This window comes from Drosophila willistoni (assembly GCF_018902025.1).
Source record: "Drosophila willistoni isolate 14030-0811.24 chromosome XR unlocalized genomic scaffold, UCI_dwil_1.1 Seg106, whole genome shotgun sequence".
Taxonomy (NCBI): Eukaryota; Metazoa; Arthropoda; class Insecta; order Diptera; family Drosophilidae; genus Drosophila; species Drosophila willistoni.
In genome coordinates this window covers 1,484,373-1,536,988 of record NW_025814055.1, presented here as the reverse complement: position 1 = coordinate 1,536,988, position 52,616 = coordinate 1,484,373, and the positions used below count along the sequence as shown (strand labels likewise).

Here is a 52,616-nt window from a genome sequence, read left to right as displayed (position 1 = left end):
TCCATATTAAATGTGAAATTAGTGAAATAGTATTGATACCCTAGATCTACTTGAATCATTTGTGAAATAGAATACAATGGATGGACCTAGAAAGGACAATAGAAAGGCGCTAACTCTCTATAAATTTTTATTTAAAAATATTTACATAAACAGAAACAATGTTGAAATTCGGCTAATGCTACATAAAAATCTTACTGGTAAATAAAATTTACTTTCATCAGTGAATGTTGCCAATTAAAATCTAATTTTAAGCTGATATACCACTTAATTTCGAATTTCTTCCCAAATATGTATCTACGCATACCTAAAAATTTCGAAAGAGACAGAAATGTGAAGCCCAATGTAAAGATATTGGCCTAAGATTACGAAACTTTAACTATTAAATAAAATTAAGGGTAGTACGCTCTATGCTCCCAAAATTATTACGTAACCGCGTAGAATCCTTTGAAAAACTTTCAAAGGATTTGCTCCAGACTAGAAAACCGAAATTCGTATTAGTATTATACATACATCGCAATCGAACTTTTGTTATCAACATCTAAGAGTCCACCAAAGGCTGTGAGAAGAAAGACTTTTAATGCTAGAAAGTGCTCGCGCTATCTTTGAATTTGAATTTAAGATAACTTTTTAGTAGGTATATCCAATTCGACGCAACGACTTGCATCGCCTAAGACAGTATACGCGTGGAGCATACCAACCATGTAGAAAGATTCCGTGGGTTAACGAAAAACGTGGTAAAATGGAGTTCTCTAAGACTTGTTGAAATTTGAATTGTAATTCTTCCAATATTTGGCACAGTATAACTTATGAGTTGACTTGGAATTTGATCGCGATGGTCAAGAGTCAATCGGTTTTTCCAAATTATGGAGTCGTAAGTGGGCGTGGCAACATATTAAATTATATATATTCTGCGCGCATACTAAGCCAGTATACATACTAAATTTGGTGACTTTAGCTTAGTTAGCTTTCGAGAAAATCAGTTTTGTTTAATATTCGGGGGCGGAAATGGGCGTGGCAAAATTTGTAAATAGTCAATATCTACGCGTCTATTAAGCTAGCTTACATACCAAATTTAGTGTCGGTAGCTGTCATAAAGTTGGAACAATTATTTTCTGCGCGCTAACTAAACGAGTATATAAACCAAATTTGATGTCTCTATCTGCTATACTTTTTAAGAAAAACAGTTTTATGTGAATTCTGGGGCTTAAGGGGGCGTGGTCAAAATTCCAATTAACTCTATATATTTACATACCACACGAGTCTACATACCAAATTTGGTGGCTCTTATAGTCTCCGAGATCTGCGTGTTCATACAGACGGACGGACGGACATGGCTAGATCGACTCGGTTGTTGATCCTGATAAAGAATATATATACTTTGTGGGGTCGGAGATGCTACCTTCTGCCTGTTACATACATTTTGGCGACTTTAATATACCATTTCACCCTATGGTATAAAAAGTAGTTGTGGCATAATATTTTTCTATCTCTAAATCGATCGCATTGTTTTCAAGTTTCACTTTTTATGGTTGATGTGTATCGAAATGCTCTTGTAATTCATAGTTCGAATTTGACGAAGAGTTTTTAATTTTCGAGTCGAATTTTAAGCATCATGCTTTCGACGGTTTCCAAACATTTTTTTTTTGTCAGGCAAAAAACTAAGTTCTTGGAATGGAGGGTTTAAAAATAACGCAACCAAATGCACTGAACTGAACTGTTTTTGTTTTAGTTGTTCTATAACATTGGCATCAAATATTTCTACTTTACATTGTTTTTAAGCTTTTCATACCATAATGCATATAAATGAATATTTGGCTCTTTTTCAGACGATAATTTGTCGGAACAATCTTTCAACGGTTTTAAAAATGTAATTAGATTCTATTAAAGTAAAATAAATATTTGGTATACGTTTTATCTAATTTTTTGATAAAAGTAAACTTTTGATTTCTTGCTGGACTTCGCAAATACTTTCAAGCATAAATATGGAGTTCCTTCGCGTTTTTACTTCTTGCTTTAGAGATTTGCTTTTTTACAAGATTTACAATTTTACAAGATTTTTTGAATTGTCTATTAAAACTTTTATATCATCAACGGGATTCTTTTCCATAACATTATCCATTGCTAAGCTTAAGTTATGGCAGGCACAAGAAAGCCTTTTGCAATTTTTGATGCACATTCGTCAATTTCATTATTATTCGCGTCCGACATTTCCATTTCTTATTTTTTTTTCTCCTTTCTTAGTGATCACGATTGTAATAGATGGTGATGATAATGGTAATTGAAAGAATCGATAACAAACGTAATCGATAGTGTACACGAAGTTAAGAAAAGAAAATATTTAAATATTATACAATTGCGTTTTCATATTTCCAAATGAATTGTCGGGTTGAGGAACCTAACCCATACCCGCCTGCACCCAACCAGAAAATAGATTTTTCAACCCATACCCACGGGTACCCGATAAAAGCCCAGCCCATGCCCACTTCTAGTAACTAGAATGTATTATTGATCAGCTCCAGGGTGGATTCTTGTTCTTAATATTCCCAATCTAGATAATTAACAAATCAAATGATCATCAATGATTCAAAAATTTGACTGTTTATTATACCATGCATCCATAGGGTGAAATGGTATGTTAAATTCGGATAAATGAAGGAAGCTTTTCCGTCATCGTAAAGTATATATATTCTTGATCTAGTCGATCTAGCCATGTCCATGGTATGTAGACTGGCTTACTCGCGCAGACTTTGATTGATTAAAACTATTGCCATGCCCCCTTTTTTTTTTATTAAAATCGGATTAGAAACATCCAAATTATACGTACCAACGTGTTTTACTATGCGGCTTATAAGAGCAGAGTTGGCCTTAGGCTAGAGGCGGCGCTAGAGTGCAGTGAAAACAATTTAATAGACTTACCTATTACATTAAATATTTTTTCGCTTTAACGGAAGAAAGAAATACCACAAAAACTTCCAAGAGCTTCCAATTTGGTGGATTAATTGCTATTAATGAACAAGAACAAGGGGCGAAAGGAAATGTGTCAAAACGTTTTAACAAAATGAGCCGGCATAAATTTAAAATAAACTTGATCTGCAAGCATACATAATAAAAGTTTAAGTTAACAATATACTAACATTTCATTTCACACTGAAACCGCGCCCAAAAAACATTATCCGATCGGCCCCAAATTTTTTTGAGATTTTTTTAGACAAAAAGAAAACGAAAAATGCCAGAGACTTAAAAAAATATTAATATTTTTTTCCCCCATACAACTAAGAACACCCATAATGTACATATTAGCGGTCAAACGGTCAGCTCAAAGCTACATTCCTTCCGTCTTTATTGAATATTGTGACACTATGCATTACAACAACTAAGTCAGTGATCTTAAAATAAAACTAGATTTTATGGCAAAAACTGCAAAGTTATTTGACATAAGCAAGTGAAGTTCATACATTAAAATATATAAAATCCAATTGATTACTGAACAACCAACAGTATTTAAATTGTTCAAATAGACAATATTGCCGTTAGTCTTGTGAAAGGACTCCGCAGCAGTATAAAAGTATATTGGATCCAATCGCTTCAAGCAAATTAAATTCTTGACGCCCACCGAAATCTTTGAATGAAGCTTTGCATTAGCTAGTAACAGTTAAGAAGCGGTTACTTTTTAGAGCTTAACTGATATTGCTTGCGGGTACTAAAAGCTTTAAAAAGTAACGAGTACTTACTCGTTCAAGGGTGACATAGTGAAAGATACGCAGTGTTTGCCTGCAATGCCATTATTTAAAAGCCTGAGATCAGTAACAGAGTAAAGTGCGCTTTGTAGTCGCTTTGTAGACGGATCGCCATGACGTTAAAATTATTGTAGTTTCAAAAAGTAGTTTTTTTTCTAACATTAAAAGGGGGTTAAGTGTTACGATATTTCAATGGATACAAAATCGATCATAGTCGTGTTCTTTGTAGGCACACTTTTTAGTGCCTCGCCTGTCCAAGGCTCTACAGAATATAATCGATATTTGGGGCAGATATTTCAAAAATATGGCGACGGTGGGAACATCAACTTTGAGGTAAATAACGAAAACAAAAATAAAATTATAAAATCTGAAGAAGCTGTCTTCACATCAGTAAATTGTAAACACTCACGCTTTGTTGGTCTTTGCGGTTAAAAATAAAATTAGTAACATTTTGTCAAATTGGTCAATACCCGAATATATTTACCTATCCGTTGTGAAAGTTCAACACTTTTGTGGGTGCTAAACAAACAAAATACTTGCAGCAGGTTTATTATGCCTCTACAGTTAATCTTTATGTTCAGTTGCGATACGCAGAATAATTTCTTTATGGCACGGACTCAAACTAAAGACCAGACAAGTGTAGTTAAATCCGTGTCGTCTCATTGTTGGCATTGTCATAAATTTAATCAACAAAAATCTTGTAAAACTTTTTATCATTGTGATATATAATATGGATTGGTCGTGCATGGGCATAAGCGGTGCGGCCCGCGCGCACTGGAGGAAATCTTCACGCCTAGATTAGAAGATTGCCTGATAAGAGTACTAGCTAATGAGGAAGATGGTTCTACTGCATTTATATTTAAGCGAACCCCTGTTTAAAGAAATGTATACACACGCCCACACACACATACATACGTTGTACCTTTCGCAATATGAACAAAAGTTAAACATCAGTCGTTGACCATATACAATACGCGTGTGTCTATAAACTATTCCAAGTCTAGTCCAAATTGACATTACTCATGCGTAGTCCACGTCGGCCGACTCAATACGTAAAACGCTCCATCCATATTAAATGTGAAATTAGTGAAATAGTATTGATACCCTAGATCTACTTGAATCATTTGTGAAATAGAATACAATGGATGGACCTAGAAAGGACAATAGAAAGGCGCTAACTCTCTATAAATTTTTATTTAAAAATATTTACATAAACAGAAACAATGTTGAAATTCGGCTAATGCTACATAAAAATCTTACTGGTAAATAAAATTTACTTTCATCAGTGAATGTTGCCAATTAAAATCTAATTTTAAGCTGATATACCACTTAATTTCGAATTTCTTCCCAAATATGTATCTACGCATACCTAAAAATTTCGAAAGAGACAGAAATGTGAAGCCCAATGTAAAGATATTGGCCTAAGATTACGAAACTTTAACTATTAAATAAAATTAAGGGTAGTACGCTCTATGCTCCCAAAATTATTACGTAACCGCGTAGAATCCTTTGAAAAACTTTCAAAGGATTTGCTCCAGACTAGAAAACCGAAATTCGTATTAGTATTATACATACATCGCAATCGAACTTTTGTTATCAACATCTAAGAGTCCACCAAAGGCTGTGAGAAGAAAGACTTTTAATGCTAGAAAGTGCTCGCGCTATCTTTGAATTTGAATTTAAGATAACTTTTTAGTAGGTATATCCAATTCGACGCAACGACTTGCATCGCCTAAGACAGTATACGCGTGGAGCATACCAACCATGTAGAAAGATTCCGTGGGTTAACGAAAAACGTGGTAAAATGGAGTTCTCTAAGACTTGTTGAAATTTGAATTGTAATTCTTCCAATATTTGGCACAGTATAACTTATGAGTTGACTTGGAATTTGATCGCGATGGTCAAGAGTCAATCGGTTTTTCCAAATTATGGAGTCGTAAGTGGGCGTGGCAACATATTAAATTATATATATTCTGCGCGCATACTAAGCCAGTATACATACTAAATTTGGTGACTTTAGCTTAGTTAGCTTTCGAGAAAATCAGTTTTGTTTAATATTCGGGGGCGGAAATGGGCGTGGCAAATTTGTAAATAGTCCAATATCTACGCGTCTATTAAGCTAGCTTACATACCAAATTTAGTGTCGGTAGCTGTCATAAAGTTGGAACAATTATTTTCTGCGCGCTAACTAAACGAGTATATAAACCAAATTTGATGTCTCTATCTGCTATACTTTTTAAGAAAAACAGTTTTATGTGAATTCTGGGGCTTAAGGGGGCGTGGTCAAAATTCCAATTAACTCTATATATTTACATACCACACGAGTCTACATACCAAATTTGGTGGCTCTATAGTCTCCGAGATCTGCGTGTTCATACAGACGGACGGACGGACATGGCTAGATCGACTCGGTTGTTGATCCTGATAAAGAATATATATACTTTGTGGGGTCGGAGATGCTACCTTCTGCCTGTTACATACATTTTGGCGACTTTAATATACCATTTCACCCTATGGTATAAAAGTAGTTGTGGCATAATATTTTTCTATCTCTAAATCGATCGCATTGTTTTCAAGTTTCACTTTTTATGGTTGATGTGTATCGAAATGCTCTTGTAATTCATAGTTCGAATTTGACGAAGAGTTTTTAATTTTCGAGTCGAATTTTAAGCATCATGCTTTCGACGGTTTCCAAAACATTTTTTTTTTGTCAGGCAAAAAACTAAGTTCTTGGAATGGAGGGTTTAAAAATAACGCAACCAAATGCACTGAACTGAACTGTTTTGTTTTAGTTGTTCTATAACATTGGCATCAAATATTTCTACTTTACATTGTTTTTAAGCTTTTCATACCATAATGCATATAAATGAATATTTGGCTCTTTTTCAGACGATAATTTGTCGGAACAATCTTTCAACGGTTTTAAAAATGTAATTAGATTCTATTAAAGTAAAATAAATATTTGGTATACGTTTTATCTAATTTTTTGATAAAAGTAAACTTTTGATTTCTTGCTGGACTTCGCAAATACTTTCAAGCATAAATATGGAGTTCCTTCGCGTTTTTACTTCTTGCTTTAGAGATTTGCTTTTTTACAAGATTTACAATTTTACAAGATTTTTTGAATTGTCTATTAAAACTTTTATATCATCAACGGGATTCTTTTCCATAACATTATCCATTGCTAAGCTTAAGTTATGGCAGGCACAAGAAAGCCTTTTGCAATTTTTGATGCACATTCGTCAATTTCATTATTATTCGCGTCCGACATTTCCATTTCTTATTTTTTTTTCTCCTTTCTTAGTGATCACGATTGTAATAGATGGTGATGATAATGGTAATTGAAAGAATCGATAACAAACGTAATCGATAGTGTACACGAAGTTAAGAAAAGAAAATATTTAAATATTATACAATTGCGTTTTCATATTTCCAAATGAATTGTCGGGTTGAGGAACCTAACCCATACCCGCCTGCACCCAACCAGAAAATAGATTTTTCAACCCATACCCACGGGTACCCGATAAAAGCCCAGCCCATGCCCACTTCTAGTAACTAGAATGTATTATTGATCAGCTCCAGGGTGGATTCTTGTTCTTAATATTCCCAATCTAGATAATTAACAAATCAAATGATCATCAATGATTCAAAAATTTGACTGTTTATTATACCATGCATCCATAGGGTGAAATGGTATGTTAAATTCGGATAAATGAAGGAAGCTTTTCCGTCATCGTAAAGTATATATATTCTTGATCTAGTCGATCTAGCCATGTCCATGGTATGTAGACTGGCTTACTCGCGCAGACTTTGATTGATTAAAACTATTGCCATGCCCCCTTTTTTTTTTATTAAAATCGGATTAGAAACATCCAAATTATACGTACCAACGTGTTTTACTATGCGGCTTATAAGAGCAGAGTTGGCCTTAGGCTAGAGGCGGCGCTAGAGTGCAGTGAAAACAATTTAATAGACTTACCTATTACATTAAATATTTTTTCGCTTTAACGGAAGAAAGAAATACCACAAAAACTTCCAAGAGCTTCCAATTTGGTGGATTAATTGCTATTAATGAACAAGAACAAGGGCGAAAGGAAATGTGTCAAAACGTTTTAACAAAATGAGCCGGCATAAATTTAAAATAAACTTGATCTGCAAGCATACATAATAAAAGTTTAAGTTAACAATATACTAACATTTCATTTCACACTGAAACCGCGCCCAAAAAACATTATCCGATCGGCCCCAAATTTTTTTGAGATTTTTTTAGACAAAAAGAAAACGAAAAATGCCAGAGACTTAAAAAAATATTAATATTTTTTTCCCCCATACAACTAAGAACACCCATAATGTACATATTAGCGGTCAAACGGTCAGCTCAAAGCTACATTCCTTCCGTCTTTATTGAATATTGTGACACTATGCATTACAACAACTAAGTCAGTGATCTTAAAATAAAACTAGATTTTATGGCAAAAACTGCAAAGTTATTTGACATAAGCAAGTGAAGTTCATACATTAAAATATATAAAATCCAATTGATTACTGAACAACCAACAGTATTTAAATTGTTCAAATAGACAATATTGCCGTTAGTCTTGTGAAAGGACTCCGCAGCAGTATAAAAGTATATTGGATCCAATCGCTTCAAGCAAATTAAATTCTTGACGCCCACCGAAATCTTTGAATGAAGCTTTGCATTAGCTAGTAACAGTTAAGAAGCGGTTACTTTTTAGAGCTTAACTGATATTGCTTGCGGGTACTAAAAGCTTTAAAAAGTAACGAGTACTTACTCGTTCAAGGGTGACATAGTGAAAGATACGCAGTGTTTGCCTGCAATGCCATTATTTAAAAGCCTGAGATCAGTAACAGAGTAAAGTGCGCTTTGTAGTCGCTTTGTAGACGGATCGCCATGACGTTAAAATTATTGTAGTTTCAAAAAGTAGTTTTTTTTCTAACATTAAAAGGGGGTTAAGTGTTACGATATTTCAATGGATACAAAATCGATCATAGTCGTGTTCTTTGTAGGCACACTTTTTAGTGCCTCGCCTGTCCAAGGCTCTACAGAATATAATCGATATTTGGGGCAGATATTTCAAAAATATGGCGACGGTGGGAACATCAACTTTGAGGTAAATAACGAAAACAAAAATAAAATTATAAAATCTGAAGAAGCTGTCTTCACATCAGTAAATTGTAAACACTCACGCTTTGTTGGTCTTTGCGGTTAAAAATAAAATTAGTAACATTTTGTCAAATTGGTCAATACCCGAATATATTTACCTATCCGTTGTGAAAGTTCAACACTTTTGTGGGTGCTAAACAAACAAAATACTTGCAGCAGGTTTATTATGCCTCTACAGTTAATCTTTATGTTCAGTTGCGATACGCAGAATAATTTCTTTATGGCACGGACTCAAACTAAAGACCAGACAAGTGTAGTTAAATCCGTGTCGTCTCATTGTTGGCATTGTCATAAATTTAATCAACAAAAATCTTGTAAAACTTTTTATCATTGTGATATATAATATGGATTGGTCGTGCATGGGCATAAGCGGTGCGGCCCGCGCGCACTGGAGGAAATCTTCACGCCTAGATTAGAAGATTGCCTGATAAGAGTACTAGCTAATGAGGAAGATGGTTCTACTGCATTTATATTTAAGCGAACCCCTGTTTAAAGAAATGTATACACACGCCCACACACACATACATACGTTGTACCTTTCGCAATATGAACAAAAGTTAAACATCAGTCGTTGACCATATACAATACGCGTGTGTCTATAAACTATTCCAAGTCTAGTCCAAATTGACATTACTCATGCGTAGTCCACGTCGGCCGACTCAATACGTAAAACGCTCCATCCATATTAAATGTGAAATTAGTGAAATAGTATTGATACCCTAGATCTACTTGAATCATTTGTGAAATAGAATACAATGGATGGACCTAGAAAGGACAATAGAAAGGCGCTAACTCTCTATAAATTTTTATTTAAAAATATTTACATAAACAGAAACAATGTTGAAATTCGGCTAATGCTACATAAAAATCTTACTGGTAAATAAAATTTACTTTCATCAGTGAATGTTGCCAATTAAAATCTAATTTTAAGCTGATATACCACTTAATTTCGAATTTCTTCCCAAATATGTATCTACGCATACCTAAAAATTTCGAAAGAGACAGAAATGTGAAGCCCAATGTAAAGATATTGGCCTAAGATTACGAAACTTTAACTATTAAATAAAATTAAGGGTAGTACGCTCTATGCTCCCAAAATTATTACGTAACCGCGTAGAATCCTTTGAAAAACTTTCAAAGGATTTGCTCCAGACTAGAAAACCGAAATTCGTATTAGTATTATACATACATCGCAATCGAACTTTTGTTATCAACATCTAAGAGTCCACCAAAGGCTGTGAGAAGAAAGACTTTTAATGCTAGAAAGTGCTCGCGCTATCTTTGAATTTGAATTTAAGATAACTTTTTAGTAGGTATATCCAATTCGACGCAACGACTTGCATCGCCTAAGACAGTATACGCGTGGAGCATACCAACCATGTAGAAAGATTCCGTGGGTTAACGAAAAACGTGGTAAAATGGAGTTCTCTAAGACTTGTTGAAATTTGAATTGTAATTCTTCCAATATTTGGCACAGTATAACTTATGAGTTGACTTGGAAATCGTTTGAACAATAATATACATAAATAATTTAGGCACATTATAACTTAATACTGTTATGGCAATTAGTTTCTCCTTTCGATATTCTAAGCTAGTCCATGAATAAAGATTTTTACCTCTCCCATATTTTACGTATTGGGTTAGTTATATGCATTATACGTTTGCGATCTTACATACATTTGTACATATATTATTAATTTTGGCACAGTTTCACAAGTAAATCAAGCAATTATCAATGAGGAATTCGCGACAGAAATATGTAAATATACATATATTTGCATCTATGTACATATGTATCCGCTTTAGTCTCTAGGAATATGTACATACATGTATGTATGTACATAACTTTATAAAAATATAGGAATACGTATGTACATATGTATGTACATAAATATGTATGATGGTGCGTATGTGTAATGGAACGATAGTCTGCAAATTGTGCAAACCATACGAAAAGGTGTGAATTAAATTTTAGTGTCAGATATGGTAGAGATTTCCCAAAGTGGAACAGCGAGGATGCCGCATTAAGATCACTTCGATAGCACTACAATATTTGAACAATTAACCAACCTAAATAACACAAGCTTAAACAGTTGTCAGCTGCGATGTTATAGGCGGATTTGACTTCAACTAAGTCAATCGTGCATTAATCGAATTCACTATAAATTTACTTATCCAGGGCCTCGAACACTTGATGTTTAGTTTGGGATTGGGACAAATTCAATTTGAACCTTCGCACACCCTGAAAGAGCATCGACCCCAGGGCTACAACGAAACGAAAGTCAACTCAAGTGCCATTGGGCAGCAGACCAAACTTAATACACCAGGTGAAGATGCCGCACCTGATGTGCAAGTAGTGGTCATCAGAAATCATACAGATGTAACGAGTTCCGTGCCTGACTTCTTGGAAATACACGATCCCAAGCATCGTCACCCCAGAGAAAGCAGAGGTAAGTCGCAATAGCAGTATGCTTAGCAAATACCAAATAGACTACAATAAGAGATAATCTAGAAGGTAAACCGGTAATTTAGATAGCACTCAAAGTAACCAACAAGGCAATAAATGCCAAGTCCAAGGGATTTTCTTAGCACAATCATCTGAAAAATACTTAAATGACAATTATACATAAGTACATAGTATATGCTAGAAAATTCAATTATTTCGTATTTCCATGAGTTTTCCGCTACTTTCAATATTTCAATATTTGTCTGTATGTATGTATGTACATATGTACTTACATATTGTACATATGTATGTGTAGACATAAATCAAGAATGATAGGTGGGCACTTTTTTCAATCGCCAACAATAGCTGCTACAGCTTTGGGTATGGCTATAAATGGCTTAGGCGTTTCTCAAATTCAATGTTGGACTTATACATATGTATGTACATATGTACATAGTTCCGCCAGTAAACGCATTTTCAGTTCCGGAAATAAGCAATAGAAATGAGATGCTATAAAAAAAGATAAATTGAAATTTACTTTAACAAAGAAAACCCAATGTCAACCCAATATCAACACTACAAAAGGCTATAGGAAACTATATTATTCTCCAACGATATGACATCCAAATAAATAAAAATACTCAACTGTTTTAGCCTTACAGCTTAAGTAGCATTAATGCAGTTTGGAAACCATTATCTATTAATTTGACAAAATAATTATTGCAAGGATAACTATTCCAAACTTTTCCGTCCTGATTTAGGCATGCATTTTAGTTAAAAAAGACCCAGTGCAATTGTTTTTAATATATGTATATACATATGTACATACATTGTATGTATTTGATTTAATTATTTCAGCAGCACCAGAAGGCGAGCCGTTACCTGCAGCTGGCTGTCTATCCCCCAAGTCCCTGCTCTCGCTCCTCGTAGATCACAATGATTTACACAAGAATAAACTATATCGAAGAGTATTTACAAAGGACACAACTATGGCTGAGGAACGACCCCACAACCATGAAGAAGAATACAATGAGTTTATTAACTCAGTGCGCATTACGCCAAAAGCGTTTATGAAGTTGTGTCCCGCACTTTTATCCCAAATAGACAATGGCGTGTGCATTCAGCCAGTTCTTCGCACGCATTATGAACAGAATGCCAAATACAAAATATGGAGTAGTAAGTAATAATTATGCATAATGCGATTGTTCTCATGCTACAGTTTGGTATATTCTAGCGTGGTTATATGCAAGTATCTCGATGCTTGTTCTTTCCGTGTGCGGTTTATTGGGCATTCTGCTCGTTCCGTTGATGAAAACAACGTCATATCAAGAGATACTGAAGTTCTTAGTGGCCATTGCGGTGGGGACTTTAGCTGGTGACGCTCTCATGCATTTGCTACCCCATGCTTTGTTTAAAGAGAAAAAACATGAGCAATCTGTCGATTCGATGATCGAAACTGGCCACAAGCATAGTAGTGAAGCTGCTCTTTTGTGCGGATGCTGTTTTTTGTCCGCATTGTTTATGTACATGTTGGAAAATCTGTTGCCTCTATTGAAGGATAATCAGCTGACTCACGGTCATAGTCATGGACATGGTCACTCGCACGCCCACATGGACAAACCGCAGGAAGCTTTACCGCCACGCGAATTGAACACCATGTTGCAGGAGTCCAAGTTGGATAAGAAATCACCTGAGCGTCCACTTACGTCCGTTGCTCTCATGGTCATAATAGGAGATGGACTGCACAATCTTACAGATGGTTTGGCAATTGGAGCTGCCTTTGCTAGTGATCCTGTTACAGGTTTAGCAACCACTTTTGCTGTCCTGTGCCATGAACTGCCTCACGAACTGGGTGACTTTGCTTTACTCCTCCAAACAGGGGTATCGATTCGTCGGGCTGTTTATATGAATATTGTAAGTTCAGTTTTAAGTTTTGTAGGAATGTCGATAGGATTATTTGTTGCTGGAGTCGGCAATGGTATGACCCAATGGATTTATGCGGCTACAGCTGGCTCTTTTCTTTATATAGCTTTTGCAGATCTAGTACCTACCATGAGTGTAGCTCATAATCCAAATATCGCAAAAGATCCAAAAGGAATTCTAATACAAATATTTGGTATTTTGTTGGGAGGTTTAATAATGTTACTGATAGCAGTGCATGAGCATGACTTGGAGGGTTTGTTCAAAAGTTTCTAATGCACCGAAATGAAACAACAACCATTGAATGTTTTTTTTTTAGGAATCTCAGTCTTAGAATTTACATAAATTAATGATAAAAATCCCCACCTGGTGAACTGTTTTAAGACCAATCAATAGTTGCAACTAAATGTTAAGCCAGGGAATACAATAAAAAAAAATTCAAATTCTTACTTTTTCAAACTTGTCAACTTGTCTCACCCGTTGTCTGTTGCTGGGTATAAAACACAAAATATGTAGTTCGCTCCACCAATCAACTGTTCCTCAAGAGAATGGGTTCTCTGAAATGAGCCATATGAGCCGTAAGCTTACAAATTAAATATAAAAAATCAAAGAAGCTAACTTCGGCTTTGCCGAAGTGTAAATACATATATCCCCCTTGACCATAATATTTTTACATTTTCCGTACTCTTTTTCTGCGTCTAAATGCATAAATGTATGCACACACATGCACATACATATATACATCTCTCACTCTGTCTCTTTCCATTTCGCTATAACGATAATTTCTTTGCCCTTCTCTCAACCCCTTCGCAAGACAATTGTATGCGGACATACTTTAACTTGGGTTCTATTTATCTATTTGAATCCTTGAATCTATAATGTTTCACAGTATCTCATGAGTAAATTTCATAGAGATACACTAAAAAATAAAAACTATCTGAAATACCAAGTTTCCTCCCGATGGCTTTAAACTTAGTGGCCCCAAGGGTATACGCACCTAAGGACAGGCGGAAAAGGCTCTATCGAATCAGTTTTTCATTTCTGCATTACGAACATCTGACTAAATATTAGAACACCTACAAGGGGATATTCAAAATATTGATTGAAACAAAGTTAATAACTACCACAGTTTCTTAAGAGGATATAAACATACATATGTATGTATGTACATATGTATATACATACAATTTATGAGAGACTCCAAAGAACACATTTAGTAAAAACAATTTTGGGGTTGGGGGGTTGGGGGACCATTTCACTATCTGGATGCATGATTTAAAGTTTAATCGTATGACAGTTGTTATTTGCGTCTTAATCAGGGTGTAGAAAATACACTTTCTGACTTTTTGTGATTGATTCTAAAAACATTCTTAAGCTTTTAAACGTTTTTCACCTCATAACATTTCGTTATGCATGTACACACATACATACATACATATATAGATATATCCTTTGATTAGCAAATAAATGAATGCATATACATATACAGATACATATATACTACGTTATGAGAAATTTCTTCTATAATTATTTCGAAAACTATTTTAACTATTTAAAGCTTTTTTTGCCGGCTCGAGATCCAAAATAAAAAAAATTGTGTTTGGACTTTCCAATACATTTTGGACACCATCTTAAGATGTGTCTGTTTCCGATAAACTCCGAAATAATGTTGTTCTTATTTTCAACCACGAACAGGCAAACATAATAGTTTAATGCATTTCAGAACCGCCAACCTAGAGAATGAGTATAAAATTCTCTGAATTCAGTGTTACCATATAGTTTATCCTTTGATTAGCACCTAAGATAAGTATAAGTATAATAAGAATGTAGTGAAACGAAAATAAAAGCGTACTTCTATTAAAATGACATTGAATTATTGCCCAAGTTTCTTTAATGCGATCGATACACCTTAACATTAAACATTTTAAGATATTTGCATTTGTTGTGGCTCTTCGAATGGTTCATGAGGCAGGCGAGCGGAATTCTTAAAATATAAATAAGAAAATTTTAATATTTTTAATGTAGTGTGTATGTAGAGAAGCTCTGCAATAGTAATAAAACATAACTTACCAATTTCTGAGCACGCTGTTCTAGCAAGCCGAAAGCAAAATGATTTAGCATGTATCCGCTGGGCAAGGCTATTCCCTGAATGCGATAAAAAGCGCCAGATGACCCTTCATTGGCCAATTTATGAGAGACTCCGATAGTACACTTGCCAAGGAAACGCGTGGATGCTACCATGGGTCCACGTGAGATATCTATGTGTTCGCCTACTCGATAGAGGGTTACACGGCCTTGGTTTTGTTTTCCTATACTGGGAAGTTGTTCGCTTTTATAACGTGAATCTTTAAACATCTCATAAGCCAACTCTTGTTGCACATCCAGCCGCTCGATTAAAATGTCCTGGGCTGACATTTTTACCATTTCAGCGGAAATGGCACGTAATTCAGACTTTGACGGCTGCCACCTTTGGCTACTAAGAACTATGTCATGCACAAAACTACCGGATTTTACTAAAAAGAAAGACAATTCACACATGTTTATGTAAAATATTACTGATATTCTTGTTGTCACGACTTACTATTAGGTCCAGGAAAACTATGTAATTGTAGATTAGCCTCTGATTTGAATGACTTATGCAAAGCGGCTCCCAACAAAAAACTACAAGTCCTCCAAAATGCTCTAAAAACAGAGGAAACCATTGATAGCCTATTTTGCTAGTGTATGTACATATACTATCGTACTTATTAACTACATGTGGTTCAGATACATTAAAAGGTAAAAGCTGCAAGGTGCACGATTCCTGCAATGGCCGATGCATATCCCAAGGAATTGTGCCATCGATTAGGGCCAAAGCCGATCGTTTGCAATGGCCCTCACTCAAGTGCTGGGCACAATTATACGGCGTGGAGATATGTTTATTCATCAACAACGTTACATCTTCGGGTAGTCCCAAATAACGAATCTCAATTTTCTCAATTCGACCAACGGCATCCTGTTGACGTCGCTGTTCCTGATTAAACAATTCATTGCGTGTACCAATGGCAGAGGAACTAAATTTGGCTGTAAGTTATTCAAAATTAATTTACTTTATTTTGGGTAAAAAATAAATATGAATCAACAATAGACCAAAAGCCGCATTGTGCACAATAAAGTGTCTGTATTATGTAAAACAATTGTTTTAATTTTTTCTTCATAAAGAATATAAGTATCAATCACCTTTCGTACGATATTGTTCCAGGTTTCTAAACGCACACCAAGTTGCTTTATGTATTTTGCTTGCCGCGGACATGTCAATTTTAAATTTTTTTTTTTTTTTAATACAATTTTATTATTATGTTAGAGCTGGAAAGACATCGGTAAAGTATCATCAATGTTATCGATGTTTTTGTAAAAAGTAAAGCATCGATGTTGTTGTCATTTTAACACCGTGGGCCAATTTGACCTTTTTCTGGCATAAACTTCCATTTAAATGTTGAAGGACTGAAATTTTGCAAGCTTATTAGTAGGACTAAAATGTTTTTTTTTTTTTATTTTTGGATCGTATAACGTTTTTATGTTAGCAAGAATATTACAAAATTTTGACTTTTTGCAAACTTTGCATACTAAACTTAATTTGGTAAATATTTACTTACGTTACTCGGGCCTTAAACTACATAAATTTGGTATCAAACGAAAGAGAAAAATTCCACGAGTACGACCTCAGGTGCGCCTTGACGATTTATTATGTAGTTTTTATGTAATTAACACAAGAAAAAGCGGGACTATAGCTAAAAGTAGCTATTTCCGGCTAAAAGAAGTTGTCTAATTTTGAGATAGTTTTGTTTGCACTATTCTCAACAATCGAAAATATTGTTGAGTTTACACTATTTCTTGATTTTAGAGAACAAATATAGTTCAGAATACAATATTCGGGTGCCAGAGCAGCGGAATATTCCTTAATTTTATAATTTAGAGTAAAATATTTAGCTGCCAGGGCGGTCAAACAACGCGCCAAATAAAAAATAGCATTTGCCTACACTGAAATCTAGCTTTAGCCGATTTTTTCACTTTTCAACACTGAAATCTCGAGTAGCTTAAGTAAATATTTACCCGAATTTTTTATCCTTTTTCCTCTTTTTCAAAAAAAAAAAAAAATAAAATACAATCCTCTCTTAAAATAAAAAAAATTTTTTTTTTGAAACCAGCACACTCTCAGAACTAGCTCAGTTCCCGCCAAATTTCCTGCTAAGTTTCTAGTAACGAACCAGCACTATCGATAACAGCATTATCGTTATTTATTTATGTGACCCATACCAACATTCTATTTTTTTTACAAAACTTGTGCAATTCATGTCAGAGGAAAATATTACGTTTTTTATTTTCTTAATGTTTGTTAGAAAAAACACCAAAAGTTCATATTATAATGAATATTTATCGATTTTTATTTCACTCGCATCGCTGATATTAAAAACCAAATGGCAACACCGATAAATAGATAACCAGTGTTAGAAATCATTGGAGCTGCTGCCACAATTTTGTTTGTCATTCCGCTTCAACTCTTCGTCTTTACAAAAAGTAATTTACAGAATATAAAATGGATTTGGATTTGGCTCGCGATTTGCCAAAAGCTGGTTTTAATTTCGACAATTGCAAGCGGTAAGTTATGAAAGCGAAATGTGTTATGATCTATCTTGTACTTTTCTTTTAGCAATTTGATTCTCTTGCAAGAAGGCTTTAAGCCGCCTACTATGACAAAGACGGGCACCACCATCGTTGGTATTATATATAAAGATGGTGTTATCCTCGGAGCAGACACTAGAGCCACCGAGGGACCAATAGTGTCGGATAAGAATTGCAGCAAGATTCATTATCTTGCACAAAACATTTAGTAAGCAATAATTTTTATAAAAATGCTTCGAAGTGAATACAAAAACTAACAAACTTTTTTCGCATAGCTGCTGTGGTGCTGGCACAGCTGCAGATACGGAGATGACTACGGATTTGATTTCATCTCAGTTGGAGTTGCACCGCTTGAACACAAATCGCCAGGTCCGTGTGGTGGCCGCCAATATGATGCTGAAGCAGATGCTTTTCCGCTACCAAGGTCATATTAGCGCGGCTCTGGTGTTAGGAGGTGTAGATAAGACAGGACCACATCTATATTCCATTCATCCGCATGGTAGCTCAGACAAGTTACCTTATGCTACCATGGGCTCCGGCAGTTTGGCCGCCATGTCTGTATTTGAAAGTCGTTGGAAACCCAATATGTCAGAGGAAGATGGTAAGCTACTGGTACGAGATGCAATTGCTTCCGGCATTTTCAACGATTTGGGGTCTGGCTCCAACGTTGACCTTTGCGTAATTCGCGAAAATAGCGTGGAGTACTTGCGCAACTTTGAGCTTGCCAATAAGAAAGGTGAACGAAAATTGGACTATCGCTTCAAGCATGGCACAACTTCTGTTTTGCACACCACCATAAAGGACTTTCAGATCACCGAGCGTGTCCATGCAGTAGTGCCCATGGAAACTTAGAGTATAGATTATCTCTTTCATGTCACATTTTCTTTTCCATGGAGGGCTTAAATAAATTGCAAAGAGGATTTGCTTTAATATTATTTTGTGTTTGTATTACTCTTTATTAGAATTTGAAGTAAGTATTATGCTTAGGCCTAATCGTTAATTCTAAAACTATACTTTCCTTTGGTCGAGAAACATGCCTTAATGAGAGAAAGCTCTCCGATGACTATTTAAATATATAATTGTCGTAGAACGAAACTAATTATTCACTTGGATTTATTTATATACATAATAAACCAACTATTTGGATCCTAAAATTTAGTGAACCGGGAAACATTAGTCAAAAAATTATGTTTAAATATAAATTCCATCCGAAACTCGACCTGGTAAAAATTTCGCTATTAGTACTTTCTGTTAATTATCATTTCTCTAGGATTTAAATAATAATAATATATAAAATAATAATATAATTGAAAAAAAAAACAGATGAGACGCAAATTTAAGAAGTTCTTAAACCTTGCTTATATTAAACTAATATATATAGATTATAACTAACAATAAGATGATTAAGACACTTATACGAAATGAAACAGTTTTGTAAATAGTGAGAACACTTCATGTTGCCGTTAATATTTTTTTAACGTGCGGGTATGTAAGCATCCCGTTGCCATAAATACAATACTAACAAAACATTTTACTTTCAAAACAAAAAACCTGAATATGCAAAGCTGACTGTCAAAAGTCCTACTCATATAAATTTGTCACCTTCATGTAATTTATTTCTCAAATTCGCCGTGGTGTTTACAAGGCCTGAGAAATCTTCTAGCACAAACTAAGTTATGCAACAAAACTTAACTTTATTCCGTTTTTTGGTGGCTAACTCACCTAAACTATTATTGGACAATTCATTGACCAATTTTTCGCTAAACTTATTTTTGTACGTTTACAATTTTTGTTAATTTGTATTAACGGCAACAATTATTCATGATCGAAATGTGAGCGGCAGCTGTTTAATATAAACTATTCAAAACATTTTCATACAAGATAATTATTATATGAGTAGAAGTGTACATCTAGACATTTCGGCTGTAGCTTACACGACTTTCGGAAGCAAAATAAAATTTTACACTACAATTTACCCCTCATACTTTTTTGTAATATTTTGAGAGCTTTCGATTTTTATCGTTTCAGATGAAAGCTACTCACACGGTTACTTACGCGACTTTATTATTAGATTTATAATTTTCCAAAATTTGGGATTTCCTTTTTAAAGGATTTTTTTAAGGCATTCAACCGAACTTTTTTAAAATTGCAGTTTTGTTACATATACAATTATAATCATTGAATTAGTAATTAAGCCAAAATAATGAAGAGATATCTATTAGATGCAAATAACCAATTTAAACAAAGAATTTAGAATTTAGGTCAATGTTTTAGCAAAATAAGGGCATGATATATAAAAACTAAACTTCGCTTACAATTATTTCTACATATGAACTTTGCTCTTTTTATACTCTTTTCTTTCACGGACATGCGAATATACATGCAAATAATATTTTATCTTAGCGTTAAAAGCGCTCAGGAATAATTAAAATTAACAGTTGCGGGTTTAAAATGGTGGATGAACTTTGGTTTGCCAAAATTACTGTCAGGTATACTTCCTATTAAATGTTTAATTAGTTCTTCATTTTTATGTGTCGTTCGATAATACTACTTCCAAGATTTACATCTAAACCTAATTAAATAATTTAGCTAATATCACATAATACAGGGTATCAATTCCTAACTATCATCGAAGGCACAACTGGACATCTTACAGAACATAAAAATTGGCACCAAGAATCCACTTGATTGTTTTCCAAATATACAAAACAAAAAATGAACCTAATTCTAAAATTATATTATTTTTAAACCGAGAAACATGGTAGTTATTTTTAACCAAATAAGTGGCCCTTGTACCCATCCGCCACTTGATAAAGGCTGCAGCAGATGCGACACGGTCAAGCTGGACAACACCAAATTGGTGGTGATGCTAGGGGATTGAGCATTGATTAAAGCCGATATTTTTTCCGCCTCTCGACCACAAGCCTCCAACTGCAGGCGTGTGGGACTTCCTCGGGTCTTCGGCACCAAAGCAACAAAAATTCCAACCTCCATGGTCAAAAAACCAGTCAATTGGCACTCGTTGATTTGAATTAAGCTATCTAGCTGTTGTAGTACACCGCGTAATGTAAGCAAAGAACTTTTTTTCCCCTTTAGGGCGTAAGTGGCCCTGTCCAGTTGCTTCTTGGAATAGATAATCCTTAAGGCTCCTCCTGCACAAAGTGGGCAACAAGCTCCAGGTGGAACTATCAGATGACAGTACTTAAAATCTGAAGAGGGGCATTTTACAGTACGACAACGTCTGCCCATATCGGAGACCAATAGGCCTACTTCGCGGCATCGCCCTGTATAGTCTACCAGCACATAATCTGTGCGAGCAGCGGCTGCGCTGCGATAAGTCACGCCATTAATGCCGCAAACGGAAGAGAAACTGCTTGAGGGATCCTTATCAAGTTGGCAAGCTCCCCAATAGGCCACTTGATCATTGGGCTGTGCCTGCACAAATTCACAAGCATTTGAGTGCGTATTGCCCAAAACATCACACAGTTGTTCTGTGTTCTGAGAGTAGCAATTAGACGCTGTGGCATTTACTGCAAAAGAATAGAGAAGCGGAAAAATTAATATAACTGACACACAACTAAAAAAGAAATGATTCAAAATTGTAGTACCTATACGAACTATGCATTCGACACTTGTAAAACAGTCTGTTGCTCCACAAAAAAATGCTATAGGCGATACATATAATGAGTTATACAATTAAATACGGCAAACTAGGTCGGTGTCTTCAAGGATTTGTAAAGAAGACTTCCAAGATAATAGAGAAATATGTTCTAAGAAGCAATCTATTAATATAGCCTCGCAGAGGGTATTATACCACTACTTATACATACAGACCACTTAAACATATAGAAACCATCGGTCAAAAAGGTAGTCACAGTGAGAAAACGTTTTTTGTTCCCTAAGTTGTTTTATGTGTTCCTATGAAATAACTTTTTTTTAGGCATTTCTACGAAATTACATTTATGTACACCTAGACCTCGCTTTGCGTCGTTTCGTTTTGCGTTTTTTCGAAGTTGCGTCGCTGCTTTATTAGTACTAATTTTCACTGTGCGTCGTTAAATTCTCGTTGTTGCGTTGTTTAATCAGTCATTGTGGCAACGCCAATATCAACTTTTACCAACATTGCCTTTGAATTTTTGTCAGTTTTACGTTTTTCAACATTGACATCTAGCTTACCTACTTCTGTTTATAATTGCGTCTTGCTATCAAAATTCGGGGAAGGTTTAGTAGAAATGTTCGTAGAACTGTGTATCCTCCAAACAAATTTCAAAAGCGATGGGCTTGATTGACGAAGCAATGGAGAATTTTTATAAAAAACGATCCTGACAATGACAGAAGTTTTAAGGTATCCCAGGCGGTAGCTGCAAACATCAACTGCTACCAAGAAATTTATTTAAATTTACAAAAAAAAGCTATTCACCAAACTCTGGACAAATTTTTGGTGAACGAAGCCACTAAAAACTCATAAAGATAAATAATTGAATAGGTTATTTTGATTTAATGGAAACAGTTTTTTTTTTAATGAATGAATGCAATAACATTTTTGTTTTTAAATGTTTACTTTGTTCAATTTTTCTTTCTAAAAATTAGTATTTTCATGGCCCGGGAACATATCTTTGATCTTTCCATGGTTGCCTATAGAAAATCTTAATTCACTTTGCGTCGTTTCAGTTTGCGTCGTGTTTTTTTGGAACGTATCCCCAACGCAAAGCGAGGTGTATTTCAATTGGTTATATTAAAAATCTTGAGACAAACAAACAAACTGGAAGAATGCCTACATTCAGTTTAGACATACATACATAGTTAGCTTTTTTTAAAATTTTTTTTTAGTTTTAGTAGCAGTTCTTTTTAATCACTTACCACAGATATACTGAAGGCATGGTTTTTGCATATTAGAGAGGCATACTTGACGCTTCTCTAGACACCTCTCACTGGGGCCACACGCATTAGTGCCAGCCGCATGACAGGCATTCCGAGAATTACATGCTCCATAAATGTACATAGATTCTTGAAGGCCCAGACACTTGGCCACACATGCCGAGGGATAGGTATTTCCATTCGAACCGCAGACCGCAACATAATGGGTAGCACAGTTGCAAGGTAGACTTGTGTAACCCACTTCAGTGAATCCAGGCAGGCGGCACTGTTGTTTTGTGCATGTTATCTCGCCAGCAAAACAGCTGCAAAGGTTACACTCGAGATAGAACGATGAGCCGTGGCGAAAGCTACGACCACCTGGTAGGACGCAATGCGAGTGAGTGTAGCTGGGCAATGGCTGACATTGCTCCAGTTGTCCCTGTAGGCCACACCGACAAACCACATGTTCGGCTGTGACAAATTGTCCCACTTCAATTTTGGCAGAGCTTGTTTTACCCAAGCGAACATATGAACCAAAAGGTACTAGGAAATTCGAAGCCTGTCCCATGCTACAGCCCGGTATACAGGCGTAACCTTGAGCTCCAGAGCGTTCGAGTACGCACACCTCACTCGAATTGCATGGTTTTCTTAGGCAGGGAGACGTCAAACCAGGATGTCCACTCGTCGTCAATGAAATGTCATCGTTCTGCAAGTATGCTTTTAGTGAAATGCAGGGCAAAGGAGTCTCGTCTTCGGATAAAGAAGGTTGTAGCCTTGAGCATATAGCTTGGGGTTTTTGTTGCTGGCGTGTCCAATCTAGACACTCTTCGAGAATTTCACTACAATCCTCACTGCAGATACCATTGAAGTGTCCCTCCCGGGTACAAGGTTGTATCTGAAGAGCACACACCAAAGCCTTCCATTTCTCGGGAGCGCATAGCGTGGTGTTTTTAATGAACAACTCCTGCCCTAGAACTTTTACATACCCACGCTGTTGAAGCAACTGCAAATCTTCCCTGGCTGCTGCATCATAACTGGCGGAACAACTCCGAAATAGTTCTGTGGGTCGATTGTTAAAATTTGTACAAAAGCTTAAACCGTCGCAACCTAATTCGCAGGGGTTATCGACATTTTCAATGCAACGACGTAGCTCTCTCTCTCCCGGTTGCTCAAGACATTCAATTTCGAAGCTAGCTCTTGAGTCCCACCAATTATTGGTAAAGATCTGCATGCACAACCGTCTACACTTGTGACTACTAGCTTGTTCGCAGCATTGACGCTTCGCTGCATCCATGCCTAACTCATTGGGCTCGCCATACACATTAGACCCTTCATTTCGTTGAGTTTGACCTCTGGTAGGGACAACTAGCTTCCTGTTGATCGTCAAAAAGCACTGCCAAAATGGTAGATGAGGCAAGGGAGTGCCACATCCGGCTGCCTCTAAATGGCTGAAAATAACCTCACTACGTTCCAAACTTGTGCTATTTTGCTGGAGTAAATTGCGGCATATATGTCGACAGTGTTCCTTGCTACTAAACTCGCAACATGGAAGATCTGTTCAAGGTTAACAATCATAATGACAGTAATCGGAATTTAAAAGGTCCAAGCTGTACTTACACTGCTCGGCATTCACCAGAGGAGTCATGTCAGTGTGGTTGTGTATGCACTAAAATAGTCGATACGTTTTAATATCTCTTTAACCGTACCCAAAATACTGTTTGTGTTGCTGGTGTTCCTTACCTGAACAACATCGGTATTACGAGCTCCACAAGCGGAATCAATGTCGACTCGCTCTTGGCTGCTACTTGACGGTTCGAATACACCATGACAGGCCTTTTAATAAAATATGATGGATTTGGAGAGATAATTGTAATAATTGTTATTAAGAATGACAAACGCATATTTTATGTAACCTGACATTTGAAGGATTTTTGGTAAACTTTGGTATATATTGGTTTGGTTTAAAGGCTAATATGCAATTTTCACCCAAAATATCAAAGAACCTAACATCGCCTATCCCGAAGTTATGTGTATACCAGTACCCTTGCAGTCCTTTGTCATAATATTTTTATATGTTCAAAACTCTTTTCCTGTAACTCAATTCATCAATGTACAGACAAAGCGTTCAAGGTATCACCATGTCCCTTTTCGTTCCGATATGCCCGCAATTTGTTATACCCTTGCAAAACAGGTATATTCATTTTAGTCAGAAGTGTGCAGTGCATAGAAGGAAGCATCTCCGACTAAATAAAATATATATATTCTTGATCAGCACGACGAGACGAGTTCATATAGCCATGTCCATCCGTACGTCTGCCGTCCGTCTGGATCAACACAAACTCCTCCTAAACCGTAAGAGCTACAGAGTTGAAGTTTTGGGCTTGAGAAAGCTGTCGGCGCAATGGGTGCCGCGTTTGCTCACCCCGGACAACAAGCGCAACAGTAAGACTATGGCCAAATTGGTCGAATTGGGCTACGAACTGCATCCCCATTCACCGTACTCTTTAGATTTGCACCATTTCTTTTTTCACTTGTGGGCTAAGTAATTATCTGAACTTCTTATGTTGATCAAGAATATATATACTTTATGGGGTCGGAAATGCTGGATTCTGCTACATATATTTTGGCGACTTTAGTACACCATTTCACCCTATGGGTGCATGGTATAGGCAGTGTAGCTATAAAAACCTTCAGAACCAAAAAGCACACCTTAATCATCGCCATTGACTTTTCAAAGGCTTTCGATAGAGTTGGAGTGCACACTATTGTCGACCAGCTAATTAACTGGAAAGTAGACCCGAAAATCGGCTTTAACGGCATTCCCCAAGGATCACCAATTTCAGTCATCCCTTTCCTTATTGCTTACAATAAACTAGCAAAAACTCAGCTTGCCAAAAGAAATAGAATTCAGGGCCTATGCCGATGATTTCTTTCTAATTATTCCCCTCAATAAACAAAAAAACCTAACGCTCAATCTGGACAACCTCTTCTTAAATATTCAGGAATGGTGCTTATACTCAGGAGCAGTATTATCACTAGAAATCTTCATAATTGCCGAAAATAAAATTTTGTTTGCAGCATATTATGCAACCACATCCAAAGATAGGACTCACACATAAAGCACATCCTACCAACACTAAACAACAAACTCAATATCAAACCAGAGGGCCCGGGTCTAAGTTTGTATACCCTTGCAAGTTTTTTGTGTAAAAGGTCTAATGTTTGCGAAAAAACGGCTTAGGAAATAACGAAGATATTGATCAAAGTCACTGTTCACCACCGATTGTTCCTATGGGAGCTATATGATATAGTCGCCCGATCTTAATCAAATTTGGCACAGTCGTTTGTTAGTGTAATAAATTCATAAATATTTAATTTCACGACAATGGCTTAAAAAAAAACGAAGGTATTGAGAAAAGTCACTGTTCGTGACTTTGACGTTTGTATGGGAGCTATATGATATAGTGATCCGATCCGGCTGAATCCGAGATATACAAACTGTGCGGTATATACAAACCTACGTGCAAAATTTCAGCTCTTTAGCATTTACGGTCTAGGAGGAGATCACGTCGATCCAGACGGACGGACGGACATGGCTATTTGAACTCGTCTCGTCGTGCTGATCAAGAATATATATACTTTATATGGTCGGAGATGCTTCCTTCTATGCGTTGCACACTTCTGACCAAAATTAATATACCCTTTTTTGCAAGGGTATAAAAATGCCTAGCAAATTCCAAATTCAACTGCAACACACACACATTGATCAACAAAACAAAATCTGAAGCAGACTATGCAATATTTATCTATGGGCACGAACCAAAATCAACACTCAACAAACTCTAATCTTTGTTTAACGCAGCAATAGGCACATCACTTGGAGCCTTACGATCAACATCTATATCAAACTTTCTTTTCGAATCAAATATACCCACAATGGAACAAAGGAGAGACCTTATTACATCTAAAACATACAAAACACTACTAAACAGCTCAAATTCTCCACTCTACACTCATATCAAGCATATTTCCAGAGGTAAAATATAAAATAACATCGACATTAGAAAAAGTCATACTGTTATGCAAAGAAAACAATATCCCCTACCTCCCGCTCCCAAACAAAGCAATAACCCCGATGGACTTTCCTATCTAGACTTATAAACACTACATTACAAAAATATAGCAAACTCAATACACCGACGAATATTTATAGACGGCACTTCCTTGATCTTAAGGCTAAATACAACAATCACATTTATTTATACAGACGGCTCGCTGCAACACAACACCACTACCTGTGCCATCACAAAGGAAACTTTGAAAAGAGGCATACAACTGCACTTTACAGCAATACTATCAGCCGAAGCCATAGCCATTCTAGACGCAATAAAACTATTTCAAAATAGAAAAGGTAACTTTATAATTTGCTCTGATTATCTCTTATCTGTAAAATCTATCGGGAACATCAACAACAACGACTCATATCCAACAATAATCAGGACTCTTCTTACCAAAGCTGCATCCAAAATTAAACTTTTTTGGATTCCTAGCCATTGTGGCATTGAAGGGAATGAACTTGCCGACACGGAAGCCTAATCTACAATTTTTAATCCCTTACATTACACCCCCAACTTACCACAGATATTAACAAATTTATCAGAAACAAAAATATTCAACTAAGTAAGTAATTGTATGTTGTTCTTACCTGCAAACATTGCGAAGTTCTTGCCTGACTGCAGCACAGATCGGCTGCTTCTTGACGTTCAAAACAATCGTATAATACTTGTTCGTCGCTCCGCCTACACGATTTAACAGGTGCACTACTTGAAGAGGCACAGGCATTACGGCAATGGAGCAATACACCAAATTGACAGCACCGACGACCCGACCAATCCGAGCCGTGCAAAACAGCTGCAATAAAAATAACTATGATTTTGTATAACCAAAAAAGAAGGGACATACCATCAAGGGTGCTATTGACACAAGTCCAAAATTCATGGTGCGCTTCACAATATTTGCGTAACTCTAGTCGTGCAACTTCGCTATTGTGAGTAATCTCGTCCAGCGATATCTAAACGATAAATTGGTGCTTGCTTAGTTTAAAATAAATAAGAATATGAAGGGTTTACTAATTAAGAACCTGACAATCGGGAGAGCAGATATTAACTCTATCAATAAACGCAATTAAACACATGTGAAACAACAGCGAGCAGGCAGAGGCCCGACAGCTTGTGGGTTTTGTCTTTTTGTACATATGTATATAACAATTTTGAGTGTTGTGCTGCACACAATGTAAAATTTCCAATTTTCCAATGCTCGATCCGTATCAGGCGCAGTGATCTGAGCCACATCTATTCAACAAACTTAGATTGCCATATATGTACATATGTATGTACTTCATAGGATTGATAGGGGCTCAAAACACACACTTACCAACAATAGTTCATTTGTTTATATGGATGTCGGTAACTTGTTTTCTAAGCTTAATTGATTTCGATTTAAAAATTATACATAGATCCATATGTTAGGGCGGGTTAGTTTTTTCGTCAAAATCGTTTACCAGAACTAGAGATAACAAATTTAGTATGTATATTTGCTTGCACATTTTATATGTGTAAAGATTTTGCACGCCTCTTTCCGCTCTCGTAATTTGAAAAAAGGCGATTATCTCGATTATCTTAAATTTGATACTAATATCTAGCAGATTACCAATTTTGATCAAAATCGGACTAAAAATAGCCAAGTTGTGCATATAAACGTTTTTCCATAAGGCCGGAGTTTGCCGTTGGCTGATGGAGGCGCTAGAGTGCTCGTATGCTTTGAGTGAGCGAGATACTAAGATATGCTATAAAAAGCATGTGAACAGAATTTTTAAAAATACGTAAATGCATTTGGTTTTATAAATTTAAAATATTTGTTTTACTGGTGTATGGTATACCTCAGTCGGCCAGACGACTTCGGTCGGCAGCGCTAGTGTGGCTGCCACCAGCCAACGGTCATCTCCGGCCTTATGGAAAAACGTTTATACGCATAACTTGGCTATTTTTCGTCCGATTTGTAACAAATTTGTTTTTTTTTTTTTGCTGGAATTTAAGTGTGCTAACTTTGATTGCACAAGGTAAAATTACGGGTAATAATCGAGATTTTCCAAATTACGGGGGCGAACAAGGGCGTGGCAAACACACAAATAAACTGTGCGCATTTACCAAGCAAATATACATACCAAATAGGGTGTCTCTAGCTAGAATAGTTTTTGAGATAAACGCTTTTTTTCAATTGCGGGGACGGAAAGGGGCGTGGCAAAAATTTGAAATAAACTTCATCACTTTACACACTACACGAGTCTACATTTGGTAGCTCTAGCTTTTACAGTCTTCGAGATCTAGGTGTTCATACGGACAGACGGACATGGCTAGATCCACTCGGCTGTTGATGCTGATCAAGAATATATATACTATGGGGTCGGAAAAGCTTCCTTCTGCCTGTTACATACATTTTGGCGACTTTAATATACCATTTCACCCTATGGGTGTATGGTATAAAAATCGGGGTCGGAAACCCGTGACAACTTCAAAATTCCAAAAACAGATCATCATGCTGGAAGCGAAAAAAACCCATTTCTTTCATCGGAAAAGTTCAAAAATAAGGAAACTACATCAATAACCAGTAGAACTATGAGGGCAAGATTAAAATCAAAGCCGCTAAAGTAAAATATAAACCAGAGGGCCGGGGCTAACTTTGACCGCGTCAAAGTTTGTATATACAACTTTTTTGGTAACTCTTTTCTTACTAATATCCATTAAAGTCGAAAAAGTTTTATCTAAAATGCTATTGGATGTCGTTGCCGCGAAGTCTTGAAAAATAAGGTTGGAACGACTAAATATTAATTCAAATATTTGTTGAAAACAAAAATTGGTATGTGCCATGAACAACAACTTTATATTTTTTACTTTAAAGAATATCATTTATATTTTATTTTCCAAAGGAATGAAAAGAAATGCCTTAGTTTTTATATCAAATTTACTTTACTTGTGTGTCCTTAAAATGACATTAAATCTTACAGTTTAGGTCAAAACTTTAAAATTGATCCAAAAAATTAAATCATTATGAAAACTTCAACATTTATGTATATTTTATTTTTTTGTTAATATTAGCTCTTACAATTAGTGCTAGCTTTTTCAGTTTTTAAAGTTTTTCTTAGACGCCATTTTTGCACGACTTATGTGTTTTATTGAGGGATGTTAAAGTAAAATTTGGTTCAAATAAGAGAAATTCATTCCAAAATTCCAAATAATACATATTTTTGTAACGTTTAAAACAATTAAAATTTTTGTATATTTTGGGTATAATAAAATTGGTCAGATGTTTGTAACGCACGGAAGCAGACGTTTCCGACCCCATGTATGTATATCACCATGAAAAGCTGAGTCGATATAGCCATGTCCTTTGCGTTTGCGTTTTACTCAGCCAACTTAAGCGCTTTTGAGATGAAACTTGATATTTGAGCTAAATATAACCCGGGTAGGATAAAGTATGAAAATTGTCAGGATCGAGCCACTGTATCATATAGTCATAGAAGAAAAATAGGGGAAGAAGTTGGAGTATCTCTAAGAAATTTACAAATATGATAGTTTTTTATATAAAACATCAGATCCCAAAATTTTAATCAGATCGTATAAATAAAACACAGTTACAGGCAATATAAATCGGCTCTGCTCAAACGCCGCCGGAAGCACTACTAGCAGCCAACAACATACATCATTGCTCGAATCATTAGAGCACACGCATTAACTGTGTGTGTATGCGTGCCAATCGCGGCTTGCATGTAAAAGGGGATGGGGAAGAAGAATCGGAAATGATATTTGAAAGGGTTTGTCTGTGCATTGATGAATTGAGTAACAAATGAAGTAAGTAAGTCGTCTCGCCGTTAAATTCGTTTTACATGTCTCACTCGCTCTCGCTCACTCTCACAAAAACGAACGAGCACTCAAGCGCCGCCAATAGCCTACGGCCAACTCCGCCCTTATGGACCGCCTAGTAAAACTCGTTTATACGTATATCTTAGTATAGTTCGATTTGGTAGGTTGGTAGATATTAATAGAGCTAATTAGTGTGCTAAAATGGTGTTCGATAGTCCAAAAATTGAGAGAGGCATTCAGTTTTTTCTGGATTAGGAAAGTGAAAGTGGTCGTGGCAAAAATTTTAAATATTATTAATCTGCACGCATACCAAACAAATCTTACCAAATTTGGTAGTTCTAGCTTTGTTGGTTTTCGAGAAATTGAGTTTTATTTAATTTTCGGAAGCGGAAGTGGGCGTGGTAAGCTAAGTATACTAAGCCAGTACACACTGCAAGTTTGGTGTCTATAGCTAGTATAGTCTTTGAGAAAATCAGTTTTATGTAATTTGAAGGGGGCGTGGTAAAAATTTGAAATAAACTTGAACACCGTTGGTATTATAGGAGTCTTAGTACCAAATTTTGTGACTCTAGCTCTTATAGTCTCCGAGGTCTACGTGTTCATACGGACGGACGGACATTACTATATCGACTCAGCTGTTGATCCTGATCATATATATACTTTATGGGGTCAGAAATGCTTCCTTCTGCCTGTTACATACATTTTGGCGACTTTATATACCATTTCACCCTATGGGTGTATGGTATAAAAAATGTTTGGAACGATGAAAATAATATGCCCAAGGACTGCAAGGGTATATAAACTTCGGCACAGCAGCAGTCAGCTTCTTTGATATTTTTATACCTATGCAGAGGGTATTATAAAATTGGTCATATGTTTGCAACGCACAGAAGGAGACGTTTCCGACCCCATAAAGTATATATATTCTTGATCAGCATGAGAAGCTGAGTCAATATATCCATGTCCGTCTGTCCGTCGGTGCGTATGCGTTTTACTCAGCCATCTTAAGAGCTATCGGGATGGATTATCATCCACAAATATCTTTGGGGGTTTTATTACACTGGTACCCTGGTATATAAATCATCAGGATCGGACTACTATATCATATAGTTCTAGAAGAAACATTTTTGCAGAAATTGGAGTATTCCCATGAAATTTACCAATATGATAGTATTGGATATAAAACCTCAGACCAATTTGAATCTGATCGGATTAATAGAACACAAGTTACAGACAATATACATAAATCGGCTCAAGCGCTGCCTACTACGTCATCATCAAATCAACAGAGCACATGCATACATACACAGGCGCAACGCTACATAAACTGTATGTGTATGCGTGTAGTGCTTTGCTTAGGGAATGAGGGAAGAAGAAGAAAAATTGTAGTAAAAAGAGAAATAATGTTTTGTTTTGTATTGATGAATTGAGTTGCAGGGAAAGAAATTTCAAAAAGTAAAAATATTGTTGCCAAGGACTGCAAGCGTATATAAACTTCGGCTTTGCCGAAGTTAGCTTCTTTGATATTTTAATATTATGTACCATATGTGCAACAAAAATATTTTTAAACACATCAACCTAAAGTTGAGATTTCCCAGCGCTTTTGATATAAGGGTTCGTGGTAAAAATAACATAGAACTGTTATAAGAATCCGATTTTGGTAGACGACATGACGCTTTACTTGCTCCAGATAAATTAATCCCCCCTAATGTAGCCCCCTTTCGCAGAACCTTTGCTTCCCTGCTGTTAGCTATAGCTGGTGCATTTTGCTAATCAAGTGTCCATGGCCCTGTTATGAGCACCTACACACACGCAGACAAACAAGCTCGAAAAGAAAACAAACGTCGAATATTTACTTTGGATCTCTACCTTAACGTTTTCTCAACCAAACTGAGCCTTATTGTCTCGGGTCTCTATTTGAGCATTTTTCAATCAAGATAGAGAATGAGAAAAAAAACACTTTGTCAATGATAAAATGTGCGCAAATGTTCGGTTATCGCAAATGCAAATCTATGCAATTCAATTAAGCGCTTGTGAACCGCTTCGAGTTACCGGTTTTGTTACTATCCTGTTATCTTTCACGTTGCCACTACAAATTTAGACATAAGAAAAATTAACCCCAATTGAATGTGGGTTCATTTGCATTTCTAAACTAAAAACTCAGCTTTCTGTTTTTCTAACCCTGAGCACTAATCGGTTTTGGAAATTGTTATGATTACAAAGTTAAATGTCAGTGATTTGATTACAAACTCGTCTAGACCCGGACCACAGACAAGGTGATTTTTCTTAGCAGTTTATGAATGACTTTAAGTGATGGCGAAAACTGGTTAAACTGAGGCAGGGTTGAGTTTTGGTTCGGCTTGTTGTTTGGCAATTTACTTGTTTGGGACTTATGCCAATTGATAAAACAATTTATACGCATTTTGCGAGCTAACACAAGCCTGGTCGTTTTCTCAAGTTTGATATCAGTGATATTAATAATAGTACAGTAAGTTTTGCCAACATAGCTTTTGCCTGCCAGTGTGCATTTCCCATTACCGTTATTGCCATTGCTGCCCCTCTCATTTTATCCTCTTCAAATACTTACATTTTCGCATGCTGTGCGACATGAGCCAAAGACTTGATTGCAACATGTAAAAATATCTGAAAGAAAAGAGCAAAATATGGGGAACTTATTAAAGTAAATAAAAGGCAGCTCCATATCAAGGCTTAATGGCCTGACTCACGCATTTTGACACCAGTCAGTAAATTAAAATTTAAATAATTGCCACAGCTTGCCTGTGAACTGTGAAAATTGAGGACTAACAGCTTGAGCATCATTTCCACATTTTTGCCATGTGTATGTACAATGTACATATGTATGTACATATATATGTATGTAAATCAGTGCTGTCAAGAATTCTTTCTCCTTTTTTTTTGCGGAATCTGACTTTTTTTCAAATACTATGTATGTACATACGTAAGGTTATTCATCGTATTTAAATATATAAAACGTTTGCCCAACATATATTAAAGCAAATCCATCAAATGTTTGGAAAACGATTCAACCTCGTTTCGAAATAACTTTGGCTGAGCACTAGGATATCTTGACCAAGCGTCCTAGTTCTAATCTTACAAACAACTATAGTCAATACTACAAAGTTTCTTAATTACATTAGTCAGTACTCTGTTTAGGAATTTGCATAAGTTTTTAAGGCATTATTGGTTGGTTGTTTTGATAGAAGTCAATGTCCTTGGAAATTGTTATCATTATTGCCTTGCTTGACATTTCCAGAAAGTATTTTGAGTTACACTCCTGCACATGAAATGCATACCCAACAATACTAGTATGAATTGTTTCTTCGTGTGTAAGACTCGTCAACGCGAGCTTGTCTGTGTAAGCTGCCTTTGATTCAGTATGGAGAGAGAGTGGGTGCGCCTCTCTTTTGTCGTTCCCTCTCGCTTGCACCTTTACAATCCAATAGAACGGGACACTTATTTGTTGTACATGCTAGCAAGAGTTATCGGTTTATAACAGCTTATCAGGTCGAATAATTGGGTTAATCAATGCTTGTAAAAGTAATTTTACGAATAAGTACTATACATATGTACCATGAAATCTAATAAATTTTGAACCATATTTTAAGCTAACCCCTAAGAAACAAGACTAAAAGCATCAGGTTAAATGTCCTTTTTTTCTTCCTAAAAGTGCGTATTTTAGTCCACCGAATTCTCCTTTATTGGCTTGTAAAAAAAATGGCACTACTAATTTACCTAAAACTACAAAGTACTGTGACAGCTTCCTTAAGAATTGCTTGATGGATTTCAACAATGAAACTTATTAGTATGTTGGTCTCTGGACTAGGACTTATCTATGTTCTTACAGCCAAGTTCTTAAGTTCTTAAGCACTTGCCTTGGTTGTTCAATCTCTCTGTTTGTGGATCATTTCAAGATAGCACGTTGGGAGTTGAACTTCTTCCAACTTATTAAAAGGAAGCTAATATCTTAGAGGTGGTAGCGTGATGTTTATAAATATATGTATTATGTGCTTTCGTTTATTGTACTGCTGAATCTTTACAAGTTATAATATCTGATATTCAACTAGAGTATAATGAATATTGGCTTTAAGAATTGTAATAGATATACATTAGTTTTTATACATACTTTACATGTATGTATGTATGTATGTATTTTTTATACATACATACATATGTATGTACTTACATATGAATCCATATATGTATGTACATGTATGTATATATGTAGCTATATTAATTTTGTTCACATATCATGTAACCATGAATAATATTACGGTGGCTGATATAATGTATCTTATAATCCATTAATTCCTTCTTCCGTAAATAAATCTAAAACTACAAAGTACTCCCTTCAGCATATCGAAACTTTGATTATATCGAATTGGAATTGATATAATGCGCATTGTATCTTATAATCCATTTATTTCTTGTTCCGTAAATAAATCTAAAACTACAAAGTACTCCCTACAGCATATCGAAACTTTGATTATATCGAATTGGAAGTACATACATATTTTGACACCTCTAGTGAAGAGCCACTTCCCCATAAAAACATGTAACGACATGTGTCCCCTCACAGAAAAAAACCAAGAAAGAGTTCCTGTCTCTTTGGAGCGGATTTTTAATGCTTTTTTTTGAAACGCGTGAAAAACTGCAGTTTTGTCACTGAGGGAGACCACGTCGTCAGATAGTGAACTTCACAGAAGATCAAAGACGAAGCTCATTAATTAAGCGAGCAATTGCTAGAGAAAAGCAAGTCGTGGTGACGAATAGTAAATACCCTTCCAGTATAAATACACATCTATGCGCAGCTTCAATAAATTCAGTTTTATCTTTAATATTAGTTTTTCGCATTTCATATTGGCCTAATAGGGATCTTCGATAATTGTCATAATCTAGGACTGGCGATCACAATAATGTGATAAAGAATAAGCATTATTGCATATGTATGTGCATTTTAGCGACAAAAACTTTAACCGATTACAAAATTGTATGATCATATGCATGAGAAGCATTTTAATTTTCCATTTATCATATTTTTGACTAAAGCATTTGGACATTTTTTCGTTTGTAACTAATTACAGAGAAATTTTCTTTGATGTCCCCCTAACTCACTCATAAACATACATACAAACATATGTATATATTCATCCAGCATTTGGAGGATTGTTTTAACAGAAATCACCTTGATGAGTCTATTTTGAGACATCTTGTTGATTAAAAAAAATGTATCTATCTTACTTGATTAAATAACGACTTAACAAAGTATTGCGTCAAATCAAAATATGTCTCTAAAATGAGTCGCGTACGATGACCCAATCAAATTAGTCGATTATGATCAAAAATATGACTCAAAAAGTCGAAACTGATTTAAAGAAGAGGTCAAGAGATATTCACGAAGCTTCATAAAACTGATTAAAATGTGCAAACTGCTACAACTTTTGATCAAATAGGCCTTCTTTATAATTGTATTGGACTTTTCAGTTTAAAGATTTCTTTTTTATATCCAGTGTGTTTTATTCTATGCTATTAGAAAGTCTACGAGGTGTGTTTCGAATGTAATTGGACTAACGCTTTCGTTGGAAAAAATATTATTGTATGTATTACTGTTATTTTATTTTTAAGGCCTTAAGTTATTATGCAATATCGGGAGTTACATTTATTTGGGCCCGTTTTTCAAATCAGCATAAAAATATTAAAAGCAATGTAAGCAGAATTGCTTAACTTTAAAATGATAAGGAATTCATACAGCTGCTTCTAAATCATTTTGATTACTTTTTAGAAGCTCCTCGTAGATGTATACATACGTACATGTGTATACATATAGTGCTCATATGTGCCCAAATATATAATACAACAAAATTATTTATTTGTATATGTATGTGGCCTGTTCTTTTTCAAACGAAACAGGGCTGTATCTGAATTTCGCGTGAACCGATTTAAATGATTTATTTTATCTTGGCCTTGAAAAATTCAATGTAAAAGCTTCTTCTAGACGAGAGATTTAAGTGTCAAATTTGATTGCACAAGGTAGAAAATTACGGGAGATAATAGAGTTTTTTTTCAAATAACGGGGCGGAATGGTGCGTTCCAAAATTTGAACACATCCAAAATATCTCTACCCAGAATAGTCTTTGAGAAAAACACTTTTGTTTGAATACGGGGGCGGAAGGGGGCGTGACCCCATTTATCACATTATATACTTTATGGGGTCGGAAAAGCTTTCTTCTGCCTTTAATATACCAATATTAAATGTATATTAATATTCCTTTAATATACCATTTCACCTTATGGGTGCATGGTATAAAACTTTAACAAAAAAAAAAAACACTGAAAAGTTTTTGTGAAAATTTTAAAAATGATTGGTCAAGTGGTTTTTCCGCTAGAGTGCTTTCCGACTTGGAAAATGCCGTTCGTCAGAAAACCGACTTAAATCTTCACTGAAGCCCTATATATTTGCGTGTTTAATTCCGACTTACTTCAAATTTTCCCACAACATTCTTCAAATGTTACAGATTTAAAAAAAAAATAATAATAATAGTTTTGAAAATTCGTCGGATCTGACCACTATCATATATAGCTGCCATAGAAAACATCGATTCTAGTCTACTGAGAAATAAGAAATTCTCATGGTATAGAAATATAGCAAAATCTAATGAAAGTAGGCTAAGTGAAAAATTATTATACCATACACCCATAGGGTGAAATGGTATATTAAAGTCGCCAAAATGTATGTAACAGGCAGAAGGAAGCATCTGCGACCCCACAAAGTATATATATTCTTGATCAGGATCAACAACCGAGTCGATCTAGCCATGTCCGTTTGTCCGTCCGTCCGTATGACACCTAGATCTCGGAGACTATAAGAGCTAGAGCCACCAAATTTGGTATGCAGTCTCGTGTAGAATGTAGGCTTATCGAGTTTGTTTCAAATTTTTGCCACGCCCCCTTCCGCCCCCGGAATTTACAAAAAACAGATTTTCTTAAAAACTATGTAGGCTACCGACATTAAGTTTGGTATGTAAGCTAGCTTAATAGACGCGCAGATATTGACTATTTAAAAATTTTGCCACGCCCATTTCTGCTTCCGCAAATTAAACAAAACTGATTTTCTCGAAAACTAAAAGAGCTAAAGTCACCAAATTTAGTATGCATACTGGTTTAGTATGCGCGCAGAATATATATATTTTAATATGCTGCCATGCCCACTTCTGCCTCCATAATTTAGAAAAAACCGATTGGGTCTTGCAATTTTTTGACCGTCGCGATTAAATTTGGCAGACTAATAAATCTTATCTATTTCTATCAAACTACCAAATTTGATTGAAATCGGACTAGAAACATACAAAATATACGTATGAACGTATTTTGCTACGCGATCCATAAGGGCAGAATTGGCCGTTGGCTAGTGGCGGCGCTAGAGTGCTTGTGTGTTTGTAGAGTGAGCGAGATGTTAAAACAATTTAATAGACATACATTTGGTTTTCGAAATTTTAAATATTTGTTTCACCTTGTGTATGGTATACCCAAGTCGGCGAGACGACTTACTTACTTCATTATAACATGGATTTAAAGATGGAATAAACTTTTGATTTTTTTAAAATAAAACCTGGTAAAAATCGGTGAAAACAAAAAAAATTCTCAGAGTTACCAAAAACATAAGGAATCACAGCATTGTAGTACATACATATATGTTACTAAGACGTCTTTGAATATGTTACTGAGGTATAATCCGACCAATTAAATGACTCAACCTACCGAAGATACTTAAAAGCTTTATACCAAGAACTCTACGGTGGCATAACGATCCAGTCGGACAGATTAGCAGTCTGTCATGCCAATATCAACTTGGTTTCTTATGCTGATTGGTAGAAAAACTAATATGTTGAAAAGATACATCTTGATTTAACTAAATTAAATTATATTCTGCAACGGGATACAAAATTTAACCATATTTTAATATTAGGCGCCAACTTTTTAAATGAACAATTTTTCCGCTTTACGTATGAGAAAGGTACCAAAAAAAACTTGCAAGAGTACACAAAGTTGGCCCTGGCTCTCGGTTTTTGACATTTGGCTAATTTTAAGCCGTTATTTAAGTCCACTACTGGAATGTTTTTTAGACTACGATACAGCCCTGTTCCATTTAACGCAGTGCAGGCTATAGACTATATAGTTATATATATAATCGTGTATTCGTATTCTTATGTCGTCGTTGAGTGCTATTTTTATTATACCAACGAGTAGTTTCAAAGTTGCGCAGTCTTTTCGCTTCGACTCTGGGACAGAATGTCTCAAATGTGGCCAATGATCTAAGTTGCTGTCAACGGCACCACCACCACAAACATACGTAGAATTCAGAGTGGAGATAAAAGGGGAATACTTGAGTGTGGGTATATGATGTGGAAGAGTGCAAACGTGGGTATCAGGATGAGGGTAGAGGAAGCAAGGGAGAAGGTCTATAAATATAAAGAAAACGTCTCAATAGCAAGGCGATTTGAACAAACAAGTCTCCGGCTCGGATTTGTCGGCGGCCCTGTGAAACTCATGTCAAGTGTCAAAAATGATTTGCTTGGAGTGGAGGCCAAAAAGGGGAAAGTCGTCAATGAGGATGAGGTCGAGAATAGTGGGAACTCATGGAAAATATAGATAAGCTAAAAATTTGATAAAACCGTTCGATTGAATTTAATTTAGGCACCATTTAATTGATTGCATATTCAATGTTATTTTACATTTGTTTGGCTTTGTTCATGATACATAATAAAGAAATGATTCATCCACCGTCAATTTCAGCACTTAATCAAAAGCAATATTTTTTCAAACGGGAGTGAAATGTGTTAATTAAAAGTGCTGCCGACAATGACGACAACTACGATGAGAGGCAACTTTATCCATATCTGTGTATCTGCGTGTATAAATGTATCTCAAAATGAAACTGTGTTAAAAATTTGTTTCAATTCTACATTTGACTTCATCAACGGCGCCAGCATAACTTCTTGGGTAAGCCGGGCCTGCGGTAAATTATGCCGGGGTGGAAGTGCTGCCGCAAGTATGATAAATGTGTTAGACTTCCAATGAAATTTAATGGCTTGCTTGGACATTTATTTATTGCTTGCAAAAAGGAAATTCTTCAAGTAAATGCTTTGAATTTTAACGAACTTCTCGATGGCGGCCTTTTCCCTAATGACAGGCATTTGAAATGCTTTGCATACTAATCAATTTTATTTCTTTATTTCGATTTGATGTGAATTGAAAAATGTTAATAAAAATAATATTTTGTATTACTGCACGCAACCTTATCCCTTCTTTTGGCTGAAATGCGTTGAAAATATGCATTATGCATTTAAAAAAGTTAACTCCATCGCAGCTACATACAGACATCCATAACTGCAATGATAGAATTAAATAATTCATAAAATGACCCACGTAGGATAAGAAGAGTTAGAAATGGAAAACACCGCATTACAAACAAATTGAAAGGTAAAGTCAAGTTCCGAAAGAACGATGCTCAGGTAGATTGAGAGTCAGCAGGATTCTGTCATACAAGCTCTAACAAACAATTTGTATACTAAATGACATTATTTGAGCGAAGTACAGTGGATTTCCTAAAGTTACTGGCAAAAATCTGAAACTTTGGAGCGAACGAACGGCCTACAATCAAACAACGAAGTTATTGATCAAAGTCACTGTTTAACACGGATTGTTTCTATGGAAGCTATATGATATAGTCACCCACTCTTAAAAAAAAAATGTGGCACAGACATAAACAGATATTTAAAACTGACAAATGTTTAACTTGAAAGCAATCGCGTCAAAAGTAACAAAGTTACTCATAAAAGTCACTGTTTTTGACCGATAGTTGCTATAGAAACTATATGATATAGTCACCCGATCTTGCTCGAATTTAGCACAGTCATTAATAGCTATGTTAGTGAGAGAGTGAAGAATTGTAAGCATATTTAAATAGACTTATTTCATTAAAATATAGACCATCTTTAAAGTGACCTTACCGTAGAGTTTCTCTACCTAAATTAGTTTACGTCGGTTATTTGAAAAACTGATGTAAAGACTAACACTTTGTAAATGTCGTGCCACAATTTAAAATAAACTTGATCACTCCACATACCCCAAGAGTTTTACTATGTAAAACTTAGCGTTTCTAGCTCGTATAGTTTCCGAGATCTAGGTCTTCACACAGACAAGCGGACATGGCTAGATCGCCCCGGTCGCTGATGCTGATGGAGAATAGAATGGAGTGGCGGCAAAAAACTGTTTTTAACGTTTTTTTTAAATGAATTTTGATAAACAGCCCCAAAATTTGCAAGTGGCAAATAAAAATAAGAGACATTTTCAAAATTTGTAAAATTGATTGTACGCGTTGGACCCTAAGAAAAAGTTTTAGGTCTATTAAAACTAAGATAAACTGCACACCACAAATTTTCAATTTGGCCCCAGGGTGCAATTTGGAGCCAATTGAAAAACTCAACTTTGTATGTATATTTTTGGTCTTCCTGTTTGGCGTCATTTATTACTAAATACTAAAGTATAACTACACTTGATACTAAAGTAGTGTAGGTTAACACTCGAACTGCAAAAGATAGTGAATTAAATATTCCGTCGAATAAGATATTGTTGATCAAACTCGGATAAAAAAATAGATAGACTTCGTTGCCGTTACGGCTGAAAATTAACACATCAAAACTTTTCCCTAACATTATATAAAACTCGCATGAAACCAGAATTTAACGTGAAAAAATTTTGGTCTCAAATTTTTTGCCGCCACTGTATATACCAATTTACCCTGTGGGTGCTTGGTGTAAAAACATGACTTCCAACTGTTTATATGGATTCACAAACAAAAAAATAAAAAAAAATTTTATTAGAGAACAAGTTAACTTTAATTATTGAATTCGTACAATTTCAACTCGATGATAAATGAAGCAAAGAGGTCACTCTCTGGCTCACAAACCAAGATGATAAGACTCACCATGCTCTGTTGTCGCTGTAGTTATTCCTTCCTTTCTTTGCTGCCGCTTTACGGATTCCAGCGATGTTTCGAAGCTATCTATGACTTCACTACTATATTTGACGTCTATGAAATCGTAGTCCTCTAGAGCTGGTCGTCGCCCCACTTTTGCGATTCCATGATTATCAACAGAAACATTGCTTTTACTGCGTCGACGATTATTTTGCTCAGAGCGTAAAGGGCGTTCCTGAGCGTTTTTTGAACTCTGATTCTCCTTTAGATGACGCACTGCACCAATACCAAGAGAAAGCGACAGAGAAAGGAACAATATCCAAACGGACGCATGCATTTTTATCTTATGTTTTATTCTTATCTTGCTGACAGAAATGTTTTAAAGCAGTACTAAAAACTTATGTTAGTACATTTTGCACTGAATGCATTTTTATCAACTCGTCGAAGAGACAAACAGACTTCCGCTCTATATTGCATAAGAATTTCCAATTTGACGACGATCTAGATAATATAAAAATAACCAATAAGGTTTCTCGAACATGAACAAGCAGGTTTTTTTTTTTAAATACTCCTTTAATCAATTCCAAGCACTACATACGGCAAGTTTCTAACTGGCGGCTTTTGTCACACACTAATTAAGCCAATTGACCTCGCGTTGTGTCCAGTGGCGATTGTCGTATAGACGAGTAAAAGTAAAAACATTTTATTAAATGTGAAAAATTACAAATAAATAATTTTAGAAACTAAAATAAATAAAAGGCAACAGCTTAGCGGACAAAGAAGGGTGTGGGAGGATGAGAGAGAGCGTAATATACACTAAAGATGAAGCAGCAACTGAGTCTGTGACGGTGACAGGGTAGTTTTACTGTGCGGTTGTCAAATCGCATAGAAGTTAGTCGACTGGTTGCATACCATTTGTGTATGCATACTACAATTGCTTACTAATGGTGCGGTTAATGAGCGCAAAGTTGCCTTGTGCGTTTTGATAAGAAAGTATTTGTTCGATCGCTAATATCAATAAAAACCATAAGTGTTCTCGTAGAATCAAATACAAAATGCATTTGAAAAGGGAGAGCTACATACTTTGCTTATGATAAGAGTATATAGGGTATCGGAAACCGGGGCTATCAGCATTGAGCGGTGTCTGTGCTTTGATGTTTTTCTAATTGCATATTTTACAGTGCAGGGGATTTACAAACACTCGCAGATATACATAGAAAAATATCCTGGCAAAGGAAGTACAGCTATTTGCTTGTAAAGACCTTTCTTTTTACCGCACACATAAACACACCCACTCACATACTTCTGCAGACATATGTACATACATGCATGTATGCACTTATGCAAAGACTGCAAAGATGATGCCGAGTTCTAAGTGGACCACATCAAGTGACAACGTCAGAAGACAAAGGCGGAACCGTTCAAAAAGTAGACAAATATTAATTTATATTCCAGAGTTGGGTGGTGGATGGGTGAGAGCAAGATGCACTGTCTCCAACTCGACTTCTCGACTTTGAATAAAGTTTTAGAACAATGCACACACAGACACTTTGTATCCTGCATAGGAAAAAATTGGTGCTATTTTATAAACAACAAACAAAACAAAAAAACACCAAAAGGATGTGCTCTTAAAATGTTTTCTTATAAAATTGTAATTAAATGATTAAAAAAAAAAAAAAAAAAAAAAAAACGCATTTGATTCATTTCAACTATGACCGTTTCTTAACATTTTTTGAATTATTTTTGAAAATGCGTATACTCGCGCACACGACACTCACCCGCCTACGTTACTTGCCTCGTTGAGAGCTAAGGCGCAACTGACTGCTAGCAGTGCTGCCAACTCTTCGGGGCTAAAAAATGCTAAATTAACTTTGTAAACCTGCTAGAAACGGCTAGATCAAATTCAAAAACATCCATAAAAATTGTCATTTTTTTGTTTTAGTAACATATTTTTTTATTTTAAAATTGATAGTCAATCATCAAGCTCAATAAAGTCGATATTCTCTCTTGAGGAATTAAATGGCATTATCCTCTCTCTTGAGGAGAATATCGACTTTATTGAGCTTGATAATTATAGGAGTTGTTTGTTCCAATTAAAGTCAAATACTTTGGAGGCACTTCAAAGTTGTGGCAACATTTATTTGATCTACGCAATCCATAACTGTAAATATATATTAATTAACGTTTAATAAGAAGTCAAAATTTTTAATATTGTGTTAAAAAAATTAATTACCGTATGTGTAAAATCGAATTAAGTGTGTCTATGTTCATTGAGTTCCTCAGCTTTGATTTTACAATGTTTATCTGACTTAACACTCGGTTGACTTCCGCGTTTGACCACGGTAGCGATAGTAAGCTCAAGACAAAAGTAGCTAATGATTTACGGTGATTACCTCCCGAATCCACATAATTGTTTGCAATATCCCAAAATTTCAAGGTACAATCCGCATTTGAAAAGATGTATGTTCTTGTACTACAGAACGAGCTCTTCAATCTGAGTGACAGGCAATTTGAAATGGTTTAGGATTTCAACAACAGAGCCCTTTTTGGCATTCAAAATTTTGTCAACAGAAAAAATGTCGATTTGCTTTTATACTTGGTGGTTTTCTAACAATCTGAAAAAAGAAAAGATGTTAGCCTATTTAATTACATTTATAGAAAATTACTTACCTCTGTTTAAGCTCATCTATAAGTGAAATTATAAATTCCGTGCACCTAAATCGAATTTCCATTTCTATTTCATCGGAAATATTTTCTTTTATTTTTTTGAGCAACATTTCGAATGCAGATCCCTCTTGACATGTCCTTTAAAATCTGTATTCAGAACGTCAACTATGTCTTCAGGGGATATTATTTTTGATTTTAAAGAATTTATTCCAAATACAAGATCTGTTTAAAGTTTGCCTGCATTTGAATTGGTGGCCTGGAAATTTTTGTTTATAGCCTGCATTTCGCTTAATACTGGCCTTTAAAACGTCAAATATAACAAATTAATTTCATCGCTCTACAATTTACGCTTTAAAATATTTTTCTTTTGTTGCTGCAAGACTAAAATGTAGCTTAAGTTTAATCCACTGATGCAAAATTCTGGCAACTGCAAATTCAATGGATAGCCATCGTGTTTCGCAGACTTGTTGAATTTTAAGAGGTGCCTTAAATATGATAAAAAGTGTTAGAATATAGAGAAACGAGACTGCAAAGTAAGACAAGACTACAAACAAGACTGAACAAACACAATACAGATTAGTTATATGTGAAAAGACATATACAAATTTTAAGGAACTAGGTATTGAGTACTCAAACACATAAAACATATATTCTAACTTACCTTATCACTATTAATCAACTCATAAATTTTTTGATAATATGATTGGCGTTTACTGCTTTTCGAGAACCAATTAAAGGTTTCGTACACAGTATATTCCAAAGATTCAGACAAAAACTTTGTACAGGCCGAATTCTCTGCTAATTGAACTGAATGGCATACGCATTGGATTAATAAGAGGGAGGGTACGTCCTTCTTCAATTCAGTAAATACGCTTTGATTTGAGCCAACCATTACGCTAGCGTTGTCTGTACCAATACCAATTAAGTTCAAAATATTAAGTCCTAATCCTTTTATCACTTGACGGAGGCTGTTAGCTATGGTCTTCGAATCTCCTGCCTCAAGTGGGAACTAAAATAATTAATTACAACACCTAAAAAGAAGACTCGTATGGTTTATCCGTTTTATTAATTCATAAATTTTATTTTTAACTTACCAAGAGACTTGCAAACACTGACATCAGTACTTTAGTCCAGCAATAGACTGAATTGGGCGTCACCAATTTCAGTTTTTAATTCTTCCAGAAAACATGGTCCCAAAACATTTTTTATTATATTCGTGCACTTCGTTTTATGGACTTTAATTTTATCTGCATCGAATTTTGTGGCGCATAGTATACCCAAGTGATCAATTGGTGAAATTACAGAATGGGTGGCAATTTACAAACATAAGGCTGCTTCTTGTTGTTTAGTTTTGGGAAGCACATTTGATATGAACACAATTTTATTTTTTTGTGTCAAGCTGCTTGTAGCCACCATATGTTTTTTGTTTTTGCATGCCCCTGCAAGTCGTAAATTTTTGAAACTACTTGACTTGCAATATCTGCAATAGCACTTCGACTCATCATTCGGGTCTATTGTTAACCAATCCTTAAACGATGGATCTCGCAACCAGGTGTCACGCGGTTTCTGTTTATATTGAACTTTCGGCATTTTAATGAACCTCTTTTTTCGCGGGTTTAATTAACGTGAAATTCTTGTTAGTGATGGAAAAATATACAATGAAGTAAGTAAGTCGTCTCGCCGACTTAGGTATACCATACACCAGTAAAGCAAAAATTTCAACTTTATTCAACAAATGCATTTTCACATGCTTCTTACAAGCATATCTTAGTATCTCGCTCACTCAATCATACGAGCACCCTAGCGCCCCCAACAGCCAACGGCCAACTCCGGCCTTATGGAAAAACATTTATATGCATAACTCGACTGTTTTTTGTCCGATTTTGATCAAATTTGGTATTTTGATACTAGATATTAGTATCAAATTTAAGTGTGCCAAATTTGATTGCATAAGGTAAAAAAATACCGGAGATAATCAAGTTTTTCAAATTAAAAAATTTTTTATACATACAATATATGTGCATTTACTAAGCGAATATACATACCAAATATTGTGTCTCTAGCTAGAATAGTTTTTGAGATAAACGATTTTTTTAAATTGCGGGGGCGGAAAGGGGCGTGGCAAAAATTTGAAATAAACTTGATCACTCTACATACTACACGGGTCTACATACCAAATTTGGTGGCTCTAGCTCTTACAGTCTCCGAGATCTAGGTGTTCATACGGACAGACGGACGGACGGACAGACGGACATGGCTAGATCGACTCGGTTGTTGATCCTGATCAAGAATATATATACTTTGTGGGGTCGGATATGCTTCCTTCTGCCTGTTACATACATTTTGGCGACTTTAATATACCATTTCACCCTATGGGTGTATGGTATAAAAAGATGGCAAAAAGGCTTCATCAACTTCATGCTATCGATTAATGTGATGCCCACGTTTCATAATTTTAAGCAGTGCTGACATAAGTTAAAATAATGCTAAAAAAGGCCAGTTTGATCTTAAGAAATGCTAATTTTCCCGGCAGCAGCTAGATCATAATTTTTCCTGCGTTTGGCAGTTGAAAAATGCCAGACATGGCCAGAAAAAGGCTAAGTTGGCAGCACTGACTGCTAGTTGGCCAGCTTGAGTTCGCTAACGAAGAGAGCACACGGAAATTGTCAATGTATGTGTGGGTGCACTTCGCAAAATGACAAGTGAAGAAGTTTTGTCTCAATCGCTTAACTGAACGCAATCGACGAATTGGTGTGAGAAAATGAAAGGGGATTTTCTTAATTTTTTTCATATGCATTTTTCAATAAAGGGAATTAAACCGCTCGCGTTAAAATGCTGCAAAAGACTAATTCAGTTTTTACGCTGTCAAGTGTACTTCGTGTCAACTTCGGCATGCACACAGACTGCAAAACGAGCATATTTCCGAGCAAAAGTGCCCGCACGGTCTACCCTGGATTAAAATTGAATTTGCTATTCTAACGTGTGTTTTAAATGCATATTTTAGGTACATATATACAAATAATTGCAGTTTTTGGTTTAAAACTGGATTTTACAAAGGAAATAACATTATAAACATTCATAGCGGATCTGAAAGAAGCCTCTCAAATATGAAGCATTTTGTCTTTTTTTATACCCTTGCAAAAAGGGTATATTAATTTTGGTCAAAAGAGTGCAACGCATCGAAGGATGCATCTCCGACCATATAAAGTATATATATTCTTGATCAGCACGACGAGACGAGTTCAAATAGCCATGTCCGTCCGTCCGTCCGTCCGTCCGTCTGGATCAACGCAAACTCCTCCTAGACCGTAAGAGCTACAGAGCTGAAATTTTGCATGTAGGCTTGTATATACTGCAGGCGTTGTATATCTCGGATTCAGCCGGATCGGACCACTATATCATATAGCTCCCATACAAACAGCAAAGTCACGAACAGTGACTTTTCTTAATAACTTCGTTATTTTCTTAGCTATTGTCGTGAAATTTAATATTGGTAAGTTAATTACACATATAAACGACTATGCCAAATTTGATCAAGATCGGGTGACTATATCATATAGCTCCCATAGGAACGATCTTTCGAAAACAGTGACTTTTGTCAATAACTTCGTTGCTTTTGACGCGATTGCTTTCAAATTAAACATTTGTTAGTTTAATATATCTGTTAATGGCTGTGCCAAATTTGATAAGGATCGGTTAACTATATCATATAGCTCCCATAGGAACGATCGGTGGAAAACAGTGACTTTGTCCAATAACTTCGTTATTTCCTATGCTACGACTGTTGGCCGTTCTTTCGCAAACATTATCCTTTTTAGATAAAACGTTTTTCCACTTTGATAGCTATAGGTAAGGAAAGAGTTACCAAAAAAGTTGCAAGGATATACAAACTTTGACGCGGTCGAAGTTAGCCCCGGCCCTCTGGTTTAATCATTCCATTCCATTTTTTAAATTTTTTTCGGACGCACTGGTTTCAATAGGCAAATTAGATAAATCGTTTCCCGATTGTGTAATGCAACAAAAAAAAAATTAATAAATTGCTGAGCATAAAATATTCAATAAAATATTTTTTTTGAATTAAGGGAGGCGATAAAAAACCAAGATTTTCTTTTTCTTTCTTTTGGTGAATTTTCAATCTCTAGAGATTTTGAGGCGGTTTGTTTCCAGTCTTAGCTTTTGAAATCTCTTAAATGAAATGAAAGCAACCAGAAACCAACGTTTCTCTCTAGTCTTGGACTCACCGCTTACGGTTTATTAGAATTTCGAGTTGTGTTCTCAATCGAAATTTAAATTAACTGAATTTACATTTCAAAATATAAAATAATTAAAATCATATTTTTAAAGGCGGCATAAATTTTAATATTTGGAAGCTGTTTGTTTTCTACATTAGTCCACAGATGTAAAGTATTGCAGTTTTGCCTTGTGTTCTGTTCTGCAATTACTTTTTCCGATAAGTCTTTAATTTAACCCATTTTGGACCGGGCTGATTTTAAGTTGCAAAATTTTTTTTAAAATATAAAACATTCTGTCTGTTTGCCTGTTTTAGTTTGGGATAAAACTGGTTCAAAAAATGGATTTGAAGGTTTATTCATTGTAATATTTGTGGAACTAACTATATACTTCCCTTTGATTGAAATATAGTCAAATAAAATACAGAATCTTTGAAAACATACAAAACTTGCTGTTCGAAAAGTCGAACAGTGGTCCAAAATGGGTTAATACTCAGCTTTGTTTTCTGAATTTTTAAAAAATCTTGCACTAAATTCCGATTTTTATCGCCGACCATCTATTATCTTTATATGGGATGGTGCATTAGGTTTTGCGTTGCCGAATTTTCACCATCCATTTCACCATCCAAAAAAAACGTTCCTATCTTAAGCGGTTCGATTGGCTTTGTTATCGATATCTCGTAAATGCAACACTCAAAATTTGCCACTTGCTGGAAAACAACAATGAATGGCAAAAAACAAACATAAAGAAACAAAATTTAAATAAATTTTGCAACGGGCCAAAAATTTCTGCACAATCTAGCCAGAATGTTCGTTGCAGATTTTTAATTTGTAAAGATCGACGGCATCGAGCTTTCCAATCTATATATATAAAAGAAAGTCGTGTGAGTTACGCCACTTATATGTAACTCGAGATCTGCTGAACCAATTTTCATGGCTTTTGATTTGTTGTATTTGTCTCCACCCCGAGTAGGACAATACATCTTAAAAACAATAAATAATTGCCGGAAAACCCCTTAAAACAGACAATTTTTTTCCCCTATATCTAACAGTCAATTTAAATAAAGTCAACTTTTGTTTTAATGTCAATGTAGTGCTCTGTAATATATGTGAAAATGTGAAAACTGAAGGAAAAATTCGAACATTGTGTTTTGTTTAGTAACATAATAGAAATTCGAATATCGTGTTTTGTGTGTTTAGTAACCCATATTATCAAACTAAAACCCATTAGCAATCTAATCATTATGCCACGTCCTAGAAGATCTAATCTTTTCCGGCGGAGCCGTAATGCAATTAGGCAACAGAACATCGCGAGTCAATTATCCGATGAACAAGGAGAAATTGCACGAGAAGAGCGCCGCGTTAGTATTCGACGAAGAAGAGCATTAATTCGTGCTTCTCAATCACGAGAGCAAAGTGAAGCAGCCCGTGAAACAGCTCGGTTAGCAATGCAGAATCGTCGATCGAACACAAGAAACACGCCACTCTCTTGCAAATACTCGAAAATACAATAGTTGTTTCCAAATGACATCATTTAAAGCAAACATTATCGAAGACGGGGGATTTAATCCGACATTTAAGGTTACCACCGCACCGGTACGCGTTTGGTGGTTAGTAAATTGATGAACAATGTAATTTACGCTACGATAATGATAGGAAAATTCAAAGGTGAGGAAGTTCTCATTCCGAGGATCCCGATGATCCCAACCGATATGCCGTTTGAATGTAAAAGACTTCAATTTCCGATACGTCTTGCATTTGCCATGACCATCAACAAATCACAAGGCCAATCCTTAAAAGTTTGTGGTTTAAATCTAGAACCACTAACCATAGAATACATAGATGCGTCAAACTCAAGTTTTTTTGATTACAAATGCTAGCCTGAGTCTGGAACCCCAGAGAACTTCGGCAAAAGCCGAACAGCGTAGAACCCCAGAGAGCGGTCGCAGCGAGAGCGAAAAACGTTCGCTCGCAGCACTGTCGCTACGCATCGAAAATAATTCAGTCTGCCACAGATCGCAGAACGATGAACACATGTCTGTGTCGCTGTGTTCTCGTTCTGCATATGTATGCGTAGGCTGAGTTAAGCAAGCGAAGATGTGACCGTAGCTTTTTCAGTCGCTGGCTCGCAGACTTTTTGAGTTTTCGACGAGCTAGCGAAAATGAGATGCGACGATGCCAATTTTCTTTTTACATACATATTTTATTAATACATTTTTATTTACTTTTTTTTTTAAATATATTTACTCTTTTAATTTATAATAATTATTAATTTATTTACTTTTTTTAATTATATTTTCTTTATATGTATACTTAATAATACATATATTAATGAAATTTAAATTTTATATGCTATAAACAATTTTAATAATAAGAACATGGCAACAATAAACAAGCAATTGAGGAGTGTGATCGGTTTTGTTTTGGTTTTAGTCGTGCCCCCTCTTCTTAGTTTTGGCGCGCTTTCTCTATTTGTTTTGATCAGTTTTTCTCTTCCTGCTTGCACTATTCTTGACCGCGCTTTTTTTCATTCTTCTTTATTCTGAAAGTGATTTTTCAAAGTGTGGTTTGTGAGTTGGTGCATTTAAGAAAAAAAGTAAGTAAACAAAAATGAACAAGGTTGGTGATCGTAGAAAAAGTGGGCTTAAGTGTGTTATTAAGTCGTGCCTGAGAAGCCACAGAGATGGCTCAGAGCACTTTCCCGTACGGCTTTTTAAGTTTCCTAAGAACGAGGCTGTCCGTCGCCAGTGGGTTTCAAAATGTAATTTGCAATCCGACGTCAATGTTGACAAGGCGTTAATTTGCAACTTACATTTTGAAAAAAAGTTTGTCCGCGTAAAATATCTGAAAGCAGGTGCTATACCGACTCTTCGCTTATTTGAAGAAACCAACATAAAGTTGAATATCTCGGAAAGAGATAATAATTATGACGTGTATGATTTTTGCACAGAAGATTCTGAAATTTTGAATTTTCCAAATGCTGCAACCCAGGTTGACAGCATGGATATTGTTGAAAGCCCAATTATTAATGGAAATAAGAATAATGGCAGCTCTATTGAGACACAAATTGAATTTTGTGCAAATTGCCTAAAAAAAGAACAAAATGAAGCGTACTACAGAAAAAAGTACTTTGAAATGTCAGAGAATTTAAGAAAAGAAAAACAAAAAGTTAAACTTTTCAATCAAAAAATTCGACATTTAAGAATTTCTTTGAAAACGGAAAAGGCAAGAAAAATTAAATATCTGAAAGAAAAAAACTCAAACAAAAATATATTTGAAAATATAAAGAAAAAAGGCCTATCAAAGAATTCAAACACGATTTGCACTATGTTACTGAAAAACAAGCAATCATGGATAGAAGATGAAAAAATAATTGCTCAAAGCATTAATTTTTATTCTTCGAAGGCCTATAATTTTATGCGTGACGATCTTGAGCTAAACCTGCCAAGCAAATCGTCCTTATTAAGATGGGCTCCGGTAAAAAACATGGTTCCGGGCCTTAATGAAAGTTTATTAAACAATTTACATGCTGTTTTTAAAAATATGGACGAAAAGAGCAAGAATGCCGTATTAGTATTTGATGAAATTTCCATTAGAAAAGGGCTGCAATATAATTCCCACCGTGACGAAGTGGAAGGATTTGTGGATGATGGCTACGAAAAAACTGACGCTCTATGTAAGCAAATATGTGTTTTCATGGTGAGGGGACTATATGCCAACTGGAAATTTGTATTAAGCTATGTAGCCGCATCTACTGGACTCACTGCACATAAGTTAACGCAATTAATAGATTTAAATATAAGAGCCGCAAGAACCCTAGGCCTTTTTATAAGAGCAGTTGTATGCGATCAAGGCCCAAACAATCGAGGGGCATTCAATAAACTTGGAATAGTTAACGAAGCACCCTATTTTTCTCTGGATGACCAGAAAATATATGGCATATATGATGTCCCCCACCTCACAAAATCCATTAGAAACATTCTAATGCGAGATTGTAT

The 52,616-nt window shown here is 35.6% G+C and overlaps 4 protein-coding genes and 1 long non-coding RNA gene across 7 annotated transcripts; 2 read left to right on the top strand and 3 right to left on the bottom strand.

Annotated features, from left to right (window-relative positions):
* The first annotated feature begins 8,607 nt into the window (after positions 1 to 8,607).
* On the top strand, positions 8,608 to 13,737 carry LOC6651934 (zinc transporter ZIP10). Of its 2 annotated transcripts, none has more exons than XM_047011773.1 (4): positions 8,608 to 8,869; positions 11,102 to 11,372; positions 12,230 to 12,544; positions 12,603 to 13,737. In XM_047011773.1, the coding sequence occupies exons 1-4, from the start codon at positions 8,729 to 8,731 to the stop codon at positions 13,562 to 13,564; spliced, it is 1,689 nt and encodes a 562-aa protein (XP_046867729.1). In that variant the 5' UTR covers positions 8,608 to 8,728; the 3' UTR covers positions 13,565 to 13,737. The 2 variants fall into 2 exon arrangements, with proteins under 2 accessions (XP_046867729.1, XP_046867728.1); XM_047011772.1 differs by having other exon boundaries at positions 8,609 to 8,869; positions 12,227 to 12,544.
* A 1,408-nt stretch (positions 13,738 to 15,145) lies between these two features.
* On the bottom strand, positions 15,146 to 16,630 carry LOC6651933 (39S ribosomal protein L39, mitochondrial). Its single transcript, XM_002074346.4, has 5 exons — positions 16,508 to 16,630; positions 16,033 to 16,351; positions 15,870 to 15,970; positions 15,359 to 15,801; positions 15,146 to 15,272 (listed from the first exon to the last, which is right to left on the bottom strand). Exons 1-5 carry the CDS (start codon positions 16,578 to 16,580, stop codon positions 15,213 to 15,215), a joined length of 996 nt encoding a protein of 331 aa, XP_002074382.1. The 5' UTR covers positions 16,581 to 16,630; the 3' UTR covers positions 15,146 to 15,212.
* A 1,130-nt stretch (positions 16,631 to 17,760) lies between these two features.
* Positions 17,761 to 18,885, top strand: LOC6651932 (proteasome subunit beta type-7). Its single transcript, XM_002074345.4, has 3 exons — positions 17,761 to 17,926; positions 17,979 to 18,158; positions 18,226 to 18,885. Exons 1-3 carry the CDS (start codon positions 17,865 to 17,867, stop codon positions 18,800 to 18,802), a joined length of 819 nt encoding a protein of 272 aa, XP_002074381.1. The 5' UTR covers positions 17,761 to 17,864; the 3' UTR covers positions 18,803 to 18,885.
* LOC6651931 (reversion-inducing cysteine-rich protein with Kazal motifs) lies at positions 18,276 to 43,282 on the bottom strand. The gene is made up of 9 exons (XM_047011770.1): positions 42,806 to 43,282; positions 41,732 to 42,223; positions 33,314 to 33,369; positions 27,770 to 27,878; positions 27,513 to 27,718; positions 24,548 to 24,640; positions 24,425 to 24,473; positions 22,811 to 24,361; positions 18,276 to 21,480 (listed from the first exon to the last, which is right to left on the bottom strand). The coding sequence occupies exons 2-9, from the start codon at positions 42,057 to 42,059 to the stop codon at positions 20,684 to 20,686; spliced, it is 3,189 nt and encodes a 1,062-aa protein (XP_046867726.1). The 5' UTR covers positions 42,060 to 42,223; positions 42,806 to 43,282; the 3' UTR covers positions 18,276 to 20,683.
* Positions 43,283 to 43,695: 413 nt separating this feature from the next.
* On the bottom strand, positions 43,696 to 46,029 carry LOC124460595. 2 transcript variants are annotated; one of them, XR_006954499.1, is made up of 5 exons: positions 45,484 to 46,029; positions 45,051 to 45,420; positions 44,393 to 44,874; positions 43,956 to 44,337; positions 43,696 to 43,883 (listed from the first exon to the last, which is right to left on the bottom strand). It is a non-coding gene; the product is annotated as an uncharacterized LOC124460595 (long non-coding RNA). The 2 variants fall into 2 exon arrangements; XR_006954498.1 differs by having other exon boundaries at positions 44,393 to 45,420.
* Positions 46,030 to 52,616: the final 6,587 nt, after the last annotated feature.

Coding starts and splice junctions, on each gene's coding strand:
- LOC6651934 (XM_047011772.1), top strand. CDS start 8,729: ATGGATACAAAATCGATCATAGTCGTGTTCTTTGTAGGCACACTTTTT. Junction 8,870..11,101: donor GTGGGAACATCAACTTTGAG/GTAAATAACGAA, acceptor TTACTTATCCAG/GGCCTCGAACACTTGATGTT. Junction 12,545..12,602: donor CAAATACAAAATATGGAGTA/GTAAGTAATAAT, acceptor GGTATATTCTAG/CGTGGTTATATGCAAGTATC.
- LOC6651932 (XM_002074345.4), top strand. CDS start 17,865: ATGGATTTGGATTTGGCTCGCGATTTGCCAAAAGCTGGTTTTAATTTC. Junction 17,927..17,978: donor AATTTCGACAATTGCAAGCG/GTAAGTTATGAA, acceptor CTTTTCTTTTAG/CAATTTGATTCTCTTGCAAG. Junction 18,159..18,225: donor TATCTTGCACAAAACATTTA/GTAAGCAATAAT, acceptor TTTTTCGCATAG/CTGCTGTGGTGCTGGCACAG.
- LOC6651931 (XM_047011770.1), bottom strand. CDS start 42,059: ATGCATGCGTCCGTTTGGATATTGTTCCTTTCTCTGTCGCTTTCTCTT. Junction 27,879..33,313: donor GTCGCACAGCATGCGAAAAT/GTAAGTATTTGA, acceptor TTTATCGTTTAG/ATATCGCTGGACGAGATTAC. Junction 24,474..24,547: donor GTAATACCGATGTTGTTCAG/GTAAGGAACACC, acceptor CGACTATTTTAG/TGCATACACAACCACACTGA.
- LOC6651933 (XM_002074346.4), bottom strand. CDS start 16,580: ATGTCCGCGGCAAGCAAAATACATAAAGCAACTTGGTGTGCGTTTAGA. Junction 16,352..16,507: donor GGAACAATATCGTACGAAAG/GTGATTGATACT, acceptor AATAACTTACAG/CCAAATTTAGTTCCTCTGCC. Junction 15,273..15,358: donor AACAGCGTGCTCAGAAATTG/GTAAGTTATGTT, acceptor TTATATTTTAAG/AATTCCGCTCGCCTGCCTCA.